We start from the raw sequence: 72,089 nt of genomic DNA, 5'->3' as shown, positions 1-72,089 counted from the left end.
ACCTTGATTAAGATCACGATCCTTTACAAAATGACCTAGGTACCTTATATACTAAGTCTACCATAGGTTAAACCAAAGATAGAGTTCAATGGGTCAAATGTCTTTGTATTTACAATTTGGAAGTGCCATCGCACCCCAGCTTATGCAACTAGAATAGCTACTCATTACAAATGATGTTTTTAACCATAATCCGCATCACTTTATAAGTCTAAAACAATAAGACTTTGGTACAAAAATTGAGTTATGCCATACTGTTGATCCATGGGTCAATAGGCAGGGAGCATATTCGTGGAGGGTTTATGTGGTGCAAGTTCTCGGGGCTCATTTCTATAGCTAGAATGGAGCGGGTGTATATCCATTGCAAAACAAATTTGGATAGGGAGTATTTTGTTGAAGGGTTTAGTGGGTGCAAGATCCTGGGGCTCATTTCTATTGTTGGAATGTAGAGATTATCACACTACACCGACGTACTTGTCTGCTACGTTTAAGTACCTCCCCTAGGTGTCTATTTGCCTATAAATAGGTTGGATAGGGAGAATTCACGTGGAGGGTTTAGGTGGTGCAAGTGTTTGGGACTCATTTCTATTGTTGGAATGGAGCACTCCTCATCACTTCACCGATGTACTTGTCTGTTACATTTAGTTACCTCCCTTGGGTGTCTATTCACTTGGAAATAAGTTGGGTAGGGAGCATTCTTGTAGAGGGTTTAGGTGGTGCAAGGATTTGGGACTAATTTCTGTCGTTGGAATGGAGAGTTCCTTATCACTTCAAAGGTGTAGGTTTCTGCTACATTTAGTTACCTCCCTTGGGTGTCTATTCTCTTGGAAATATGTTTGGATAGGGAGCATCCTCGTGGAGGATTTACGCGGTGCAAGTGCATGGGGCTCATTTTTATTGTTGGAATAGAGCACTCCCCACCATCACTACACAATTTCATATTGTCTTTTGTTTTATTTTATATGTATATTATTGTATTTTTTTAAACCTAACATTTTTGTGCTTGAATGAATGCGTAGGTGGCTTGTGAACTTATCATGGACGCTAATACCTCGTCCCACAGCATCAATGCAGCTGCTTCTAGTCACCCATCAATTGTTCGTGAGGTGCTTGGGCCTAAGTGGAAATTTGATGGTCACACAAGAGCCATGGAAGAATGCAAGGAAGAAGATCGATGAGTATGTTGTTGCATTTAATCCTCCATCATATCATCAGATGCACACAACATTCTTGGATAAGTTCTTTGTAGACACCCACAATGAAGTTGAATGATTGATCTTGAAATTAATTGATCAAACAAAATGCACTATAGTTAGTGATGGATGGTCAAAGTTCTAGAGTAGACCAATAATCAACGATGATGCTATTTAGTCCTTGAGACAAGTGCTTCATTAAAACAGTGGACAACTTGAGTGAGATTAAGTCAGGGAGCTATGTAGCTGATATCATAATAGAGACAATTCATTAAATAGGTATCCCCAATGTAGTACAAGTGATTATGGACATTTGGTTGCAATGCGCATAGCTTGAATCTTGTGTTGCAATATTGGTATAAAAAAGATGACAATGACTTGTTCAAAAGAATTATAGACAAAGCAAGGAAAGTGGTGAAGTTTATTTTGAAGAGACAACGTATTCTGGACATGTATCAAAAAAAAATTGTATTGAAATCATAGGCTCCTTATCAATATTCAATCAAAAAATTATGAAGAAGATAGACTGCAGTGGACTATGGATAACAATGAAGATGACCAAGAGCAAGGGGAAGAGGTGATAGTCAAAGAACTAGAATTTTGTGAGCTTGGTGGATGCACTTTTTTTCAATTGGATGTGAATCTTGAGGTGGATGATTGTCCTGCTATTCAACAAAGAAGTCTACTATGGAGCAATGATTTAAACATATATAGCATCGTTGGTTGACAGTTTGGTGGGGTGCAGAAAGCTGCGGGCCATGGGAACTGCTTCTTTATCAACACTGGAGTTTAAGTAGAACCATTTATGACTTCAAAAAATTGCCTTCTTGAATCAATCAATGACTTTATTCACTTTTCATTTGAAATTTAAGTCACAAGTCATTTTTCCCCTCAAGTTTTTGCCACCATTGTCTATCACCACTCTTACATACGGCTTTAATGTCTACAACAAGCGGACTTAGGTACATCAAGGATGCCAATATTACTACCACCATGTTAAATATACACCAAGTACGACTATCAAAACATTCACGGCCCACTTTATCCACTTTTTTCAATATGAGACAGTTTTCAAGAAACATTGTGCACAATGACGAGAGTATCATATTCATAGAATGCATAAAAATCAATGCAACTTTTACAAGGCGTCAAATTTCATTGCAAGGGTATCATATACAATGATTCAAAAAGTCACTATAATTCACTTTAGATTATGATATTTATAAAGATAAATCTAGGTTGGTCAAAATATAGTCTCTCTCTCTCTTGCAATGGTTGCCACTAACCGTTTGTAAGAACTAGGGAAGCTAGACCTGAGATCCTCCTCCCAACCTCCCTTTATATAGGCGGGCTCCTAGCCCCTTGCCCTAGACGGATCCCCTGTCCACACTGCCTACCCCGACCCTTGGGCAGTCCATGACTATCCTAGTTCTTAGGGTACAGGACCCTTGTCCTGACATTACTCCCCCCTTAAAGAAGACTTTTCGTCCTCGAAAACAAAAGTGGGAAACTTCTTCTTAAGAACAATAATGTTTTCCCAAGTGGCACCTTCTTCAGGTCGGTATTTCCACTTGATCAAGGCTTGTTGTCGTACATGATGTCGTGTACGCAACTCATGATAATCCATAACACGTTCAAGTTCCTGCGGTAAAGTAGGAGGTTCAATGTAATCGACCAAAACCTGTTGGTCAATGACGTTGTCGTCCCAATGTAACCTCTTTCGTAGACAGCTTACATGAAACACCGGATGAATGCGAGAATGTGATGGTAGTAGTAGTTTGTAGGCACAATCACAAACTCGCTTGAGTATTTTGAAAGGCCCACAATATTGGGGAGATAATTTAGGTGTCAGTCCAGTTTTCAGACTTTCTGAATGTTCTAGCACACGTAAAAATACTTCCACCCCTTCTTCAAAGGTAACTTACCGACGTTTCTCATCACCGTATTTCTTATACCATTCCTGTGCTTTTCGGACATTCTGACGAGCAAGTTTCAGCATATTCATGTGGTCTTGGAGAAAATCCTTAACCTGTTGGAGTTTCTCGGTTGCCAACCCCACCAAAAATATTCGTCTTTTTATGGTAGACTTATAATGAGCGAGATTTATTTTGATCCCTTTATATTTTCTCCACCTATATTATTTATATTTGACATGTACATTTTTTTTAAAGAACCCTCTATATTTGATTTTCTTAGGTGTACTATTCACTTATATCCTGATCTCAACAATATCTTCAATTATAGACCTACCAAATAAGGTCAAGGGTACGTGGCATGCATGCATGCACTATGGGGGGCTCACTCTTGGAGATATTCAAAAGAATCATCCAAAGAAGGACCCCACAAGGACTTTGTGCAGTGGAAAAAAACAGTCGATTTTGCTAAATTTTTAAAGATCACTTGCTCTCCGAATTTGAAAAGGTGATACAAACAAAAGTTGTAGCTCGTGGGCTAAACTTTTGAAGAAAATTTGTTCATATTTTTTTGAGCTACGAGCTGTGAGCTATGATTTTATTGGTGGACCCCACTTTGCCCATGCTATACAGCCACACTCGCTCTTCCACTTAATCATTTTCCTCTTTCACACACACTTCTCCACTCATCATCCCCACCTCTCTCACCACTCCTCTCTGCACCCTACTCACCTTCTTCTCAACCTTGAAGAATAAGAGAAACCATGGTGAACTCATGTCTCCTATACAAACTTCCATTCCAAAATTGATCACCTAGTCTCATTTTTCCTCATCCATATTACCCATATCTATAAAACAACCACAAAATTCAGCCTCTTCTCTTGAAAGACAGCATCATGGTGATTGATTACTCATGTTCACTTACCTTGGCTCCCAAGGAAGGTCAAGAGTGGACAAAAAACGTACCGTCAAAGCTAGTGGATCGTCAACAAGCGTCAAAATTGACCCTACTCAAGACACTTGGAGCATCAACATTGTAAGAAATCCATATTTTCTTACCTATTAAGAGTTTTTTCTTCCTTATTTGTATCCTACTTGGATACTCCCATTGTAAATATCCAATTCCATTTGTAAATCAATAACAGTACTACCTCTACTAATTTACTAACACTAACCTACTATGAAAAGTCCTATCACCTCCACTTCTCTCCTCTCTCTCTTCTTCATCTATCCACACCAACTTCTTGATAATTTCAAGCAAAAGAAATTAGATAAGTGCTGAAAATCTAACCCAACCATGTTTAGAGGAGTAATCCTAGCCCTCAAAATTGCTATAAAAGGAGGGTATAGCTAGCACAAAAGAGGGGAGCCATAAACAAGAGCACTATGCTATAGCTTGAGAAGCCAAGCTCAACCTCTCTAGAAGGAGCTCTTGAGTGGAAGCTCATTGTCTTATACATATGCATGTGTTGTATTAGGGGTGATTAGCAAGGGAACTCTATGCCATTGTAAGAGAGAGTGATCATTCAATTGAAAGTAGGAAATCTATCATTTCTCCTACTAGTGTAAGCCTAACATTTGCTGAATGAAGGAGGGTGGATTTGGACTAAGCTTGGATACTTTGTCTCTCTTCCAACGTGAAGTAATGGACAACAATGATGTGTAAGTGTCTTGGTGTTTTTTTTAAAGTTCTTGATGGCTTGTCTCTGGGTGTTGTCATCAATTTAGCCATAAATCCCACACACTGTAAGAGGGCGACAGGGTGGAGAGGACTCCCCTGGCCTTAAGACAGTGCTTGGGGTGGCTTTTCTTGTGATGTGTTGTGTTGTAATTTACTCAAGATATGTTGAACAAATACTAATCTCACTTTCATTGGTCATGACAGATTTATAAGAAGGTATTAGTGCAACAAGCACCCCCTCCCCCTTCTCTCTCTTTCTTACATATATAATTGTGTTTACTTGATCACTGTCGAACATTTCAAAGCAGCCCGAACACTGTCACTCTCTCTCTCTCTCTCTCTCTCTCTCTCTCTCTCTCTCTCTCTCTCTCTCTCTACGCGTCCTAGTTCGCATCCAAAACTAGGTGGTGCCCCAAATTTGTGTAGGGTTAGGTTGCGGGTTTGTGTGTGTTGTTGTTTTTCCCAACCCCAACCCAATTAAGCAGCACGGGAGCCTAGAAGAGTGCTTAGAGGCCACTGTTCTTGTCGCGCGCCCTGGACCGCCTCAAATTGGTGCCCCCACGGAGGACGGCTTGTGTATTTTTGTGTACGATCAACCTTTTAGCATAGTCAAGAAGTTTGCATGAATCACGAGAATTTGTATGATCCCTTCATTACCATTGCAAGGCAAAAGGTACACATAATTGTTAGTACTAAGTTGCAATTTCAACATGTAATTCATAGAATTTTAGGTCCTCTTAGGTTGGCAGAGATAAACGCATCAGTAAATCTTTTTATTTTGCGTCTCATTAGGTACGACCTTAGTTTGGACGTCTATATTTTTGTTTTGTTTTAAGAATTAGGTCATGCATAGACCATGGATAATGGCCCAGGAATAGAGGTTTTTCCCTTTCATTTCACTCCACACATTAGAGTAAACATTGCAATTAGTAGAAAAATCCATTTTCAACAATGTATGGTGCCCAAAGAGTAGGAGAAATTCTCGCGTCACGAAACCCTGGTATTCTACCTCTAGGTCATTTGATGTGAATATTTTTATTTTGTTGTAGAATAGATTGCAATTTAGAAAATATTATTGTATAAATCTTTTAAAGAAATAAAAAACATAAACACGTTACTTTGAAATTAATTCAACGGAGAGCCAACGCCAAATTTCTGGATATCCTCTTTTCTTTGGAGAGCCTGGAGAGGATGCTGAATTATTTTTAGCAAATTTCAAGATGTCTTGCCGTATCAAGAGGATAGTAACTGATCAAGAACGTGTAGAAATGTTTGAGGTGGTCCTTAGGAAAGATGCTAGCACTTGGTTTGACTCTTTGCCTGAAGAAGTTAAGGGAAATTACACAGAAGTTTTGAATCGTTTCAAGAAATACTTCTTTGATCCCCAGAACACTCAAAAACTATGGCAAGACATTGTTTCTCATAAGCAAAAAGACTTAGACGACTACTACTTGTACAAGCAAGAGTTTCTACGTCTTTGGGCTCTATGGATACGAAATGTTGCTAACCCTAGTGATGGTGCAGAATTTCTAAAGAAGGAGAGGTTCATATCCCGATTCTTTTCTGACCTTAAGGTAAAATTTGAGGCCGGTGCACCTGCTACCTTTGATGCAGCTGAAACTAGGGCTGCTGAGAAATATAGGAAACTCAAGTGCTTAAGGGGGGAGATTCCAATAGAAGGTCTTAGACCCAAAGGTAAGTCACAAGAATCAACATCTAGGGAGCTTCGTGAGGTAACGACACAAGTGATTGAGAAGTTAAATGAATATTTAAGCAGCTTGTGAATTCACCTTGCCCAAGCTGTAGGTCCAAAGGGACAAGCAAAGAAGTTTGAAGAGCGAGATTCACGACCTAGGAGAGTCTTGCAATGTTGTAATTGCGGTGAGTCTGAACATGGGATCTATAATTGTCCTTGGCCCCGTGGGGAGCCAGGGAGACCTAACTTGAATTACCCAGTGATGAATGCAGGTGAAGGAGTTGGTCAACAACCAAGGCTTCTACAAAGACTAAATGGACCAAGACCACCTCCACAAGGGTTTGAAGGAGTTCCACCTTTGCCAGATCCAAATGTGCATGTAGTAGAGGTGAAAAATTCAAATGAGGTTGACATGGAAGCAAATGGCATTAAGCGCGGTCGAGGAAAGGGTAAAGAGAAAGAAGGTGTCACATCACAGAGTGACCATGGACGAGGCAAGAAGGAAAAGGAGACCAAGGAAGCTAGGAGGACTCGACGTCTTATCAATCTCCAAGACTTCCCTCTTGGACATGGTATGGCTCCATACAACTTTTTGGAAGACATGAGAGGTACGGGTCCTGATATCTCGTGGCCTCAGTTTCTTGCATTATGCCCAAAAGTTAGGAGGGATTTAACAAAGGCAGTTAGCACTAGGAGAAAGGTAAAAGAGAGTGTGCCTGTTGTACAAATTGCACAAGCTGAAATGAATGAGGATATTACACCGGTGCTAGATTGTTACATCAAAGGAAGATTGGTTACGAAAGGTCTAGTGGATGGGGGTGCACAAATTTGCATCATGACAGAGGGATTCATGCAAAGACTAGGCATGCACATCCATGAGACCCCTGAAATCAAAGTAAAAATGGCAAACAATAGCAAGTCTAGGTGCGTAGGCATTTGTAAAAATGTTTTGTGGAGGCCTTTGGCATTAAGAAGGCAGTGGATTTCTATGTCATGTCTACCAAAGGAAATGGTTACCCATTTATCCTAGGAAGACCATGGCTAATGAAAATGCGAGCTTTGCAGGATTGGGAGAGTGGAAAGCTAATTTGCAGGAATGACAATCATAAGAAGGTTTTCTTTGACATGAAGGAGAAACGCCAAGACGAGCTCCATGAAGAATCATCTCAAAGTGAGACGGAGGAAGGCTGGACCGATAGCACTTCAGAAGGAGAAAGTAGCGGCAGCATTACCGAAGAGGAGTCTTCCATCGAAGTCATGGGGGTAAGGTTTAAGCCAAACAACCAAGAGACCTCTTGCCCAGGTTTGGAAGAGGTAGGTTCCCAAGAGAACCAAAATGTGCAAGATGAAGGAATGTTAGAAGGTATGTTGTCTACAACACTTACAAAGGGCGAAAGAGAGGAGTTCAAATGTGTGCTAAGGAAATTTTCTAGGCTTTTTGCTAAATACTACACCGATGTGCGTGGAAGAGATGCTGTTCAACACAAAATTGAGTTGAAGCCAGAGGCCACACCTAAGGCTCAGAAGCTACGAAGGCTAGGATTCATCAAAGAGCTGGCTTTACTCAAGGAGGTAAGAAAACTTCTAGTAGCAGGTTTCATTTATCTAGTGGAGAATTCACAGTGGGTCTCTCCCGTTGTTGTCACTCCTAAGAAAAACGGCAAGTGGAGGGTGTGTGTGGATTACCGTCCACTCAATGAGGCAACAAACAGAGATCACTTTCCCCTCCCATTTTAGGATGAGATACTAAATGAGGTAGCTAGTCATGAGAAGTACACTATGTGTGATGGCTACTCAGGTTACTTTCAAATAGGTATTGCATTGGAAGATCAATTGAAAACAACCTTTATCACTCCTTGGGGTTGTTATGCTTTTAGAGTCATGCCATTTGTTCTGACAAATGCTCCTACAACATTCCAACGTTTCATGAACATGGTGTTTCAAGCCTTCTTTGGAAAGTCAATTAGGGTGTTCATTGATGATTTCTGCATTCATAGCTCAAAATCATTGCATCTACAAAGGGTAGACGAAGGTTTAAAGAAGCTCTACGACATGGGAGGTCAACTCAACCCCGACAAATGTCACATAGGTGAGGATGAAGTGATCTTGCTTGGTCACAAGGTTTCCTATAAAGGCATTGAGGTGGATCCTTCAAAGGCAAAGGCTCTTATTGAGCTCTTATCACCCAAGAATCTCAAAGAGGTCATCTCATTCATTCAAAAGGTGAAGTATATGTCACGCTTTATTCACTTAGCTTTGGAGTTGCTTCATCCTTTGCAAAAGTTGACACAACAAGTAGAATTTGCATGTTCTGATGAGCTTGAAGAGTACTTTTGTAACATTAAAGTCATTTTGTCAGAGCTACCAATACTCATGCCTCCTTGTTGGGAGTACACATTCTTTGTTAGCTCTAGTGTTGGGAAGGAAACAATTGGTGTTGTGTTACTACAGCAAGATCCCCACAGTACCAGAATGCGACCCATCTACTTTTCTAGTAGGGTCATGAATGCCTTGGAGAGAGGCTACACAGAGGCAGATCTCATGATACTTTCTCTCATGTTTGCGGTGAGAAAGTTTAGATCCTACTTGCTACCAAAATATTTTGTAATTCTCACTGTTGTAGAAAATTTGTTCCTTTGGGTGTCATCTCAAATGAATCTTAGTACTAGGATCTCAAAGTGGATTATGGAGTTTCAAGAGTTTCAATACTCTTTCAAAGTAGAAGATAGTGTGCACACACAATTGGCAGGGATCCTTACTTATAGGGTACATGAGAAGGAGATTAAGGTGCCTGAAGTAAAGACCTTACCATTGCTACCACCTAAAAATATTCCTAATGCTTTTACCTTGTTCTTTGATGGAGCGTTTCGACGAGTCACAGGAAAAGCACGGGGAGGGCTAGTATTGCTCAACCCAAGTGGAGAGGTGGTCATGAAAGGGAAGATCAATCTATCAGGTTCAACTAGCAACAATGAAGCAAAATACGACACACTACTTCATGGTTTAAAAATGTGAATTGGCCAACGTATACGACGTCTCATGGTAAAGGGAGATGCACTTCTCATTGTGTAGCAGATTTTAGGCATTTGGGCATGCAAGAATGAAAACCTAAGGACAAAAGTTTATGCCATTCGTAGGTTGTTTACTCAATTTGAAGAAGTGCAACTATATTATATCCCTAGGAAACAAAATGAAGATGCAGATTTACTTGCACAAAAAGCAGTTGCATGTGTTAAGAAAGAAGTGCAGGTCATCATGATGGCAGCAACTGTCAAGCAACCGAGATACCAAGGATTGGAGTCATTGACTCCCATTATTAGCTACATTTTGGAGGATGAGTTTCCACAAGACTTCACGAAGGCTCATAAGAGGAGACTCATGAAAAAGGCAAGTGTGTATCTCTTCCTACAAGGATCCCTCTATCAAAGAGGGAAGGATCAAGTGTGCAGAAGAGTACCAACTATCAAGGAAATTCCAACAATTCTAAAAGGTTTTCATGAAGAGGCATGTGGTGGTCATTTTGCCCAAGAGTTAACTGTGAAGAAGATTTTTCTTGCGGGGTATGTTTGGCCAAGTCTGCATGTGGATGTCCACCATTGGTGTAAAAGTTGTCACAATTGTCAAGTAAATGGGAATAGAAGATTGGTTTATGGTCCAAGGCAAATCGTGCTTGCAAATGGACCCTTTGAAAAGTGGGGCATTGATGCTATGGGTCCTCTACCTAGGACAAAAAATGGTAAACTCTACATTGTAGTGGCTGTAGACTATATGACTAGGTGGGTGGAAGCACAAAGTGTGGCAAAGGTAAATGAGAGGACAGTTAGCAAGTTTGTGTACACTCACATTTGTTGCAGATTTGGCACACCTTTGGAGATTTTTTTTGATAATGGTCCAGGGTTTAGGGAGGTCTTGCTCACGGAAGTTTGTGATGAGCTTCACATTCTACATCGGCATAGCACACACTACTACCCTCAGTCAAATGGTTTGGTAGAGAAGGCTAATGGTATCATTGCAGGAATCATCCGGAAGATGGTAAAGAACAAGACAAAGCTATGGGATGACTTCTTGGATGGAGCATTGTGGGCCTATCGGACTACCTACAGGAAGCGACAGAGTTCACACCCTTCCACCTAGTCTATGGTCAAGAAGCTTTGCAACCCATCGAGCTCATATTCCAACAATGCGACTTCATGGAAAGGTGGCACAAGGAGAAGAAGCAGCATGGGAAGATTGACTTATCACCCTCGCAGAACTAGAATGGAAACGGGAGGCAGCTTATGAGTGCTATAAAAGAAAGGCTACGCAAATAAAGGACAAGCTCGACAAAAAGGTGAAAGACAAAGGGATCAAGGAAGGAGATTTGGTGCTAAGGTACGATAATCTCCTTGACAATCTCTTTGATGTGAAGTTTAATACAAGATGGCAGGGACCATACATTGTCAAGAAGACCTTCAACTCTAGCTACTATTAACTCATGGATTTGGATGGCAAAGAGCACCCCAAGAAGGTGAATGGGTATCGACTAAAGCCTTACTTGAGTCAAGTTCTACCAGAGAATCTACAAGAGCATGGAACAACTACAATACCATGTAAGTCTTTGATCTTGGTACTACAGGATGAAGATTCAACTAAGCCACCAAATATTACGAAGGATCGAAAAACACTCTCATTGGAAGATATGCGTTTTGATGGTACATAAATGTACCATCATCTAGGGGAGGGCTAATGATAGCCGTTTTTCGGCTCTCTGTAATTTCCATAGTGAGTTACCTCACCCCATCAAATCACTCAAACACTATGGTTACCCTCACCCTTTCACTATATATAGGTGTGTGTGAGTTAGGGGACTTTACCCATATCTTCTTAAAAACCCTCAATTAGCCAGTCACTGGACTAGTTGAGCCAAACAAATAAATAAATAAAAATATAAAATTATAAGTATATTATGGCCCATTTGTGTGTAAATATTTCATTGTATATAGAGCCTAAATAAAAGGATTTTTCATAATTATTTTGGTATTTATTTAAATATTCTACCTATGGTGTGTTATTTATGCTATGTACATTGACTCACCATTACCATATTTTTTCTTACCATTTTGCATACTCTCTATTCCATATAAAAAAAATTCATGCAAGTTTCTCTTATTTTTTGTGTAACTTCATCCCAACAAAAATCCAAAAAACTAGTTCTATTTATGTGTATATTTTCTCACTATTGTGATTTTTTCCTTCCTACATCTATTCTCTATTCCTCTCATAAATTAGACCACCAAATATATTCATCTTTTTATGGTAGACTTATCATGAGAGAGATTTATCTTTACCCCTTTATATTTTTTCCACCTACATTATTTATATTTGACATGTACATATTTTTTTTAGACCCCTCTATATTTGATTTTCTTAGTTGTACTATTCACTTATATCATGATCTCAACAATATCTTCAATTATAGACCTATCAAATAAGGTCAAGGGTATGTGGCATGCATGCATGCACTATGGGGGGCTCACTCTTGGAGGTATTCAAAAAAATCATCCAAAGAAGGACCCCACAAGGACTTTGTACAGTGGAAAAAAACAGTCGATTTTGCTGAATTTTTAAAGATCACTTGCTCTCCGAATTTGAAAAGGTGATACAAACAAAAGTTGTAGCTCGTGGGCTAAACTTTTGATGCAAATTTGTTTATATTTTTTTGAGCTACGAGCTGTGAGCTATGATCTTATTGGTGGACCCCAGTTTGCCCATGCTATACAGCCACACTCCCTCTTCCACTTTATCATTTTCCTCGTTCACACATTCTTCTCCACTCATCATCCCCACCTCTCTCACCACTCCTCTCTGCACCCTACTCACCTTCTTCTCAACCTTGAATAATAAGAGAAACCATGGTGAACTCATGTCTCCTACACACACTTCCATTCCAAAATTGACCACCTAGTCTCATTTTTCCTCATCCATATTATCCATATCTATCAAAAAACCACAAAATTCAGCCTCTTCTCTTAAAAGACAGCATCATGCTAATTGATTACTCATGCTCATTTACCTTGGCTCCCAAGGAAGGTCAAGAGTGGAGAAAAAACGTACCGTCAAAGCTAGTGGACCGTCAACAAGTGTCAAAATTGACCCTACTCAAGACACTTGGAGCATCAACATTGTAAGAAATCCATATTTTCTTACCTATTAAGAGTTTTTTCTTCCTTCTTTGTATCCTACTTGGATACTCCCATTGTAAATATCCAATTCCATTTGTAAATCAATAACAGTACTACCTCTACTAATTTACTAACACTAACCTACTATGAAAAGTCCTATCACCTCCACTTCTCTCCTCTCTCTCTTCTTCATCTATCCACACCAACTTCTTGATAATCTCAAGCAAACGAATACTAATCTCACTTTCATTAGTCATGACAGATTTGTAAGACGGTATTAGTGCAACAAGCACCCCCTCCCCCTTCTCTCTCTTTCTTACATATATAATTGTGTTTTCTTGATCACTGTCGATTATTTCAAAGCAGCCCGAGCACTCTCACTCTCTCTCTCTCTCTCTCTCTCTCTCTCTCTCTCTCTCTCTCTCTCTCTCTCTCTCTCTCTCTCTTGACGCGTCCTAGTTCGCATCCAAAACTAGGTGGTGCCCCAAATTTGTGTAGGGTTAGGTTGCGGGTTTGTGTGTGTGTTGTTTTTTTTTCCAACCCCAACCCAATTGAGCAGCACGGGAGCCTAGAAGAGTGCTTAGAGGCCACTCTTCTTGTTGCCCGTCCTAGTTCGCCTCAAATTGGTGCCCCCACGGAGGACGGCTTGTGTATTTTTGTGTAGGATCAACCATTTAGCATAGTCAAGAAGTTTGCATGAATCACGAGAATTTGTATGATCCCTTCATTCCCATTGCAAGGCAAAAGGTACACATAATTGTTAGTACTAAGTTGCAATTGCAACGTGTAATTTATAGAATTTTAGGTCCTCTTAGGTTGGCAGAGATAAACGCATCAATAAATCCTTTTATTTTGCGTCTCATTAGGTACGACCTTAGTTTGGACGTCTATATTTTTGTTTTGTTTTAAGAATTAGGTCATGCATAGACCATGGATAATGGCCCGAGAATAGAGTTTTTTCCCTTTCATTTCACTCCACACATTAGAGTAAACATTGCAATTAGTAGAAAAATCCATTTTCAACAACGTATGGTGTTCATGTTTGGTGCCCAAAGAGTAGGAGAAATTCTCGCGTCACCAAACCCTTTCATTCTACCTCTTATTGATTATCATAGGTCATTTGATGTGAATATTTTTATTTTGTTGTAGAATAGATTGCAATTTAGAAAATATTATTGTGTAAATCTTTTAAAGAAAGAAAAAACAAAAACGCTTCACTTTGAAATCAATTCAATGGAGAGCCAACGCCAAATGTCTAGATATCCTCTTTTCTTTGGAGAGCCTGGAGAAGATGCAGAATTATTTTTAGCGAATTTCAAGATGTCTTGTCGTATCAAGAGGATAGTAAGGGATCAAGAACGTGTAGAAATGTTTGAGGTGGTCCTTAGGAAAGATGCTAGCACTTGGTTTGACTCTTTGCCTGAGGAAGTTAAGGGATATTACACAGAAGTTTTGAATCGTTTCAAGAAATACTTTCTTGATCCCCAAAACACTCAAAAACTATGGCAAGACATTGTTTCTCATAAGCAAAAAGACTTAGACGACTACTACTTGTACAAGCAAGAGTTTCTACGTCTTTGGGCTCTATGGATACGAAATGTTGCTAACCCTGGTGATGGTGCAAAATTTCTAAAGAAGCAGAGGTTCATATCCGGACTCTTTCATGACCTTAAGGTAAAAATTGAGGCCGGTGCACCTGAGAGCAAGGGGTGATTAGCAAGGGAACTCTATGCCATTGTAAGAGAGAGTGATCATTTAATTGAGAGTATGAAATCTATCATTTCTCCTACTAGTGTAAGCCCAACATTTGTTGAATCAAGGAGGGTGGATTTGGACTAAGCTTGGATACTTTGTCTCTGTTTCAACGTGAAGTAATGGACACCAATGATGTGTAAGTGTCTTGGTGTTTTTTTTAAGTTCTTGATAGCTTGTCTCTGGGTGCTGTCATCAATTTAGCTATAAATCCCACATACTGTAAGAGGGGACAGCGTGGAGAGGACTCCCTTGGCCTTAAGACAGTTATTGGGGTGGCTTTTCTTGTGATGTGTTGTGGTGTAATTTACTCAAGCTATGTTGAACAAATACTAATCTCAATTTCATTGGTCATGACAGATTTGTGAGAAGGTATTAGTGCAACAAGCACCCCCTCCCCCTTCTCTCTCTTTCTTACATATATAATTGTGTTTGCTTGATCACTGCCGAACATTTCAAAGCAGCCCGAGCACTATCTCTCTCTCTCTCTCTCTCTCTCTCTCTCTCTCTCTCTCTCTCTCTCTCTCTCTCTCTCTCTCTCTCTCTCTCTCTCTCTCTCTCTCTCTCTCTCTCTCTCTCTCTCTCTCTCTCTCTCTCTCTCTCTCTCTCTCTCTCTACGCGTCCTAGTTCGCATCCAAAACTAGGTGGTGCCCCAAATTTGTGTAGGGTTAGGTTGCGGGTTTGTGTGTGTGTTTTTGTTTTTTCCAACCCCAACCCAATTGAGCAGCAGAGGAGCTTAGAATAGTGCTTAGAGGCCACTCTTCTTGTTGCCCGCCCCAGACCGCCTCACCGCCAATCCGATTACAATGTAATGGGCCCTATTTATACCCTTTGGGTTTACTGTAAGAGTTACCATAGTAATTACTAAGTAATTCGCTGCCCGTCTCATAAGAGAACATTCCCACTTAGTGAAACTATCCAGCCATCTACATCCTTCCTTTCTTTCTTGAATTTTGGCAAGATTCCAAAATTTCTGAAAAATTCCTTGTCTGATTCTGATGTGAGACGAAAAAATCCACCGTTTGGTTCTGATGTTGGGGATCGGACTTGACCACTGATAGAGTGGCCATACAAAGATTGCAAGAGGCAGCTGAAAAGGCAAGGTACTGAAAGAGGCAGCTCAAAAGGCATCTCCTCTTTCAGTGTCTGAATATCATTGAGTTGGAGAGCATCATTGAACAGCATTTGCCAAGTCTTCCATTCCACAGTCGATCGCTCATACCAATCCTGAAGCTCATCAATAATCTTGAAGTATGTAAGGCGATCACCTGGTTCTGGATGTTGAGGATAAAGTGCTGGAAAGAATCTTGGCAGCTCCGTCTCTCTTCCTGGAAAGGCATACAAGAGAACTGGAGGATCAGACACAAATTCTAAAAAATTTGAGAACAGTCTGGTTCTCTTGCTGCATCATCTTTCTGGTGATTCGCACTAGCTGGAACAATTTGCAGAGAGTAGTTGCATGTGCTCCGACTGAAATTCTAGTATGAGGTCCTTTACTAGTGGTTGTCTGATCCTCTAGAATGGACCTTACTCTCTGATCCAAAACTCCTCTGGCAGTTTGCATCTACACCAGAACATCTTTTAACTGTTCCCTAACATCCTTCATGAATTTGTAAGTTGGTTTGTTTCCGAGCAGAAGTTCTAATTCCAGGGCAAGAGAGCGACAATCTGCTGTAGACTGTGTTTGTAAGTGTGGGTTGGTCACTCTCTCTTCAGCAGTGATTATCCATTCAGGAACGCTTTCCAGTAGTTGGATTGTACTGGGATGCACAGGTAAACGGCAAGTTTCTTGATCATGAAAAGCCGTTGATTTCCAATGTTCCACCATTTCCCTGGCTCCAACATACAGTCTCTGAAACCGTTCCAAATCAGACAGGAGATCATCATTCTCCAGATATTGTGTGGTTATGGACGCTTGTTGATGTCTCAATTGCATGTTCAGGGTAATAAGCTGCAAGGAATGCTGATGATTAGCAGTTGATCCCTCATCTTGCATTTTCATTTTCCCTTTAGTCTCCCTACTGAGCTGGGACTGATCAACTGGCTGATTCCCAGTGTGATTGGGCTGCTGTTCTTCAGACTGCTGATTACCCAACTGGTGCCCTTCATTCTGGCCTTCCTGCTAGCCCTCATTCTGGCCTGGCTGTGGCTGACCTCCTTCAATTGGCCGTGTCACCAGTACCAGATCCTCGAGGTGGAGATGGCGATGGGTCATCATCCTCATCATTTGTATGCCCTGCCTCTTGGTCATCCTCCTCCTTATTAGCTCCTTCGTCCTTATCTTCTTCTTCCTTATCATCCTCTGCTTCATCCGGGGAATTCTGTCGCTCAATATAATCCACTATTGCTTGATTCATCAGAGCATTATTATACTCAGTGACTTTGTCCTGCAAATCACTCTGCATACTTTCCATCAAAGACTTTAAATTTTCTAAATAAAAAATAGCATTGCCTATTGGATTTAGAATTTCAGCCAAGCTGTTATAAATGTATCTGTCAGTAAGAGAAGCCTTCAGAGCTATGTGATGAATGAACAAGTTGTTAAATTCAACTCTCTTCATTTTCAGCATTGTTTCAGCCCGTTCTGCAGCTCTCAGTGCTTCATTTTTTGGATTCTTGATGATCATTATCTCAGATTCAGCCTTAGCTAGCTTCTTGTTTAATATCTCAATAACCCTCTCTGAATGAGCTTCCAGTACTCTATGTTGTATATTCTGCTCATCTCGTGCTGCCTTGAGCTTCTGAATCTGATCATCAGCTTCCTTCAAGTCAGCTTTAGCCTTTTTCACTTCATCTACTGACCCTGAAGCATCCATCATTTGTCCCATACAGTTGACAATAGTATTCCAAGAAGAGTGGATGAGGATTGAACATTTGTCCTATACTGTCACTGGAGCCATGTAAGGTAAAACTGCATAATCATCTTGTCGTAGAATAAAATGCCCTTTTAGTGGATGGGTCTGCATTTGTTGCAACCTGTCCCGTTTTACAAGGTGCAAAACTTGTTCAGTATTTGGAATAGAGACACCACCCGGCAGAGTTGAAGAAGCTGGTCATTTTCCTTTGTCCACTTGGCCTTTGCCTTTGTCCACCGACTGTTCTGCTAACTTCTCAGAAGTTGTTGCCTTGGCCTGATCTTTGCCAAAACCAATAGCGACTGCACTATGTCCTACTGACTGGTCAGACACAGTATTCTGAACAGGCTGCTTCTCAGTTTGGCTCACTATAACTTTTTCAGTATTCACAGTCTTGACTTGGATTTCTATTTGCCTACAAAACGCACTACTCTTCGTCAATGTAGTGTTTGGCTTCTTCGAACTGCCAGCCTGTTCTTCAGTGGCTTTCCTTTTCAAATCCGTTGAAGTAGTTTTATTGTCTATTGCTTCGTCGTCTGAGGATAGATCAATGTTCTTGGGATCCGAAACCCGATTCTCGCTCCAAGCATTTTTTACCTGCTCGTTAGCATCTGCATGTTAAGTATGGAGCGCACATTTGTAAGGCCCCCATTATGAGGAGAAGCCATCGTGCGTGAAGGAAAATCACTCACCGGAAACCAAAATTTTCACGGACAAGAATCAGGGGCAACTTTAAAGGCCTCGGAATATTCCTTTTCGCCGGAATATTATGACCGGGCGGCGGCCGGAAAGTGGTCGGAAAACAACCGGCAGTTGGCCGGTAGTCAATGGCCGATGGCCGGTGGTCGGAAGTCAATGGCCGGTGGCCGGTGGTCGGAAGTCAATGGCCGGTGGCCGGTGGCCGAATTCAAAAGCGTACTTGTCTTCTCAAGGGCGGCCACACATGGGCGGATTGGAGGGTCCGATTTGGACTTATTCACACAAGGGCGGCTACACATGGCTGTCTCTCATAAGAGAGGGAAGCCCTTTTGGCCTATAAAAGGAGGCCATTTCTACACACATTTCATAGTGTGAAGTTGATGCAACAAGGTGAGTGTGAGGTGGTGAGAGTGAAGCAAAGCGGGAGCTCCATTAAGGGTATAATCCCTTTGTAAACTACTTCTTGTTTTGAAGTACTAAAGCCATTGAGTGGCTGATTTCCCGTGGACGTAGCCCACATTGGGTGAACCACGTATATCGTGTGTACTCTCTCTCTCTCTCTCTACTCTATAATCTCGTGTATATAAATCTGTCTCTCTCCATTAAGTAATCTACTCAATTATCTATTTAGCTACGTCTTATTTCCTAACAACTGGTATCAGAGCAAGGTTTGCTTGTAGCTAAACTATCTCAAGGAAAGGATTCCTTGAATTGAGTGGGAGTTATGGCGGAGGAAGGGAAGGTTCAAGATTGAGAAGTTCAACGGCAAAAACTACCAACATTGGAAGATGCAGATTGAAGACTATCTCTACCAGAAGGACCTCTATTTGCCACTAGACGGTCTTGCGAAGAAGCCCGCAACAATGGCAGATGAAGCATGGATTGTCCTTGATCGAAAGGCACTGGGAACAATCCGGTTAAGCTTGGCGTCAACGGTGGCCTTCAATGTTTCGGAGATGAAGACCACGGAGGACTTGATGAAGTCACTTGACGACTTCTATGAGAAACCATCGGCATCCAATAAGGTATTTCTTATGAAGCGCTTGTTCAATCTAAAGATGGCAGAGAATGGTTCAGTTGCAGAACACCTAAATGACTTTAACACAAACATAATTCAACTTCGATCAGTGAAAATCAATTTCGATGACGAAGTGCAAGCTCTGCTTATACTATCATCTCTACCGGATAGTTGGGACAGCCTTGTGATGGCTGTAAGTAATTCTATCTCTGGCACAAATACTCTTAAGTTTGATGATGTTGTGGGTGTTCTCCTAAGCAAGAAAATGCAAAGGAGAAGCACAGGAGAATCATCAAGTGCTGCACTATCAGTGGAAACAAGAGGAATGCTTAAGGAGAGGTTCAAAAACCAAAAGGGTCGTGATCGCTCAAGGCGGAGCAAGTCACGCACAAAGTCAGTTCTTGAATGTTGGAACTGCGGCAAGAAGGGCCACGTCAAGAAGTATTGTTGGTCCAAGAAGAAGAAGGAGACAGAGTCTCAAGACAACAAGCCAACATCGGAGGCCAATGTGGCAGGTAAAGTAGAGCAAGATACTCTAATTCTCTCAGTAGACAATGTGTCTAATTCCTGGATAGTAGATTCCGGGGCTTCATTCCATGCGACACCACACAAGCAACATTTCCAAGACTACACCAAAGGTAATTTTGGGTATGTATACTTGGGAGATGATGAAGCTTGTGAGATTGTTGGCAAAGGTACAGTTTCTGTCAAAACTGCTAACGGAAATGAATGGAAGCTTAAATATGTTAGGCATGTTCCTTCTCTTCGCAAAAATTTGATCTCTACAGGACAATTGGACGATGAAGGTCACAACATTGCATTGGGAAACAAACGGTGGAAGATCTCAAAGGGATCTTTGGTGGTTGCCAAGGGTGAAAAAGTCGGTACACTTTACTTGTGTACTGTTAGCACGCAACCTTCAGCTTGTGCAGCAACTACAGAAGTTGACAGTGCGGTGTGGCACTACCGACTTGGGCATATGAGTGCCAAAGGAATGCAAATCCTTCAAACAAAGAAGCTTCTACCAGGTTTGAAAGAAGTGGACTTAGAGTTCTGTGAAGATTGTGTTTATGGTAAACAAAAGACGGTAAAATTTCAAAAATCAGGAAATGAAAGAAAAAATAAAAAACTTGAGTTGGTTCATTCTGATGTTTGGGGTCCTGCAAGTACACCATCACTTGGTGGCTCATTGTACTATGTAACATTCATAGACGATGCAACTAGAAAAACATGGGTTTATGTCATGAAGAATAAATCCGATGTATTTTCCATATTTCAAAGGTGGAAAGCCATTGTGGAGAATGAAACAGGTACCAAGGTTAAATGCCTCAGATCCGACAATGGAGGCGAATATTGCAGCCAAGCTTTTGAAAGCTTTTGTGCTAGCAATGGCATTCGGAGGCAAAGGACAACCCCAAGGACACCTCAACAAAATGGGATTTTGGAAAGGATGAACAGGACAATCATGGAACGAGCACGAAGCATGCGGCTACATGCAGGCCTACCGCTTGAGCTTTGGGCGGAAGCTGTAAGTACGTCTGTGTACTTAATCAATCGGTCACCTTCAACTGCATTGGATGGGGGAGTTCCAGAAGAGGCATGGACAGGTAAACCGGTGAATTATGAATTTCTCAAAGTGTTTGTGTGTGAGCCTTTCATGCACATAGATAGAAGCCTAAGATCAAAGTTAGATGCAAAGTCCAAAAAGTGTTTCTTCATTGGCTATGGAGAAGGAGACTTTGGGTATCGCCTATGGAATCCTGAAGATGGTAAAATCTTAAGGAGTAGGGATGTAATTTTTAACGAACAAAATATGTACAAAGATTACTTGGAAAGAAAACAAACAAAAGAAACAGGTGATGAGTACATGGAGCTTGAGGACGGTGAAGACTCAAGGACTGCAAACGGTGACAATGTGCAACAACGTCAACCAAATGAGGATCCTCAACCTATTCCCCGAAGATCTACAAGAGCAAGTAGACCTCCAGAAAGGTTTGTTCCTTCCTTCAACCATCTCTTGATCTCAGATTCTGGAGAGCCGGAATCATATGAAGAAGCTATACAACATGAATCCAAAGAAGAATGGACGAAGAGCATGCAAGTGGAGATGGACTCACTACATCGCAACCAAACATGGGAGTTGGTTGAGTTGCCTAAAGGTAAGCGGGCACTTCAAAACACATGGGTGTACAAGCTAAAGGAAGAAGAAGGTGGGAAGAAAAGGTACAAGTCTAGGCTTGTGGTAAAAGGTTTTTCTCAAAAGAAAGGTATTGACTTCAACGAAATATTTTCTCCTGTTGTAAAAATGAACTCAATTAGGCTTGTCTTAAGCCTTGTGGCTGCTCATGATCTAAATCTCGAGCAAATGGATGTACATACGGCATTCCCTCATGGTGACTTAGAGGAGGAAATCTACATGCTTCAACCAAAGGGGTATGAAGTAAAAGGTAAGGAGAAAATGGTTTGCAGATTAAAGAAGAGCTTGTATGGTTTAAAGCAAGCATCAAGACAATGGTACTTGAAGTTTGATTGATGGATGTTGGATCATGGATTCACAAGATGCAACTCGGATCACTGTGTCTACACGGAGAATTCGGGAGATGGGAAATTCATCATCCTAATGTTGTATGTTGATGACATGTTTATTGCAAGTGCTAACATGCAGGACATCAAAGACCTAAAAGAGGAGCTGTCCAAATATTTTTTAATAAAATATTTAGGTGCTGCAAAGAGGATACTTGGTATGAAAATATCAAGGGACAGGACGAAGAAGACAATAAAGCTATCTCAAGAAGATTACATCAAGAAGGTACTAGAAAGGTTTGCAATGCAAAATGCAAAACCAGTTTCTACACCTTTGGCTGGTCATTTTAAACTAACGAAGGATATGTGTCCAAAGACACAAGAGGAGATAGCCTATATGTCTAAAGTTCCATATGCTGTAGTGGTAGGTTCTCTAATGTATGCTATGGTCTGGACAAGGCCAGACATTGCACATGCAGTGGGAGTTGTGTGTAGGTTCATGGACAACCCAGGTAAAGAGCATTGGCAAGCTGTGAAGTGGATACTTAGGTATCTAAAAGGGACAACAACAAATGCTTTGTATTTTGGAGGAACTGATATTTTTCTAGAAGGGTATGTTGATGCAGATATGGCAGGTGACAAAGATACTCGAAGGAGCACTTTTGGCTATGTGTTCACGGTTGGAGGCACAACAGTAAGTTGGGCTTCAAAGCTGCAGAAAGTGGTTTCACTTTCTACAACGGAAGCAGAGTATGTAGCAATGACGGAGGCAAGCAAAGAAATTATGTGGCTTCACAGATTCTTAGAAGAGCTTGGATTCAAACAAGACGATTGTGTCTTGTACAGTGATAGCCAAAGTGGTATCCATCTTGCGAAGAACTCAACCTTTCATTCAAGGACAAAGCACATTGAGGTGAGATATCACTTCATACGCACTCTTTTGGAAGAGGGACAACTAAAGCTAGGAAAGGTGCATACAAGTGAAAATCCTGCAGACATGTTTACAAAGGTGGTCAACAAGGAGAAGTATTATGACACAAAGCCGGAATATTCTTTTTCGCTGAAATATTTTGGCCGGACGACGGCCGGAAAGTGGTCGGAAAAAAACCGGTCGGTTGGCCGGTGGCCGGTAGGCAATGGCCGGTGGCCGGTGGTCGAAAGTCAATGGCCGGTGGCCGGTGGCCGAATTCAAAAGCGGACTTGTCTTCTCAAGGGCGGCCACACATGGGCGGATTGGAGGGTCCGATTTGGACTTATTCGCACAAGGGCGGCTACACATGGCTGTCTCTCATAAGAGAGGGCAGCCCTTTTGGCCTATAAAAGGAGGCCATTTCTACACACATTTCATAGTGTGAAGTTGATGCAACAAGGTGAGTGTGAGGTGGTGAGAGTGAAGCAAAGCGGGAGCTCCATTAAGGGTATAATCCCTTTGTAAACTACTTCTTGTTTTGAAGTACTAAAGCCATTGAGTGGCTGCTTTCACGTGGACGTAGCCGACATTGGGTGAACCACGTATATCGTGTGTACTCTCTCTCTCTCTCTCTCTCTCTCTCTCTACTCTATAATCTCGTGTATATAAATCTGTCTCTCTCCATTAAGTAATCTACTCAATTATCTATTTAGCTACGTCTTATTTCCCAACACTGCAGGAGTGGCCCAATACAAAAATTGCCAAACATACCAAGCTTTAAAAGCATTCTGGGATTTCAACTTGGCAGTTTGTTGTAACACATTGTGTGAAAGGATTTAACAAAGGTTAATAGAAACCTTTGCATCCAATGTCTTGGCCAACAGCATAGCAAAGAGTTTCTCAGAGCCATACGTTGGATTGTTCTTAAGGCTTACTGCTTCAGTCACAAACCTGTAGGCAATGGAAGCTTCCAGCCCTGCTACTAGAACACCTTGACCACTTGCCTTGCGCTTACGCTTAGCCACTTCATCCTCCTTCAGGGCTATACTTATCTACTGTGGAGTTTCCATAGATGGTTTGGGCTCATTGGGCATCTGGAATGCAAAAGCTATGGTCTCTGATGTAACCGACATCTTTTTACCATTCACCCTGGCACTTCCATCTTCAACGTCGAAAGAATCAAGAACCTTCTTTATGATGTCTAATCAAAAGCAATTCTTGTGGCTTGCAGAACAACTCGGAGATCCCACAGTTGCAGCAAAGTCATTGCTTGGTCGGTGAATACATAACACTGAATTTTACTGTACGGTATGATGGGAAGGCTTGCCTTTGCAGCAGCAACTATGGCTTGGGTTTCCTCAAGAGACTCCTGCATCTGTCTGAACGTTTCCTTCTACCCATACAATGTGAAGATGATGAAACAGGCAAAGGAGAGGAAGACTTACTTGATGCGTCAAAGCCGTACCCTGCTGTCGTTGGCATAGCTAGCTGACAGTCAACTGTCTCTTCAGAGGATGAGGTCTGCGGTGGCGGCTGTAGAGAAGAAACCTCGGAGCTCGGCGATGGCGAATAAATAACGGGAGTAAAGCGTCGCGGAGGGGATTTGTGAGGGAAATGCCAACTCTCCTGACTGTTATACGTGTTCGTGCCATAAAATCTCCACCACTCGCCGCTCCTAGACTTGTGTGCATCACTGCTATCGTGGTAGACATGCATTGGACAAGACTGCTAGCCATCCTTGAAATGATTACTACTAGCATGCCATCTGACTGTTGGGCACTTAAAAATTGAAAAGTGTGATCATACTGGTACTGATTCTAAGATCAGTTTGTTCTGGTTCTACTGGTACTGGTTCTGAAATTGGAACTGGTTTCACATGAAAAAGCCCAAAAATATCTGATTCTAGTATCTTTTGCTCTTCAGTTCCCAGTTCCTTAGTACCTTGTTCTTTCCCATTCTCTCTAGCTTCTGAATAATAAATCTTGATCTTTGCACCATTATATACTCCTGGCAACAATAATCCAGATAAATCTTTGAGTCTGACTGTACCATTCGAATAGACCCAATCTACCTCAAATGGTGCTTCCTAGGCAATCTTCAGGTTTGGCTTCTTTGGACCCAATCTAGACTGATAGAGAAGCACCAAATCTCCTTTCTAAAATTTCTGAACCTTAATTCGGTGATCATGCCAGTGCTTCCTTCGTTGTTGAACAATTTCTTGTTCCAGCATATCCCGTTGCGTGAGTTCATCTAGCTGCATCGGTTCATCTAGGCGCTTTTTCGGATTGTGGTTGAAGTATAAGCCATACTTCACAGCCATTCTCATACTTGGGATCACAAACTCCATAGGAACCACAACTTCAGTGCCATACACCATTCTGAATGGTGTCATTCCAGTAGTGACCTTATAAGCTGTCCTATACGCCCATAGAGCAGTCTGGAGTTTCAAATCCCACCGGTCTGGTTTCTTTTGCACCACCTTAGTGAGAATCGTCTTAATTTTCTTGTTGCTACTTTCAGCCTGTCCATTGCATCTGGGATAGTAAGGAGTAGATTTCCGATGCTTGGCTGAAAGCATATCCAATAGAATTTCCATGGTGTCATTGATAAAATGTGTTCCTTGATCTGACACAATCTCTACTGGTCATCCATATCGGTAGAAATAGAAACCTTGCAGTTGACTCGGTTGTGTTGTCATGGAGAGCTTTAGCTTCAACCCACTTGGTTACATAACAAGTAGCCATTACTATGTACTTGTTCTTTCTGGGGGTAACCTTCTTAAAAGGTCCCATAAAATCTAGTCCCCATTTCATGAACACGCCCAGTGGTTGTACTGGCGCCAAGGGAGTCATATCTGCAGCTGTTGGTCGACCCATTCTTTGGCATATATTACAAGTTTTACAAAACCTTCTGACATCAGTAATCAGTGTTTGCCACCACAGACCAGCTTGCAGAATCTTCTTGTAGGTTACTTCGTTGGAAAAGTGTCCACAAGATTCACCATTATGTGCTTCTAAAATCACTTGCATTCTTCCTTCCGTAGGGACACAACGTCGAAGTATACCATCAACACCCAGTCAATAGAGTAATCCTCCGATGATAGTAAATTTCAAGCTTTTTATGATCAAATCTTTCTTCTGGTTCTACTTCTAGTCTCTAGAAAAGCACCTTGGGAAAGAAATTGATAAACATCGTACCATTCACGATCAACTGCTTCTCCTGCCTCTAGCTGGAATATGTCAGCGTCCACTGGTTCATCTCTCAAGGGTGATTCTGAATAACCTTCCGTACTTCTTGAGAGAAAATCAGCTCCACAATGATTCTTACCAGGCTTATGGAAAATTCGGAATTCAAACTCCATTAGGAACATCATCCATCTTATCAGCCTGCCTTGAATAATGACTTTATTAATAAAAAACAGAAGAGCCTGATGGTCCACATAAAAATGAAACAAATTTCCCAACAGGTAATGCCTGAACTTTGTAGCGCTGAAAACCATTCCAAGGGCTTCTCTCTCAGTAGTTGTATAGCCTTTTTCAGCCTGACTGAATCTCAACTGGCAAAATAAACCGGATAATCGGTCCTTCCACAAAGCTGGGCTAATATTGCCCCCATTGCCAATCCCGAAGCATCTACATGTACGTGGAAAATAATATCCCAGCTTGGCTGCCCAAGGACTGGTTTACTGATAATGGTCTTTTTCAGATTCTGGAAGCTCTCCTCACATTCAGCAGTCCAATTGAACCTACTGGTCTTCTTTGTAAGCTCATATAATGGTACTGCTTGAGAAGAAAACTTATGTACAAACCTTCTATAGAAATTAACATAACCTAAGAAAGAGCTCAAATGAAGCATTTCTGGGTGCTTTAGCTTGTTGAACACACTGAATTTTGTCATTGTCCATCTCTATTCCATTTCGAGAAACCACATGTCCCAGTAGCTGTCCCTTCCAGACTAGGAAATCAGATTTGAATGGATTCAAACAAATCTGCTTCTCCTGAGAGCGTTTGAAAACCATTTCTAGAAATAGTAGGTGTTGTTCCTCATCTGAATAGACAGTAAAGTCATCCATAAAAATGGCGAGGAACCAATGAAGTAATTCATTGAACATCTCCATCATACACCGCTGAAAGGTAGCTGGTGCATTGCACAGGTCGAAAGGCATCACCGGATAGATGAAAGCTCCCCACTCGGTGATGAAAGTGGTTTTCGCTCTGTCCTCAGGAGCGATCTGTAACTGGTTATAGCCACTGTAACCATCCATAAAGCTATACATTTCATATCCTGCGATCTCATCAAGCAACATGTCAGTAAAAGGCAATGGAAATGGATCTTTGATAGTCTGGGCATTGAGTTTCCTATAGTCGACACAAACTTTCAATTTCCCGTTCTTCTTGGGAATGACGACTATGGGAAATAGCCAATCGCTACTAGCCACCTCTGTGATGAACCCAGCCTTGAGAAGATTATCAATCTCCTCTTTGACCTTCTTCGCGTAGTTGGGGTTCATTCGATATCTTTGCAGTCCTACTGGCCTAGCATCTGGCTTCAACGGTATTCGGTGCTGACATACTTCAGGATCCACTCCCTTCAGGTCTATATGTTTGTAGGCAAACACGTCTTTATAGTTTTGGAACATCCTACGTGCCTTCTCCTTCATTATCGGGTTGAGATTCTTATTGACCTTGATCATCCTAGGACTATCCTCCGATCCTACGTTCCACTCTTCCACTTCTTGGTCGTCTGGAAGCAACCAATTAGGCCTGCCTCCTTTTCGTTTGGTCAACTCTTCAGCATAATACCAAGATGGTCCATTCATTTCTGAATCAGCATTCTGATCCACTGTGTGTTCTTCAAAACGTATTGGCCCTTCTACCATACCAGTATCAGCTGATTCCACCACCCTTCCAGTTAGCTGGACTGTTCTTTCCCCTGTGTTGAATTCAGTAAACTGATCGGGGAATTGCCTTTTCTGTTTGTCAGCCTGCTCTTTATTCAGTAAGACTGCATTCAAGTCGATCTCTGCTAAAGGGATATGTTCATGGCCGCTAACATTCGCTCGATCTTCTTGGCTCTGTACTTCTGGCATAACTCCTTCGGCCTCAGTTCTTTTCTCCAGCTCCTAGTATTGTTTGTCTGGATTTGAATTCTGCCACTGGCCCCTTCTATGGTTAATGTTTGGTTTGCATAGTCATGAACAACATGTGATGTTCTCAACCATGGGCGCCGTAGCAGCATCCCATATGCCCCTTGCACATCCAGAACTAGAAAACTGGTTTTAAATTTTTCCTTCCCAACTCTTATCTGCATATTTTCAATCATACCCGTCGCTTGTACCACTCTGTGATCTGCCATTTTCACTTTAAATGGTGTTGGCTTCACATTCGTGATACCCATTCTCTGCTAGAGATGAACTCCCATTATGTTGACTCCTGCTCCTCCATCCAAGATAACGCTTGAGAGAGGTTCCCACTGCTTCCTAACCTTGTACTCCACCTGAATAAGTGGAACTTCATCATCTCGGACGGCCGTCAGGTCCACTATTCTGGACTCCGCCTCAACTTTCCTGTGCTGTCTGATAAAGTTGGCCACTCGAGGCAAGGTTTTTCTGATATCTTCCAGCTCTATAGTCAACTTCTGAATTCTATCACAAATGTTTACATGAATTTCTTCTCTCTCTTGGTCAGAGTGACTGTCAGAGCTCGAAGAACTAGTATCTTCACACTACCACTCCTCTTTTGCACTGCTTCCAATCCTTCCATCAACTCTCAATTCATCAGCCATTCCTTGTACCGCTGCCAGCATAGTCTCAAGTATGGCCGGTATTGACTGGTCTTTATCAGTTGATTGGGTTGGTATCCTCTGAATGACTCGAGCTTCAACACTTTCTGGCTGCTCTGGCAGCTTCTTAGCCAAATCCTCCGTGATTTTAGCCGCTAGTTCCCTCTGCTCTTGCCATTCATCTACCACCTTCTCTTTCCCTTTGGCCTTCTAAACTTCTCTTTGTTGAGCCCACTTGCTGCTGGTAGTATTGATTGATGTTTTTGAATTATCTAGAATTTCTTCAATCACTGCACCCTTGCTTTTGGTGACTACCCGTACTAGGACTAGCTCTGGTGCCTTAGCCTCAATAGTAGTAGTTGCAGGTGCATCTGGGCATTGGGTTGCAAACTGACCATACTTCCCACAAGTGTAGCAATTCAAACTCCTATTTTGGAAGTTGCCACATCGTCTGCCTCGTCCCATACCCGTTTGGAATTGTCCAGGTCCCTGACTAGTACCACTGGTACCTGGTCTCTCCTATTGAGCTGCTTTGGCGGGTTCTACCTTCACTGGTTGAGTATATGCAACCACTGACAGGTCTTTGCCCTTCTTAAAGTGATGAATCTTGATGCCACAATTGTTCCATAGATGACCAAAAGCCTTACAATAGGTACATTGTGGGCATTCGTTGGAGATATGGTCCTTGGATTTGCATTTCGAACACCAAGTCTCCATCTTCCGAACTGGTTGTCTTCTGTGGCTAATTTCGGCATTTTTTCAAGCCATTTCTTAAATTTTCTTGGTCCAAGATCCCTTCTTTGACTTCTCCTTGGATCGTTCATTAGAGCTGCTTTCGGAGCTGCTGGCCACCTCACTGGAATCAGAGCTGTTAGTAGCAGAACTACTGCTACTGGACCTTCGCTTTTTGTGAATCTTTTCCTTCTTGGCCTGCTGTTCCAGCTTCAGTGCCCTTTGGACCAGATCATTGAATTTCTTGGTAGGAGCTGGTACCTCCTGCTCTCTCAGCTTTTTGCTTCTGAAACCATTCAGAAACCATGCCCTCAACCTCTTCTCAGATGGCGGTTCTCGTAACCTGCCTGGTTAGCTCCTTGATCTTTTCTACATAACTTCAGACTGAAAGATTCCGTTGTTTGATCTTATCTAGTTCATAGAGGATATCTTCATCCCCTCTGTGGTCGAAATATTCCAACCTCAAGGCTTTAACCAATTTGTTTTATGATCTAAGCTCGCAGGCGGGGTAATGGTAATACCATTTCTCACTGCCTCCTTCAAGGTTTGTGGGAAATATTCCCCCAATCATCTTCATCAATATTTTTCAGTTCAGCATACTGCTCAAAAGCCTGTATGTGCACGTCTAGATCATCCTTCTTACCTCCCTTGAATATTGGAAAAGATTTTTTTAGGGAAGCTGTGTAATCATTCTGATTACCACTGATCTTGCCACTTCTCTTCTTTGATTCAGAATGGCGCTTAGAAGGCTTCTTGCAATTGTCAGTGTCAGCATCCCAATCAATCTTTGTCTCTGTCTCGGTGTCAGTGTCTTCTTTGGTCTGTCTACTGGAAGTGCGGTGACTGCCCTTACAACCCTTGGTACCCTCATCCCCCTGCCAGGATCAAGAACTCTTGGAACTCTTGGATTTCCGTGCTTCTCGTTCTGCCCGTCGGCGTCGAGAATGACTCGACTGTTGTGAGTCCTACGCCTCATCAGCCTGGATGTCCTCCTCCTGAGCCTCAGTGTCAGTCATCTTCTCTTGCTTAGGGTTAGACTCTCTTCCTGACTTCTCCCGAATAGGATCAACACGAATGGTGGATTTCCGGCCACGATTGGATTTAGGTGCCATTGCTAAAAACTTCCAACTCGGAGAAGATTCTTTCAGTCAACGAGCTTCAGCTCGAGCCACCGTGATCGCCAAAATGGAATTGGAGCTGATCTCTTGAGACAACTGATTCCAGTGTTAGAAGATTTTAGCTACTAGTGTGAGAACATTTCAGACAATAGACTGGAAAGAAATCAGAAACTGGGAATCTGGATACTGGAATAAGAATCAGATTCAGATTTATGTACTGAGAATAATGTTCAAATTCAGATTCAGAGTACTAGACACAAAGTAAGTGTAACTGGAATATCTGCCATGATTGGGATTACAGATAAAAGATTACAGTGAATATGATATGATTTACAGAGAGAGTATAGCCAACAACAACTGCTAATGATTCTCAAGTCCAAGTGTAGCCAAAGTGCTTACCCAAATGCTAACAATTGCCAACTGCCAACCGCCAACACGATTACCGCCAACCCGATTACAATGTAATGGGTCCTATTTATACCCTTTGGGTTTACTGTAGTAATTACCATAGTAATTACTAAGTAATTCGTTGCCCGTCTCATAAGAGAACATTCCCACTTACTGAAACTATCCAGCCGTCTATAGTTGTATTGAGGTTGAGTTGTGTACCCAATTGTTTAAATACAGCTCTCCAGAAGTGGCTGTTAAACTTAGGGTCACGGTCACTAACAATGTTACTTGGCAACCCATACAATTTGTATAGATTGTCCACAAATAACTTTGCTAGTTCCGGTGTCTTAACCGTTGATTTGGTCGGAATAAACTTACATAGTTTAGTCAACCTGTCTACGACCACCCATACTGAGTCATGACCTCGTATAGTGGTTGGTAAACCTACAATGAAATCCATGGAGATACTTTCCCATTTTCCATTGGGAATTTCCAAAGGATGTAAGAGTCCTCCTGCTTTCAGGCGCTATGCTTTGTTAACTTGACATTTTTGGCAATGCAAGACATAAGCTTGAACAAAGCCATGTAGACCTGGCCAGTAAAAGTGTCGTCGTACGAGAGAATAAGTTTTTCTAATCCCCGGGTGCCCTGCACTTGGACTATCATGACATTCATAAAGAATTTGGCGCCGAATGTCTGTGTCCACCAGTACACAAACTCTCCCGTTGTGGAGTAGGTACCCATTGTTGATGGTAAAATGCTTCCATCGCTGTAGTTCATCACTTGATAAAGGAGAACTAGGTGTGGAGGTTAATTGTACACTACCTGAATTGGAGTGAGAAGGATCCCTCTTTTGAACATGGCTCCATACTTTGGAATATGTTTCACCTTGCTCATATTTTCCCTTGAGAGATTCTAAAAATTCACTACAAAGTCCCGTGAACAAGAGCGAATTGATCTCTGGCATTTGACACAGAGCGTCTGCCACTACATTGTATCGGCCTTTGTGATACCTTAACTTGGCGTCATATTCCTGAAGGATCTCGGTCCACTTGGCTTTTCGACCCTGTAAATCTGTTTGTTGTGTAAACTATTTGATGCTTTCATGGTCAAACACAATCTCGAACTGAGAACCATACAGATAGTGCCGCCATATCTTTAAGGCAAACAATATTGCATAGAGTTCGCGTTCGTAAGCAGAATAATTCTGTTGAGCTGCATCCAGCTTCTTACTTTCAAATGCAATTGGCCATCCGTCTTGTAACAGGACTGCTCCAATAACACGATCACTGGCATTCGTTTCCAAAACGAATGGTTTCAAAGGATCTACAATAGCTAGTATAGGACCTGTAGCTAATGCGTCTTTGATTGTTTCAAAATTGTGTTGTTGAGCGGAACCCCAATGAAAAGCCTTACCTTTGCCTTTTAGTTGGTCCATCATAGGTACAGCAATGTGAGCATAGTTTTAAACGAACCTTTGGTAAAAACCTGCAAAGCCTAAAAAGATCTGTAATTCTTCCAAATTTTTAGGAGGTATCCACTTTGGATTGATCCATGTATAGGCCATTAGCTGAAATAACATGCCCTAAATAATGAATTTCCTCCTTGAGAAAATCACATTTAGATTCCTTGGCATATAACCTGTTTGAACGTAACAACTCAAACACCTGCCTGAGATGTTGTAAGTGCTCTTCTTCAGAAGCACTATAAACTAGAATGTCATCGAGGAACACAATGACAAATTTGCCCAAATATGGTTTCAAGACACTATCCATTAGTGTCATGAATGTCGCGAGCGCATTGGTTAACCCAAAGGGCATCACCAAAACTCGTAATGTCCAAACCGTGTTCGGAATGCAGTCTTAGGTATATCGGCAAGCCGAATACGGACTTGGTGATATCCTGACCGCAAGTCGATTTTCGTAAAAATACAAGCATGAGTTAGCTTATCAAATAACTCATCTACCCTTGGCAATGGGTATTTTTTCTTAATTGTAACCGCATTTAAACCCCGGTAGTCTACGCACATGGGCATAATACCGTCCTTTTTCTTCACCAAAAGGATAGGCAAAGCCCATGGTGAAGAACTGGGTTGTATAAACCCTCTGCTAAGGTAGTCAGCAAGCTGACGTTCCACCTCAGTAGCCTCTGAGTAACTCATACGATAAGGTGGTTTACTAACAGGTTTGCAGCCTGCAGCCACGTCAATTCCATGTTGCACTGAGCGTGTCAGCAGTAAACCTAATGGCAAATCATTAGGACATACATCTTGAAATTCCTTTAATAATTTTTGTAAATGATTAGCAATGTTTGCTTGTGTAGAATTAGAAATTTATGGAATAGAGGAGAGAGAAGCATGCGGCGTTGAGGAATGTTCAATAGACTCAATGTTAGAAAGAAAATGAGATAGTGAGTAACACAAGAAAACCTGTTCTATTTCATTATCAGAAACGAGCTGCATAATCTTGGCAGTACGTACAAATCAGTGGTGATGATGGTATATCCTTTTCTCCTAACAAAAACACATGTGAGCTATGGGAATCAAACATCAAACTGTTGTGCTCATAGCTACGCTTCAGTGATGGTCCTAGGCTATGCAACCACTCCCAACCAAGAACCACATCAGCCCTTTCCATGTTCATAACTTGAAAATCCAAACAAGTAGAGTACCCTTGTACTTCCAATGGAACAGCTCGGCATTGAGTATCCCATATTTCACTATCATGTCCATTCATCATTGCTACCTTGTAGCGGTGGGTACTCGAAGTTTGAGGCAGTTTGAGATTTTTCACCAATCCATAACTGATGAAATTGTGCGTAGCACCATCATCTACCAAGATGCACACATTGTGCCCTTGAAAATAACCGTGCATACGTACTAACTCATGTGGTCCAAAGGTTTGTTGCAAAATGGAAGCTGTGAGACAGCATTCATGCACCACCTCAGTGTGTGTTACTTCCACTGTAGAGAACTTTGAGGAAGACTCGAGAGGCAGTAGTTGCACCGTGTGCACTGCTTTCTCCTTCCCCTGGGCAGCAGATTTCCCCTTGGGACAATCCTTTTTGCCATGGCCTCGTCCTAAGCATTGAAAACATAGCTTCTCTTTCTTGGCCTTATCAAAATCCTCAGGAGAGAGAGGACCCCTGGACCCCTTGGGTTTTTTTAGATGCATCTGAATTAGCAACTATAAATTTTCGTTTATTGTGCCCATACTGAGTGCGTGTATTACTATGTGTACTAACAGGCACGTTACTGTTATGTGTTTTCTTATGATCAGGGTCATCATGAATATGTGATTTCACTATGGCTTCCTCAAGTGTTTTAGGGTCTTGGGATTTGACATACTTCTTAAGTTCTGGAGTCAGACCTCGTATGAACCCTCGTACTTGTTGAAAGGTATCCAAGCCTTCCAACTTGAGGATGAAATCCCTATAGTGAGAGATATATTCAAGGAGTGATGGATTTTGGCGCATAGAACACGTGTCCCAAGTGGTCCAATTCCGATCAGCCTCGTTTGTAGGCAAAAATTCCTTGCTAAACATTGATTCAAAGGCTGCCCAACTCTGCGGTATGATGTTCTTCTCCTTGAGAGACATCCACCATTTGTAGGCCTTGCCTTCCAGAGTTAAGCTCGTTTGCAAAGCTCGTACTGCATCTGGAGTTCACCCGTAAGGCGTGAATTCCATCCCATTTATCGAGAAAGATGTTCACTGCATCCTTATTGCGGTCCCGGTCTTCGCCCTTGAAAACTGGTGGTTTAAAATTCTTCAACAAATCATCTACCTCTTTGGTAGTGAGAGTATGCAGTGTTTCATTATTTGGGCCTTGCCCTTGTGTTCCAACATGCTCATGCATGTGGGTGTCAGCCGGACTGTTAGTTTGTTGTTGCATCAATTGAATGACTAATGTGGAAAGTTTAGTAACATTTTCATGTAAAGCCTTAAAATTTTCATCCATGACTGTCATGCGTGTCTGAAGTGCACGAAATTCTTGAATATCGAGCAATTCATAAGTATCTTCTCCTACCGTAGCGTCGCGGGTACTCTCCTTGAGAGGATCCGACCGCGAGCCGTCATTGGCAGGATCGGGAGTACTTTGCTCAAAATCGAATGTCATGTTGATATCCGAATCCATGGCTACACAGTGTAGTGAAAGAAGTACTCAGAAAAAAATACCTGATTTTGGTAGCACTTGCCAAGCATAGCGAACTCCCCTTTGCATGTCGTAGCACTTAACCGTCGAATAAACAAGAATTTGCACCGGCGGCATACAAATCGAACTCCGCACTATCGCCCGTGGTTCAAAAGATGACTGAACGCGTGCAGTGTAGATGGTTGAAGCTTCACCTTTGAAAAGAAACTCAATTATTGAAAGCTTCGGCTATGATGTTGCTTGAACGCCACTTGAATTCATCGCAATCGGAAAAATATGCAGGTTCTGGAATTTCCTACAATTACTGAGCGTAGCCAGACTTCGTGAGACTCGATGGAAAGCCGAGTGCTTGCTTCGCCTTGCTTGTGCTGCGGTGAATTGCCGTCTTGCTTGTGGGAAAGGCCACTACCAATGGCCAAGGTGCAAAGCTAATGGCCAAAAGGCATTTCAATGTGAACTTGGTGACTTTTTGAAACAAAAAAACACAGAGGCAGCGTATTCGATAGCGCGAGGAGAGAGAAAGAGTTTGGTGCTACTTGCTCCAGCCTGTGGCGTCCACAAGAACTTGGCAAGCCTCCTACCTCCCCAGGGCGCTCCCTTCAAGCCCAACTCCTCGCAAAAGCATACACCACACAGTCGGTTCCAAAACGTGAAAGACTGCCCGAATTGGCAAGAAAAAATGCTATTTTTGGAAAAGCCTCAGAAAAGCCACGGTTCTCACCTAAAGACCTTGCTTTTAGGGACCTAAAGTGACCACGCCTAGAGAGAGAGAGTGGAAGAGAGACTCCTAAGCTCTGATACCATTGTAAGAACTAGGGAAACTAGACTTGAGATCCTCCTCCCAACCTCCCTTTATATAGGCGGGCTCCTAGCCCCTTGCCCTAGACGGATCCCCTGTCCACATTGCCTAGCTCGACCCTTGGCCGTAGTCCATGGCTATCCTAGTTCTTAGGGTACATGACCCTTGTCCTGACAGCGTTGATAGCTCTAGTTTGAATATAGAATAAAAAATCTCGTCAATGGAAGCCTTGCAACACTCCTTTTTATTCACCATGTTCTGCATGAGACATGGAAAATGATACATATGGTCCCATGCTATTCTGTATTGACCACTCCAACTGTGGAAGAAGTGCTTGCAAACCAGGTAAGGATCCACAATGTCTTCTATGTAAACTGGAGGTGGCCGCAATGTGTTGGGATGCTTGATCATGCTCATGATTGACTCTGGTTGGAAGCACTCCTCCATTTCATAGAGCTCACGTTTAAGGAGATTGATGTCTCTCTATAACTCTTTGGAGTTACTTGTGTCATCGGCCCAGCTCGACATTTGTGTGGAGGTATGAATCTGTGTTTGCAACTCCTCCACAACATCAGTGTTTGCATAGTTGTGTTGGCCATCAGCTCCTCTCATGATATTGCAACCGTCTCACTATGGATATCCACTATGCTCTTATTGGGGGCTCTGTTGTTGAGGTCCACTGGCTCATTTTGAACATATTGCATGTATAGCATCTTTGCAAACCATAGGGGACAATCTATTAGGTTTATTACAAGTACTCCTTGTGCATACAAGGTATATGGCCTTGATGTGCGTGCAACTTTTTGGCACAATGCATTTGTCCAACTTTAATCTTGACCATCTCTGTGGTGACATCTCTATCGATGTTTTTCCATTGTTTTCCATTGGCTTTCGGTGCCACTTACTAGTCCGCGCAGCAACTCTGGCTTGGTCGTTTGGGCCAATTGCATATGCCAGTATCCGTAAGCGGTCATATGCTTTTTTGGACTTCTTGCATTCATCCATACCTGGCAGAAACACATTTACAATGTCTTCAATGAGCAATAAAAATTTAAATTTCAACAAGAAAAACTATAGTTCCATTGTGAATCTTGTGTCTACAAATCAATTTAAATTTTCACAGCATACCACATACTGTGTTGAATCACTTTTCACCATGGTCCATCAATATACAAAAATGTTCCATTTTAGATTTGTGTGTGTAGAAATTGATTTAAATTTTTGCAATAACAGACCACATAATGTATTGAATCACTTTGCACCATAGTATTTTGATATAAAATTTGCACAACAAACTTGCACTTTTCACAATGGTTCGTCACTATATCAAAAAAATCCATTTGTAAATTCTGTGTCCATAAATCAATATAAACTTGGTACAAAAGATGACATACTGTATTGAAACACTTTGCACCATGGTCCATAATTAATGAGAGAGAGTGTACAAGTGAGAGAGCTACAATTTAAATCCATGGGTTGTACTATACAAAAAAATTCATTTTACAAGTTTGATCTTTACAAATTTGGATCGGATAATTGCCATGAGAAAAAAATACAAGACCGTTGTCTACAAATGTGAACATAATAAACTAGAATCTAGGCATCATCTTAGTAAGTGGCTGCAAGAACATTTCTGAGTTGAGCTCTAACATATTCAAATGGTCACTCTTTGCCCCCTTCAAATAATTGGGCGCATTATATTGACAATCATGTCACAATCAGTTTTATTTTTCTTTTGTTGAGGCACGTTGTAATGCTCTAAAAAATCTTTGCACCAATCACATAGTTGCTCGATGCATAAAGCAAATGCATATGTGGTGTCAGTGGCTTTAGAGTACGGTCTAAAAGATTTGGAATTACATTAAAGCTTGAGGGACCTCCATGGGCATAGGGCATGCTCCATTGACTCTACAATGTTGGTTGCTTGCTTCTCAATTCCCAATCGCAAAGCTAATCCCCAATCAATGACATCAAAACATGGTACACCCTCCTTTGTGAAATCAATCGTGATATTATGATGGGTGCAAGTCATAGTGTATAATTCCTTTGTTGTGTGCATGGGCCATGATCTTCACTAGGGAATCCATAAAAGAAAGTGCCCAATCAAAAACATGCTTGCACATCTCCATCTCTTGCTCTATGGGCGGGCGTCTACAATCTTTCTTTTGGATCACCAATGTGTTGAAAAATATTCCCTTAGGTGGTGGAATGCACTCTAACACGTCGCCCAAATCCATTTCACTAAAGCAAGGAAAGATGAGGCTCTTCATGTGTTTGTGCAATGTACCTTACGATGCCCTTGTGAAACAAGTGCACACTTGCCTCTAGACCAAAATAGTGGTGCCTCTTTGCTTCAGCTCCTTTAAGGTCCTTCACCACATATTGCACGTGACTCCTTCAATAGTGCACTCTGCTATAACTCTGGAGCTTCCTCTGCCGAGATTTCTACCATGCTTGATGGCCTTGGGTATGAGGTAAACAGTGATGGCATGCTAGGACATAAAGTGGGTGCGCACTAAATGCTCGCGGTCCGCCCCAGCTTGTGCATCAAAGCTTTCCACTAGTGCATCTTGAGAGGAGGATGTAGAAAAGAAGATGGTTTTAGCCTTGTGACTGTGAATATCTTGCACATCAATATTGCACTCTCTTTTAGATTTTGATCTCTCTGCACACCATACATTATTCCAATGCTGTAGCTTTACTAGATCCACATCTACCAGTGCATCGGCACCCAAGTCTCTTAAGCATTGTGTCATATTTCCCACTACACTATCCATCAACCTATCGATAGCCTTCACATCATAAGAGAAGAAGTGTGTCCTAACTACTTCAATTATGTTCTCAAAGAACCACTCTCTACGTGTCTCATTCTCTAATATAGAGGTGATTGCCTTTGTGGCGAGGGCACAAATATATGTGACCAAGAGAATTCTTATCTTTGTTTTTAACTTCTTTGTTTCCACAGGTTTCATCTATGCTACAATGATAATGTGTTTTGTGATTTTTAAAGAAAACTTAACTTGAAATTTTATAAAAGATAATAATTTCATTCATGAAATTAACAACAACTTTCACAACCATCGAACTAACTTAAAGAGTAGGGTATCATTCAATGGGACTAACGACGTTTCCAACCCCATAGTGGAGTTGATGTCGAGAGAAACACTGAACTAGCCTAAAAAGGAGGGCATCATTCAATGGGACTAACCACATCTCTAGCCCAATAGTGGAGCTGATGTTGAGAGCAACACTAAACAACCTCAAAAGAAGGAGCATCATTCAATGAGACTAATGACAACTCCAACCCAATAGTAGAGCTGATGTCGAAAGTAACAACACTAGGCTAAAAAATAGGGCATCATGAAATGAAACTAATGACCACTCCAGCCCAATAGTAGAGCTAATGCCGAAGCAACACCGAACTAGACTAAAAGAACATATACATAGATCACACACAACACATAGAAGGCAACATATTAGCTTGTACAACGACGCTCCCAATCCAATAATAGAACAGATGTTGACGACAAGACTAAGGCCAATATGGAGAACCCAACATCAAACCTCAAATCCTTGATACAATAGCGGATACGCTAGCGCATCTCAAGGCGGTCCATGAGGCAAACAAGATGGGGAAACACATCAATGCGCCAACTAGGCTTAGTGTGAATGTGATTGCTAATCGTCGGGCTTTTTATTAGTGTGTATAAGGGGTGTGAGATTCAAGGGTGGAGGCCACACTGGCAGCCAACATGGAGAAGGTGGAAAGAAAAGGAGGAGATAGACAATGGCTATAAGGATTTGCAGCCATGTGGAGCACCAATCCTCTCTTTTTAATAGAAAATATATAATAGAATATGTATAACCTTTTTTGTTGCTGAAAAAGCCCTAGTATGTCTCATTTTCCAAAGCCCCTATAGCATGCTAGCTTTGCAGATGGATTTGAAAAAGGGTGCAGGAAGGCTATGCGATCCTGTAAGTGTTAAGTCTCAAGACATAACAAATAGCAAGAATTTTGGAGGAATATTCTAGCATCCATGGCAAGTTCTTGATGTTTTGGGATTCTACTATGGTAGTGATGACTTCTAGATAAGGTAGCAATAGCAGTAATCCGTGCGACAATCAAGTAGTTTGGGTAGATTCAACTAACTATGAAACATGCATTACCACGGATTCAACTAACCACGATTCAGCTAATCCGTGCAATAATCAAGTAGTTTGGGTAGATTTAGCAAAAAAATTAAAAAGGCATTTGCACATGCAAATATAAATCCTCAAGATTAAACAAACATAGCTTGCAAATTTTGGGCAAACGAGCACATTTTGGGTACTACACGAGGGTGACTAGGTTAGAAACTCCTTGCACAAAGGGAAGCATAGGCCATAGCCTTCAAGAATCCTGGAGACACAACATCAACAAGACAAGACATATACCAAGGAAACTACGAGAGAGAGATGAGATCACTCCAAAGCATAATGGAAAACCATTATAGTTGATGATATAGTGACAATGGCTACTGATGAGGCTGCAACTAACAAGCGGTGATGCAACAATACGACGTTCCGAAATGTCAATCAACTATAATCAACATAAGGCTTGACACAAGACAACAATAGAAATTTAAATTTGATTCCGTTTACTGGGAATTGGGATTGAAACAGAAAAATGGGACAACACACGAGAAATTGATGGGATTGAAACTCCTAGTAGGGGCGGTCGTCATCACCCCATAGTGCCTGCACTATTACTCACTGCCACACTATCATGCCAAGGGTAGGACTATAGGAGGGCACGGCCCTGGCCAAGGGCCGATGGATACACATGCGGTACAAGGGCTATAGATAGCTAAGAGCTAGAGGGCCAAGGGCCTATATATAGGTATGGTTGGGTGGTTATTGGCATGTCTACCTTCCCTATGGCCTTTCACTGGTATCAGAGCTCAAGGGAGGGGAGAGCTATGGAGGAGGGTGGAAGGCTTTGCATGGAACGAAGGCGTTTCATGTGATCTCTCTCTCTCTCTCTCTCTCTCTCTCTCTCTCTCTCTCTCTCTCTCTCTCTCTCTCTCTCTCTCTCTCTCTCTCTCTCTCTCTCTCTCTCTCTCTCTCTCTCAGAGTTGGAGGTGAGGCATGGCCTCCCTCTCTCTGCGGTCTTTCTCTCGCTCCAAGTCGTCATCAAATTGCCAAGGGTAGGGGCATGACATCGCATGGGCCGAATCCCTTATGAGAAGGCGAAGCGAGGTCGAGCAGAGTTCTGTAGCGGCCATGTGTAGGCGCTCTTGGTGCGAGAGAGATTCAATTCTCAACCTCGTCGAAATCCTGCACGGGTGGGTTCAGCGGGGTTGCGGCTCCAAGGGGAGAGAATCACAACCCAACAACGTGTCAAGAGGAGCAACACAGCGCATGGCGCCTCATCTTCTTCCTTGCACTACTCTACAGTAGGCCGTCGCCATCGTTTTACTTCTCCTTTTTCCACTTGGGGGCCGCCCATGGTCACAAGGTGGCCACTCTTTTAAGGTTCTAAGGGTGCATGCCCACCCCAAGCACACACCCAACAGTCGTAGCACTAGCACCCTCTGGCATGTGCTTAACTATGGATGCAGAAGGGCTACAAGGTGCGCGTTTTTGAGAGATGCAGCATGTGAAATGTTAAAACACAGATAGAGTCTACCGAGGATACGTTGATTCAAGAACCGTGGAGGCTCGAACATACCAATCATGAAAGGGGTTTGACTAGAGCAAGGTTTCAGGAAGAGCACCGTGATTCATGTTGAGCAACAGTACAACGGTGAAAATGAATGTCGATACACGCAGGTTGATTATTTATTGATTACTGATACGCTTTTTGTCAAGGATCTTGGTATAGCATGAAAGGCATGCGACAAGCTATTTCCAATCGAATGATATCCTCAGTGGATTGACAAGGTAGCCGATACACAGATTTATTTAAATCTAACTTCCTTCTAAGTTTATTTTGTAGAAACTTTTTCATTAGTAAAAGCAAGCTTCAAGACCATGAATCATGGTGGAAGGGGAGTTTGTGCCAAGAGGACAAATGTCAGAGTGTTCAGGCAAGGCATGTTGCATACTGGTACATGCGAGGCATGCCATGTAGGGAAAACATTATTAGGCAAGTCGATGTGAGTACTTTACAAGGTATGTATGTTGCCATGAAATTCTCTTTTACATGCTTGTGCAATTACACCACTTAAGGCACAACCAAGGCTTGTGCACATTACCAAAAGCATGATGTTTTTGTTTTTCTGAACACATGGTGCAAACACCCACTCACAGTCAAGCAAAGCTTGAGTGAGCAATGTTCTCATTTAATAGCAATGCTTCTTCACATGCCTGGCAAAGGTCACGGCATGGTAGTGCTTAAGCATCTCCTAGAGATCGTCACGGCCTGTTGATAGCCTTGATACAGGAGGAAGAGGTCCCTCGGTAAGACCGACCATCACCTACCATTTGACAAGGTCGATTATTTGTGAATGCTCGAAAAGGTCGAATTTCTTTTGCTATCACATTGTACATTGGCAAGAGTCTGTATTGACTATGAGTACTAGAATTTCATGATTACTTACGTGAAGCAAGGCTTCTCTTTTGACATTTAGCATAGTGGTTTCCAACGTTTGGGGGGCAGCTTGCCAAGATGTCTGTCGACTTTTCAATCCCACGAGGGTGTAAATGATACATACGCTACCTCCCTCAAGTAGTGCCACACGTGAGCAACAAGGTTAGTAAATTTTTAGTTATGTTTGTTTTTGTCTATGTTGTAATTTTCATTTTGGAAAAGATATCTCTGTTGTACAAAGCAAAGTGCTTGGGCAGACTCCATACGAAGCAACTGTACAAGCAAAGTGCTTTACATGTCTTCATGCGAAGCACGGCTTCTCTTGTGTGCCATAGTCTTATCAATTGACTTTGGCTGAATGATAATGGCACACATCTTTGGCACTATGTGGATATAAGCTCATAGGTTACTCAATGGCGCACTGTAATGTATCCATGCCAGTGTAATCGTGCAAGGCATGTATACCAGTGGCTCACATGGTTGAGACTATCATTGAAGCCAAGGGCTTATCATTCTATTTTTTATATGTATGCATGGCATACTAGTATGATGGATGTACAACACCCATCATTGCATACACTTCCACTATAGCACTAGCTACTCTGTCAAGGATGAGCTCCGTTGTTGCTATTTTTAGACATTTTATGTTTATGTTTATTCACAGGCACCGTGTCATGCATCTGCACCCTGATACAGTCACAATCACATACAAGGTCAGTGGGTCAAGATGTGACTTATGGTACCTCTCTCTACGAGAGCATGGTACCAGTACACAGTTGTACGCTTATAGGATACGCTAAGCCTCTCTCTACGAGGGCATGTAGTTGTACGCTTATAAGATAAGCTAAGACACAGACATGGTCTGCACTTGAGTATGTGCAAGGGGCATACAACACATTCGAATACAGAGTGTTCCCCAACCCACCATTCTCTCTCTCTCTCTCTCTCTCTCTCTCTCTCTCTCTCTCTCTCTCTCTCTCTCTCTCTCTCTCTCTCTCTTCCCAACTTCTATGCGGGAAAGGTGCAACTAAGCATGTTCTATTTGAAATCTTTCTATGTCAATACGGCAACACGAAGGGCTACAATCCAACAGAAAGGGCTAAGGGCCATCTATTCCAACCTATTTTGACATGGCTTAGAGCCATCTGTTTGTATTCCATCAGTGATTGATTTCAAGATCAAACACTTCTATCTGGTTAAGTACCCATTGATTATAATGGACAAGCAAGAGTCTGGACATTAGTGATTTTTTGGGCATAATCTTACCACAACACGCTTTGACTATGAAAATCAAGTTGAGTTTTTGAACGTCTTAAGCTCGTAAGGCTTATCTCTACCAAGGTGTATAGATGACGCCAGCATTTCAGATAGCACGGCTGTTCACAGAAACCCAAGATTATGGATTTTTGGGTCTGGAAAAAATCTAGTTGTGAAAATGATTCCAACTTCAGTGGATATTCTATTTTATCTCTAGCACTACGAGTGTCTCTATGAGTCCACTATTGGGGTAAGACCCAGCTCGTGATTATTAAATCACTTATTAAGTGTGATGGTCAATTCTTGGAATCTTCACACTTGCATTTTCCAGGAAAGAAGTCCATAGACTGCCAAGGGATAGTGGAAAAGTTTCCACTTCCAACAGAATGTACTTCCACGGGCGAACCCAAGGACATAGGCCAAGGGCCGACTGCTAGTTCAGTAGTTTTCCTGAAAAAATTAACCAAGGGTTTTGACAATGGTGATTTGAACCACGGGGTCTGGGTTGCAAAGGCAACATCCAAAGTTACCTGTGCAATACTACTTGCATTTTCACTAATTTTCAATTAGTGTTCCTAGGCCTTTGCAGGCGAAAAATTTGGGGCAAGATATGCAAACTAGGTTATCCTCCATTTTTGCTCTTAAGAGAAATGACAAGGTCATATATGCGGAGCCAAGAAATTTAGGTTGTAGTGTCTAGATTAAGTTTCTGTCGTATGCAGTTATAGACCCCCTTGTAGGGTTTATTTGGCACATTTTGTCACATGGGATGCAACATGGTCTAGGAACTCACGGAGTTCAGTTTAGCCAGTGTGGAGCAAGGCTAATGAGGGTCCCTCTCACTCCCATCGTAGAGTGTTTTCAGTTACCTCCACGCACAAGTACATCTCGTACTTGAAGGATGTTCTTTTTTCAGACACCCTTACATGAGACATATTCCACAAGTGGAGAATATGAGTCTCTGGGACTGACATTGGCGCCCACTATTTCAATTCTGTGTCACGACAAATTCCCTAGGTGCTGGTCGAATCCGTTTTCTAGACCGTTTTTAGCACGTCGTATCAGGAACTATTTCACTGGCCAGAAATTGTTGGATACTGAGACTGACTTGTTACAGTACAATTATTTCTAAACAACATTAACGGATTGTTGTTTATGCATATAGCACTGCTATGAGTTGTTAATGAAAAGGTTTCATTGTTTGTACCTAGAAGTGATTAATGTTTCACCTTCTATTATGGTTCAAACGTTTTAGCAAGGCTTGCAAACGATTGCATCAAAAGTATTTAGTTTCTTTCCAGAACTATTCCCACGTGTGCTAAGAGTATCACATTCGCCATCAGTATTGACAGGGATGATCATGGATATACAAGTTCGGATTTGTTTTTTGCTAAATGCATGCACACTAGGTGCTATGGGCCCTAGTTTTTAGCAAAGGCTATTTGGAGCGGCATGCATATTCATCACATTAAGTTTCTTATCATGAAGCATTTTGCACTCTCAGTGTAGTATCTCTATGGGATTCCTTTTGGGGTCTACCAATCACCAATTGAGTTCATGACTCGGTTTGGGTGCTTGTGGATCTTTCAAGTTAACGAACATGGTTATTCAAGACATTGTTGATTTCTCAGCAGGGGAAACACACCTCAGTACCGTCAGTTATCCAAGGGGATAGGCAGATTACAAAGTGTAATCTTGTGCTAAAGGATATGCAAAGTGCGTACATTAGCACCAAGCAATCCAATTAGTAAGCATTTATTGCTCTACTTGGAGTTTGCTTACCATCAGTTAAAGCATGTTTGCGACTAGGTTTAGTCTCTTCATGTATAAGTCAGGTTCTCAACCTTGAACACTAGTTATGGTGGGGTTGTTTACTTATGAAATTGGAGAACAAGTCAAGGATCTACACTTGGCTGATGAGTTATGTCAGCAAGTTACTTTCATGGAAAGTGAAAAGAGGTACTCTTTCGGGTACATCTTTGTTGTGATAACTCGTTTAGCATGCTTATGTGCATTCTAAATGAAGTCTACACACTATGATTGGATTGGAACCGGTAACACAAGATGGTTGCAAATGGACAACAATGTGAAAAATCAAGATGTTATTTTTTATTTCATTGGCGTTCCTATTGAATCATGTTTCGGTCAAACAAACAGCTGGATCCATGAGGGATACCACTGTGGAAAACATTAGTGTTCTTATGAAGATCCTATCACTTTTTTTTCGCGGAAGAAAACGCTTCTCCAAGGGGGTAGTAATGTCATGACAAGGGTGAGACTATAGGAGGGCACAACCCTGGCCAAGGGTCGACGGATACACATGCGGTACAGGGGCTATATATAGGTAAGAGCCAAAGGGCCAAGGGCCTATATATAGGTATGGTTGGGTGGTTATTGGCAAGTCTATCTTCCCTATGGCCTTTCACACACCTTTGATTTCACAAGAAGGTCCTCAAAGCATGTCCATCAATAGGTTGACATCATCCCTAGATTATGTCCACTGATCATGTTGCTCTTGCATCGGCCATTACGAGTGTTGCACCTTGGGGGGGGGGATTGATGGAGGCCAAGACGTGGAGGTGCAAGCCACAAAATAGGCATTTGAGAGGATTGACAAGGAGGCGCATGAGAAAGATATTGGATGGATGCGCAATATGCACATGGATCCTAGGTAAGGGCTCTTTGCAAACCTTCTTAATGTCTCCCTGCATGTATTGCAGAGCAGTACGGGGAGCAATGTTGATTGATGAATTAAATAGGTTTCTTAGAAAGTACAAAAAGTGTAAGGCGTAGCGTTGATGCTCATAAGACGGGCATGGTTGTTGTTTAAGACTTCTTCCTCCTCCAATATTAGAAAATGCACGCGAAATATTTTTCTTCTATCATGCTTACTAGCACAAGTGCCATTTCAGCTAAGGCTTTTGCTCCAAGTCACCCTTCATTCCACCAAGGCATCATTGCCTTTACACCGTTGTTCTATTAATGATCAATTTCCTATCACCCAATTAGATTTTATTTCAATACTAAATTACATAATAAATCATCGTGCTATAGGCCTTAGTCCTTTGGGCAGGCCAAAAAACAATCCAAATCACGATGCTTCATCATTTTCTCGACAAGCTTGTGCAACAGTGAGTGTCCACTAACTTATCTATCAATCAATTTTTATTTGTTCGAACAACATCTTATCCTATTTTTATCAAGTCAAAAAGAGAAGTTATCTCTATGGCCTTTCCCCTTTAGGCAGGGCCAACAAGCGATGTGCTTGTTGATGTGGCCTTTCTTCAAGAAATGTCCACAACATTGGTTTGTGCATTCGATATAACATGGAATCTTGATTAATGGAGTGCCCTTTCTGATGATGACGATGATGGTGTCTAGAATGGTCGCCTACTTACCATTCCCGTTCATCATGGGCGATCGGCGGAGGCCAGGAATCCTGATTATGGGAATTGTCAATAGGTGACCATTCCCTCCAGGGACGAGGGAAGCCAATCAGATTCACTGCACTGCTGTAGAGAGGCGACAATGCACACATTGCTTGAGTTTACACGAACGCCATTCCAAGTGCTGATGCGTCGAACACTGATGGTATTCCCAATGCTGACGTGTCACCTTTTGAGCATGAACTGCATTCCGACAACTGACATGGTGAGCATCCATTGGTTGCAGGTCTGATAACGGGATTTAATGACAATACCTTTGACGGGGGGAGTTCTGCAGCCCCCCTCCCCTGGACATTGATAGTGCTTTAGACACTCTTTAAGTACACATTCCATGCAAGTTACTTGCATTCACTACAAATCAAGTAATTTTTATCAATCTTAGTTTTTACGGGGAAAAATTATTACTCTATCTTCTTAGTATTGAGGACTTTCATTTTCAATCGGGACGAATAAAGAAAAAATTACAGCCAAGAATTCTTATGTTCAAAGTGTTGGGGGGGGGGGGGGGGGGGAGGGGGAGTGTTAGAAAAAAACCGGGGTCTAGTGTATTTTAATCGGCTGAAATTATAAAATCTCAATTAGATTTTGAGCTTGCCTTTAAGAAAACCGGAAAATTCACACAAGTTTTAGTGTAATTACCGGCAAAAGCTTCAAATTTTGACCTGAAAAACGGGAGAATTTCAAGGTTCCCCTTATTTTGATCGGCTAGGATAAATGTATTTTCCTGAAGGGGGAGGAGAGGGGGGGGGGGGGGGGGGATGTGAGCACTTTCAATGCATGTGATGGTGTTGGATGCTTTGGCTTTTACATATGGATGCATGCTAAGTAGTGTGCGATGGCTTGCATGCAAGTGTATGATGGTGTGCATGTGACAACTTGCACTTTTGGCTTGCACTTTTACGTGGCTGTAATTCAATTGTTTTTTCTAGGATTTAATGATGGCGATTAAAAAAAAAGGAGAGAGTTTGCAAAAAGAGGTGGATAGGCGCATTCTTTAATTTTTTTTGAAGGCTTATTGCTAGGGGACATACTCGTTGATTTGTTATTATAATCCGGCAGAATCTCACGAGATCCTTTTGCTTCTCTGTAGTTTTCAAAAACTACTACGCAAGGTTTGAACACGGATGCCGGTAAAGTACACTTTACAAACTATGAGCTGACCATTTTGCCCGTGTTCGGACGGACGATGCAAACATTAATAGTTGCTTAAATTACAAAAAAGGCAGTCTTCGTGGCTCCTTCTTTCTCGCACTTCTGTTGCAGTATGTTTGCAGTTGAGGGATTGTAGAAGGACGCACGGGCGATGATGAGCAAGACGGAGGTACTGAAGATACGATTGTGCCCCTGCGTTGAGTGGCTGAGCTTTTGCTGCTCCTCGCCTCATGCACCTTTGCCTTTGTTATGTAATACGATGCATCTTCACAAGATTCTTCCTATTACGCCATTTTCTGAAATGTAAAGGACATACGCTTTTGTTTCTAATTTTTTTGAAGCCATGGCGTGCACGGGTGGTCCTTTCATGGGTCCAAACCGTCCAAATTCTTATTATCATTAAAAGTTCTAAAGGAGAATTTTTCAAAATTAGTCTGATTGATTTTTATTGAACACCATAGGCCATATGCGCATTTTTAAGATGTGCTTTGCATTTCTATGTAACTACTAACACGTATCCAAAATAGCAAAAAGACAGTACACTAATGCTAACTTCTCTTTCATAAGCGCAAGAAAATGCGTCATTTTTGAACTGATGATCATGTTCGCACCACCCAACCTTCTATTTCCTCTCTATCACTCTCTCTTCTTCTGATCCTCTTGCCCCTCCTCGCTCTGCTGAGCGCCGTCTTCTTCTTCATCTTCGTCTTTATGTGTTTGGTTTTCCTGTAACTTTGATCCCGTAAAGCTCAGCCATGGCGAGCGGCACCGCTGAGAACTCGACTTGCCCCAAAGCGATGGCGGCTACCTCCAATGGAGTGTGGCAAGGTGACAACCCGGTCGATTTTGCGTTGCCCTTGCTCATCCTCCAGATCTGTGTGGTCCTCTTTGTGACGCGTGCACTTGCCGTTCTCCTCAAGCCCCTGAAGCAGCCTCGTGTCATCGCAGAAATCATTGTGAGTGCTCTTTTACTGACTTCATGAAGTTCATGGTTCTCTCTCTCTCTCTCTCTCTCTCTCTCTCTCTCTCTCTCACACACACACACACACACACACACACACACACGCCGCACGCGCACACATTTTGAGGCTTGTTTTTGCTTCTTGTTGTGGCATCATGAGGGGGTCCATTGATTCTATGAATCCAGTAAGTGTTGGCTGTGAAAAAATCAGTCAGAAAGACTGAATGTGCATGCAAGCAAGAGTATCGATCTGCTAGAGTAAAAGGCATGGATGCGGCCATGAAATGCTCCTCTGGACGATGATAAATTTCAAGCTCTGCTGCGGCAGCAGCCATTGCCATTAAAAAGCTCTGCATTTTTAAGATCAACGGCGCTTAAAAATCAACGGCGCCTGCTAGTGCCACGTAGGGCACTAGCGCCTGCAAATCCCCTCTTATTTCTTCAGGCCAATTTATTCAATGTATTATAGCAGGGAGTAGTAACCTCTGGCTATATTATGATGGATTTTGACAGAAATACCTTCTGAGTCTGGAAGAAGTCTGCGTATGGGGCTTATGTCTTTTGATAATTTTGCAGAGTTTTGATCCACCATTTTGTTAACAGTACAATACTTTTTAACGAGAAGAAGACGTGCATGGCTCAAGTTGGAAGCATCTACTCTTCAGCACTAGCCTTTTGTAAATATAGTTTTATCTGTAGAATCCATTCCCACATTCAAGGCATAATTTTCTTAGGACTTGCTTTTTAGCATTAAGGTCATCCTAATTAGGAGGAAGTTGCATTGAGAATATTGGGGACCTGAAGAGGGCCATCTTTTCGAAGCTGTGCCACATGCATATGACTCTTTGCATTGCTGATTTCTCATGCCCCTCAATGTAAAGGAAGCTGTCTGGGTGCATTAGTAATGCAGGCATGCATTCAAGTGATTTTATTTTCCTGGTTTCCTGCAGGGAGGAGTCCTTCTCGGCCCTTCAGCACTCGGGAGAATCACAAGCTACAGTCAAAGGATATTCCCCAAACAGAGCTTCACACTTTTGGAAACAGTGGCCGATCTGGGTCTCCTCTTTTTCTTGTTCTTGGTTGGCTTAGAGCTTGACCTTGCTGCTCTCAAGAGGACAGGCAAGCACGCCTTGTCCATCGCAGCAGCGGGAATCACACTTCCTTTTGTTGCAGGTGTTGGTGTCTCAATTGTCCTACACAACACAATCTCCAGTGACTCGAAGTTCACTCCTTTTCTTGTTTTCATGGGTGTAGCTTTGTCGATAACAGCTTTTCCGGTACTTGCCAGAATTCTTGCTGAGAGAAGGCTCTTAACGACTGATGTGGGGCAGATGGCAATGTCGGCAGCAGCCGTAAATGATGTCGTTGCATGGGTACTGCTAGCATTAGCCGTGGCATTGTCAGGTTCAGGCAGGAGCCCCTTGATAGCTTTGTGGGTGCTATTATGTGGTGTAGCTTTTGTAGCATTCATGTTCATCGCAGTGAAGCCAATGATGGCCAAAATAGCAAGGCAAGCTATTGAAAATGAGCCTGTGAACGAAATGTATGTGGCATTGACACTGGCAGCGGTGCTTGCCTCTGGATTTGTGACAGATGCCATTGGCATACATTCCATATTTGGGGCATTTGTATTCGGTCTTGTGATTCCAAAGCAGGGGCCCTTTGCAGGGCTCCTTATTGAAAAGATTGAGGATCTGGTCACCATTTTATTGCTTCCTCTTTACTTTGCTGTTAGTGGTCTCAAGACCAACATTGGAGCTATTCATGGTGCCCAGGCTGCTGGTCTTCTTGTCCTGGTGATTGCTACAGCTTGTGGAGGCAAGATCATCGGAACGTTTCTGGTGGCATATTTGAGCAAGATGAGTTTGAGGAAGTCTCTTGCCTTGGGCTTTCTAATGAACACAAAAGGGCTGGTGGAGCTTATTGTTCTCAACATTGGCAAAGACAGAAAGGTAACGTCATGGCTGTCCCACATGCATCCCATTTGCTGAGTGCCAAGCATAGTTGTATCATGCTTGGATTGGTTACCAACACTGAAAAACCTCACAAACAAAATTTCCACTTTGCTTTGCAGGTCCTAAATGATGAAACTTTTGCAATCATGGTTCTCATGGCTCTTTTCACCACCTTTATCACCACCCCAATGGTCATGTGGCTCTACAAGCCTGCAAGAAACCCAGTTCCCTACACTCGCCGAACACTTTATGCGCCGATTGAGAAGGTGGCAGAATCCGAGCTGCGCCTGCTGGCATGTGTGCATGGGATGCCAAACGTCCATGCCATAATCAACCTGGTAGAGGCCATACGGGGTACAAGGCGGCGAACTCTACATATGTACATTCTGCACTTGCTGCAACTATCAGAGCGGCCATCCTCTATCATGCGAGTCCAAAGAGTGCGGCGAGAAGGGCGTCCTTTCTGGGACAATCAACGCCTTGGTGATGATAATAACATTGTGGTGGCCTTCGAAGCGTTTGGTCGGCTTAGCAAGGTTAATGTGAGGCCCATGACTGCAATTTCTCGGTTTGATGACATGCATGAAGACATATGTATGACTGCTGAAGATAAGCGTGCCTGTGTCATCATTCTTCCTTTCCATAAGCATGTCCGCCCCATGAGTGGTGGAGTTTGGGAAGGACACAGTTCTGGACTTCGCCATGTTACTCAGAAAGTCCTACAGCATGCGCCATGCTCTGTTGGCATTCTTGTGGACCGTGGCATTGGCATGACCACGTATTCTTCTAGTAGTGTGAACCAAAATGTTGCTGTTCTCTTCTATGGTGGCCCTGACGACCGAGAAGCTCTTGCTTTTGGTTATCGTGTGGCCGAGCACCCAGGAGTGAGGCTCACTGTGTTCAGATTTGTTTACACAGATCCGCTGGAGGAACGTTTGACAATAACACCGCAATCATCACAGACATTGGCAAAGGAAGGCAGCGGGATCAACAGACTATCTTTAAGTTCAAAGTTCTCTGGAGGCCTAGAGGCATTTATGGGTATGGCACATGATGTGGATTGGGAGGTGGAGAGCCAGTTGGATGAGGAATGCTTGGCATTGGCGAGGGAGACGGCGGTAGCGAAGGCTGGTGAGGACAATCCATTGTCTATAACTTATGAAGAAAAGGAGGTCTCAGAGCCTCTGGAGGCGGCATTGGCGGTAGGCAGAGTGGAGGGATGGAGTTTGGTGATTGTCGGAAGAGGGAGAAGACGAGGCCGGCTGTTTACAGGTCGCGGTGGGCTGCAAATGGAGTATCCTGAACTCGGGCCTGTGGGTGGAGCGTTGACAACAGCACCCTTTACCGAGGTGCACTGCTCTGTGTTGGTAGTGCAACAGTATGATTCCACGCTAGTGCAGGAGGTGCCTGTATCCTCTAAGGTGGTGGACATTTCCACTCCCAAACCAAAGGGTCTGCTTACTCCCAATGTTGTTGTTGTTACTGGCCCTCCTCTTTCTACTCCTCATGATTCCATTGAATCACAAGTATAGTTTTTGTCAAAAGTCTCTATATATGCCTTCTTGTACATCTGCAAATGTAAAGAAATTGCTCAATTGTTCCTGATTACAAGGATCTGCCTGCTATTCTTTCTTGCTTTGGTTGTAAAGGATTGGAGAAAAGGGTGGCATTGCCGTGCTGCATAAACAGGGCACGAGATCCAAGCTTTTATGGAAGGTCATCGGACTTGAGCCCCTTGTTTATGGTTCAGAAGGGAATATTTGTAATTTTACTTCCAAGTGAATGTTGCCACTTCATGTATTCCTCTGATTTTTAGACAATAGACAATGGAGAGGGTAAGTTTTACTGGACTTCTAAATTTAAAACAGTAGAAAAGGATGTGTACTCAAAGCAAGTTTAGAGAGAGAGAGAGAGAGAGAGAGAGAGAGAGGTGTGCATAATTAACAAAGATCCCAAAGAATGGCATAGCAAGAGCAGGGTTGAGCGGTCGTCAGGTGGGTTGCATGATCTGAGCTGAGAGAATATAGGCGACATGCAAGTGTTTAACTGCAAGTAGGGGCACACACACTGCAAGGCATGCACATGTTTTGAGGACAAAGCTGGGCAGTGTGCGTGCGAGGGCGGGCCTGAGGCGAGTTGTCAAACCCATGCAAGCTCGTTTCTAGTAGTGCCTTTTTGGCCTGCTAAAAAGGCCCTAGTATTGGGTTAGCTTCGGCCTACTTTAATTGATGGCATCCACGTGGACGGCCAGTGTATTTTTGGCCTTTGGGAGAAGGCATGCGAGAGTAGGTCGCTACAGGTGAACCCGGAGTCCGGACTAAGAGTCGATGGCTCAAGGCAGTATTTCGCACGACTGCACCTTGAAGGACGTAGAAGTTCGTGTGCCAACCCGACATGTCTTTGCCTGTTGCATCACCTCACGTTTTGTGCAAGCAGAAGACCGTCTCGAAACGTCTTGACTTTCCTGCACTTCACTAAATGCAGCCATACTTGTTGTACCTCATTTGTACGGTAATAAGCTCATATGCTACTCTACACTATACAGCTAGCTAATTCTAGCCTACTCTGTCGCTCTCTACATTTAATCTCTCAGAAACAGCGTGATGAAGGCTGCCCCAGCATTTGACTGCGCGATGCTTGCAAGTTGCGCATGATTGAGCTTCTGTGATAAAGATGATGCAGGGGTTGTTGCCGTGTGCGGTGATTGTTTTCCTTAGTTAATTAGGCGCTCACGTTCTCTGTTGTCCGGACTCCGAATCCCAGTTCACGATGAACACATTATACGAACCTTGATTGTGACTTTGCGTATTCTTGCAGGCATCCATCTATTTGGCGGGCACGTGCCCTGTGGACTCCATCGCCTGCAATCTTCTGCGCTACTGCATGATGTTGTGCATCTCACGATTTCCATCTATGTACAAACGGCGGTCAGTCCAGCTCATGTATTAACAGCCTTGGAGTTTTCCAAACGTTTAAAGTTCCTTTCCTTGGATTTGCCAAGAAGAAATTTTGGAGCATTAAGTTTATTTTTTCGGGTTTTTACATTATTTTACTCTATTGTGGAGCGGAATTTCTCCCTTTCCCCTTGCCCTCAACCGGCATTTTTGAAATTGAAAACGGTACGATGTTAAGTCGAGACACATTTTCCCCGAATACTGCTCGGCAATGTTGAGGCTCCTGCCCACTGCCATCCTGCGAGCTCTCTGCTTCATGAGAATGTTGTGTATCTTAACTTCCTCTTGTAGACGATGGCAGACCCTCGAATTGTCGATCGCATGAGAGAGAGAGAGAGAGAGAGAGAGAGAGAGAGAGAGAGAGAGAGGCTATGGTACCAAGATAGTGGAAAAATCATTTTTCCGAACATAAAAAATCCCTTTCCGTGTTTATTTCAAGAGGAAACTTAAAAAAATTAGGCTATTTTTTTAAATTTTTACACTATTTTTGTCTATTTTGGGGCGGCATTTTTCCTTTTTCCGTGCCCTCAACCGACACTTTTTAAATTAAAAATGACACGATATTAAGACGAGACACATTTTTCCCGAAGATTGGAGAGGAAATTTCAAAAAATTAGGCTACTTTTTAAAATTTCAACACTACTTTTTGTCTATTCTAGGGCAACATTTCTCCTTTTTCCCGTGCCCTCAATTGGCATTTTTTAGATTCAAAACGACACGATATTGCGTTGAGACACAATATTGCCGAAAATTGGAGAGGTTGGACATATACTTGCTCCACCGTCCAATCCAATGGATGCACTCACAATTTACCTCTGTTGTTTACATATTTGCCAAATTTTTGGAAAAAAGTTTTTTTCGAGCACTGTGGCAGTGTTTGGGAAAAATCAATTTTTTCGAACGTACAGAATTCCTTTTATTCAATTTGGCAAAAGGAAATTTTAGAAAAGCACATATATTTCCCAGGTTTTTACACTATTTTTGCGTCATGCCTAGTGTAAGGGGAAAATCCTTTTTCAAAACATATAAAATCCCTTCCTTGAATTTGCCAAGAGGAAATTTTAGAAAATAAGGTAACCTTTTTTAGGTTTTTAAACTATTTTTCTCTATTTAGAGGCAGAATTTCTCCTATTTTCCTTGCCCTAAACCGGCATTTTTGCCATTGAAAACAGCACAAAATTAAGCTGAGACCATTTTCCCCGCACACTGGTCATGGCGTGAGAAAAATCCTCTCCTCTGCGAGACTGCGTCACGACTTGAAAGTTGAGCCCTGCTTCGCACCGCAGGCAGCACGACGTCACCTTCGACACCGTTGTCATACACAAGCTATAATAATAGCAGTGTTCGAGAAAAAGCATTTTTTCATGTATACGAAATTCCTTTGCTTGAATTTGCCAAGAGGAAATTTTCAAAAGTTACGTTACTTTTTAGCGTTTTTACACTATTCTCCTCTACTTTGGGTTGGAATTTTTCCTTTTCCCCTTGCATCGAAACTGTTTGTATTTTCCGAAATTCCTTCCTTCCCAATGGTCGAGAAAAATCGTTTTTTCAAGCGTGCAAATTTTATTTCCTTGAGTATCCCTAGAGGAGATTTTTAAAAAATCACGGCCTTTTTTAGGTTTTTACCCTACTTTTCTCTGCTTTGGGATGAAAATTCTCCTTTTCCCCTTGCATTCGATCGGCATTTTCATAATTCGAACCGGTTCAAGACTAACGCCAAGGAGAGGGAAACATTCCACTCCGAATATTCAAAAAAAAGTGTAAAAGCCCAAAAAATTAACTTGATTTTCAAAAATTTCCTCTTGGCAAATCCAAGGGAAGGAATTTTCTATGTTTGGAAAAGCGTTTTTTCCCAAAAACGCTCAATCGGCACTTTTGAAATTGAAATTGGCATACTGTCAAGATGGGAAAACTTCCGGTTCAAAATAGAGAAAAATAGTGTATAGACCAAAAAAATTAACTTGATTCTCAAAAATTTCCACAAATCCAAGGAAAGGAATTTTTGTATTTTTGAAAAAAAACTTTTTTCCAAACACTATCGTGCCCTCTACCGGTATTTTTGAGATTGAAACCGGCACGCTATTAAGACGAAACACAATTTACCACGAGCACTGGTTTTTGGAAATCCTTTCCCCTCCAAGTGCTTGGGAAAAATCATTTCCTCGAGCATGTAAATTTCTTTTCATTGAGTTTGTCAAAAGGAAATTTGAGGCTCGTCCATTCGCTGTTTCTATGGTGTTCAACGCATGAGCATGGTGGGAACCCTAGACCACCAACACACACTTGTCCACTAGTTCATTAATCCCTTTGAATTTAATGTTACCTCTTGCATGTGTCTAAATGTGTCAAATCCATTTAATAGATATGATAGTAGGTTAGCTTTAAGACTTAGTGAACGTTGAGAAAGGGAAGGGAGGTTGTAGTACTTAAGTGGTCTTGCTGCTTCAAGAATTAGTTCAAAAACATCCCTCTCCATTATTGATGCTAAGATCCTTGTGACCGTGTCAAGTATTGTTTCTATGGACTTATTTATCTTTTAGCTAAAGGATGTTCTTTACCCTTTGCTTCTTTTGAACACATCAAGTAATAAATGTGTGAACATTATTTACCATCCTCTCTTAATATGGCTACCTCTTCCTTCTCGCAAAATCCACTTGATGGACATTACGATGGCTACGATGACAATATCAAACCCATGTGCGATGAACCTAGTGATGTTCGCTCGATGAAGTTTGAAAATGGTGACTTAATAGCTTGCTAACTTATAGAAAATGCTTGATGTACGCTTGGCAATAATGCGATTTTTCTTTCTGTTTTTACAGAGTTATACAAGATAGTGCACCGTGATACAGTTGCATCATTTTTGGGAACCGATAGTAGCCTCATTCTTGATCATGTGTCTCCACTTCGCACAAGGAGCGCTTCGAGCTTGCCTAAGGTTGATGTTTCTTCTTCTCTTGGCGTTGGGTCCAAATTCCTTAAGTGTGTGGATCAAAGTGGTGCAATAGCACATACTTTTCAAGATGTGCGAGGCGACAATGGAACTAAGTAAGGCTTGCTTGCACCGCATAGATATTCTACTATTGTGCCCAACCCTTACAAGTTTTGTTTTTTGTTGTGGCAGCCAAACCTTTATTGGGGGGACCACCACCTACAGCTGCAAAAAAAGAGAGCATCGCGGAGGGTGCCAAACTAGATGGAAATATTGCTACTGAGTGTTGCCATGAGAATGTAATTCCCACTGGTTCATCTTCTCTTGTGCCTTATATTCCCACTAAGATCCCTCTATTACGCATTGTTGACATCACTGAAACTTGCCCTCGTTTCGCATTCGAGGGGTGCATACTCAACCGATATGGAACCTACAAACAAAGTCCATAAGTTGTTAAGTATATGCGTTACCTTAAGGCAGACTTAGTTGACCCACTCAACACTGACACCATCACTTGTGCTGTTAGCGATCAATTTATTGAGCAATTCATTGACACCCTTACTATAGGAGACTTTGTCCACATTGAGAATGTAACTGTAAAAAAAAAAAACTAAGTCAGATAGTTGCACATCTCCTTATGTAATATTCTTCAACGCTTCCACGGTTGTAGAAAAGACGAAGCCTTTTGAAGTCAGCCTTAGGTTCTACCAAGAGAGAAAAGTACGTCAATTTTTGGATGAGGCACAGTCCTTGCATGCACAAGGCACCCATACACACTTTGGAACTGTAGCTTTTGTTGTTGTTATACAGGGCCATGCTAGCACTTCAAATGTTGGTCTTTCCCAAGGGGATCTTGTTGGTGCAGATGGATAGCAGCAGCTAAGGATCATGCCATTGTAAGGCTTACTTATCTTCACCCTTCTATAGATTTGCAGATTTCTAATATTTTCCCTCTCTTGCCGTCACAACTTAGCTTTGTGAATGCACGCAAAGACGATTACCATGCTATTTTTCGTGCTCTCGAGACCGATGTGCATCCTATGTTTGTTGCACGAAACATAGGTTCCTTCACAGGTCGGAGCAATACACTCTCAATCTTGGATATTACTATCCTAGCACACATCAAAAGTCCTCATCTCAAGTATCGTTTGGTGAAGGAAGCATATAAGGCCCATATTCTTGATGTTGGTCACAATTAAAAAGTAAGTATTGATCTTTCTTTTCCTTTTTCACCGTAATAACTCAAGAAAGCTCTAACTCGTCAGGTGCCTACACATAGGTGACTGGCACACTGCACTTTGTGAATGTGAACTCAAATTTGGTGGAACGTTTTTGCGGTCAATGCAAATCTACTAAGATTCATCAACAAGAGGCAGACTTTTGCTCTATTTGCTCAAAATCTACAACTATTGTTTTGGTGCCCAAGCTTGAAGGAAAGATTTTGGCCAACAAAGCTTCCCCGATTGATGTTTCCTTAGCGGGTGACATAGTCGACAAAGTATTGCATCTTGACAAAAACTTTGTTGACTTATATGCTTCTGATGTGCTGGATGCACGTGAGCTACTAGCCTCCCTTGTTCGAACTGGCAAATTCACCGTCAACAAGTTAGGCCTCATCACATCTTTTGTCGAAGAGACAAAGTAGCGCTCCTCTACAACATTGAAGCTCCATCACCTCCACACAAAAAAATACTCTTGTATTATATTGCTTTCATCCGTTGCTCATCTTGTAAATTTCCATCTCTATTTCTCTCTCTCTCTCTCTCTCTCTCTCTCTCTCTCTCTCACAGTGTGTGCGTGTTTCATTTACTTGTCTTCCTTCCATCCCATAGCCCAAGGGGGGGGAAAACTGTACATACATGGGTTCCTCAACCAAACATAATGCATCTTTTGAACAACTCATTCAAAATGATATTGATAGTGCTTTCCTTGCTAATCACCCAGAGAATAATAATGTTTTCCTTGTGCTCAATAAAATAATAAAGTCACCGTCTTCATTAAAAAAAATCACCAACATCATGATAGACGCAGTGAGAGTATCATTGGAGCAAACGCCAATTATCACACCTTCTCTAGCGCATTTGGCTTCCAGTAGACATGATTCCTCCATTTTGACCAAAGTATTAAATAGCCATGCATCATCTATTGGTATTGCGCTTGATATTATCCATGTGTTCTCCTTTAGATTTAGTATTGCATGTGATGTCCATATTTACGATGTGCCAATAACTTCACTCAAAAACACAACATTCAATAGTGGAGCGGATCCAACGGCATTGCACAAAATCATCATTGTCGATAGAAGTGGTTACCTATTTTTTTTTACTTGGGGGACAACCGACGCTCACACAAACGCAAGCCTCGTACCTGGGACAAAAATGAGACACAATCATTGAAAGCTTTGATTCTCCAGCAACCGAATGAACTCCCTGTCTCCATCGCGAGGCAATTTCCTTGCTTAGGTGATAGAACCATTCAAGAAATAGGTGCAATAACAGAAAAAATTAAAAAACTAAAAAAAAAAACCCCACAGCTCTCTTCAACATAAACATTCAACAAGCTTCCCCACCAAAAAAATCTATATAACTATACATAGAAACAACGAACAATGTTCCTATATATCGATGTTATCAATGTGGACGTTTAATGTTTTTTTCGCAATTAGCTCGAAAAGGGCGTAGGTCGGCACTTGGGAGGTCTAGAAACAATGAGATACACGAAAACTATGTTTGCACTTCACGCGACCGTAAAAGGAAAGAACATGGTGCACTCCTCACCCAATTGAATTCCATAGGATTTAACCTCCCCTTGGCTACAGTAGAGAAGCTAAATCATTTAGAAAGCTGCCTTGTAAGTTCTAGGCTACCTTCGCCAAAATTAGGGAGCTTACATACGATGGTCAATTTGGGTTGCGAGGTAGCGTTGTTAATGTTTTGGCATCCTTGGAGAAAACAAAACAAATATTTCCAAGGTTTATTAATTCATGATGAAGTTTCGATACTAGTGGGTATTAAGCGTCATCTACAGTACAATCATTGCTACCTTTTCGGGGTTGTTCGGCCATTGCTTACAATGAAAGCCATTGCTCAACTATTGCAAACATCTTTATACAAGAATGAAAAAATTACTCTGAACAGCGAGTGGCTAAGCTATTTCCATAGTCTTTATTGTCCTTTGCCTGATGATCTTGCCGACAACAATCAACCATCAGAAGAAGATGATCTAGCTACAGATGTCATGCTCCATGGAATTGAGTCATCACAACAAGTAGTGGATCACAATAGTCTTTATTGTCCTTTGCTTGATGATCTTGCCGACAACAATCAACCATCAGAAGAAGATGATCTAGCTACAGATGTCATGCTCCATGGAATTGAGTCATCACAACAAGTAGTGGATCACAACGACAAAATCTTCTTTGTAGCTCCTACCAAGGGAAATAGTCCTTTGAGTATTTTCAAAGATGAATAATGATTAGAGCACTTACTAAGCTCAACCCCATCATGCGTGCAAGCACACAAACAGAAGCTTCATACATACAAGATTTGGTCCGAGCCGACCCTGTAAACAAAAGCCCGCTTTTACTTGAACCGGTTTAACGGGATGAAAAATTGCTAGCCAAGGATATAACCATATTAGGAAAACTCAAAGATTACTTTTTTGTAACCGAGTTTCAGAGCCGAGGTAGCCAGCATGATCATGGGCTACTATGGATAGAAAATGCTCCTATGAATGGAAAAGATCCCAACGAAGATGTTGTGGATTTCATTGATAAGTACATAACAACTGACTCCATGCTTCTTCTTGTAGATTTACAAGAAATTCAAAAACACAAGCATAGAAAGCCTTGCTTCAGAAAATGCAAGGGATGCCGCTTTGACTTTCCTCGCTACCCGATGCCTTTCACTATGATTTTAGAACCCTACCATTCTCCACATAACAATATCCAATACAAAAGAAAGAAACACAAACAAATCAAAGATAATCTACTATTACTAGATTATAAAGCAAATATTACATTCGAACAGTGGCTCCTATCTATGGACCTTCGATTTGAGGATTACATAGAAGCTATATCATCCACAATCTCATGCCCAACACTTTTGTTGAAAACAAATATCAAAGATATTTACACAAATAATTTCAATCCAACCATTTCAAAGCTAAAGGATGCGAATTCAGATATACTATACATTTTAAATGCACACGGAGCAATTACCTATTGTACCTCATATATAACAAAATTTGATAACACACTCATCATCAAAGCAATCAAAGAACAATTTGACTCTTGCATTGAAAACAATGCAACTACATTTGATAGACTTCGAAAAATAGGAAACACAATACTAAACACACAGCAAATAAGCTCACAACAAGTAGTATATATTGCACTTTCCTTACCTCACTACAACGCAACTCGAGAATTTATGTTCATAAACACAAACCCTTCCCACGAGAGAACAATGTTTTTCAAGCGAAAACACCTCTTGCAAAACATAGACCCGACTAGCACAGAAATCTTTTACGAGACAAGCATAGACAAATACTGTACACGTCCTGCCCAGCTCAATGCCATATCAATGGCATAATTTTCCTCCACATACAATACAACAAGCAACACATACAAAAAACGTACCAAACCAAAAAGTTATACGATATGTCAAATATAATGCCGCAAAGAATCCATATAATTATTATAGAGAACAATGTCTTCTATTTCTACCATGGATAAATAATGAAACTCAACATCTAACAAATGGACGCACATGGAAAGATGTATACAATCAAAATAAACTTATAATTGATACAGATGAATCTAAATATAACAAAACCACAATACTGAAAGACAACCTTAACACCAACTGATTAGGCACCAGTTCACCTTCTACATCTACAACACTATCTAATATTTCCTCCCATATTCTTGTTGACATCACACAAGACCTAAATATCCAACACCACCAGCTGCATACACACACTATATCAACCATAAAAATAATGTTGCAGCCAAACGATACGTATTACAAGAGCATTCTACTGCTTAACACCCAACAAAGGCTAATATTCGATGATATTATGCTAAAAAAACATATATTTTCCGCCGAACCAATCCATATTTTTCTGACTGGAGGCGCAGGCACATGAAAAACTTTCACCCTCCTTTTGATTGTCCAAGGACTTCTACGTTTCTATAACCACAGATCACATTCCATCCCAACAACAACAAAAGCTTTGCTAATGGCATACACGGGCAAAGCTGCTTTCAACATTAGTGGAACCACTATTCACTCGGCCCTCCACTTGCCACTGCTCACATCATCTAACACTTATCTATCGCCTGAGAAGCTGAATGAATCGCCGCTGCTTTATCAAGACCTGCAGCTAGCCGTTTTCAATGAAGTCTCCTTGATTGGAACCAACGTCTTCGCTATGGCAGACTCTCGCCTGTGTGCAATAAAAAACAACTATGACCTTCCATTCGGTGGTGTTGATGTTGTCTTCTGCGACGATCTTTGCCAAGCTAGTCGAGTACGTGACTCTTGGATTTTCTCCAAAAAACCTCAAATGCTCGAAGCTATCTCACCCTCTTTCTAGCATGACCGCATAAAGTGCTATGAGTTAACAAGCACCATGAGACAAACTAACTAGACATTCATCGACATACTCAACATGATACGCGTTTCAAAACACACCAATGAAGACATTTTGTACCTCAATACACATTACATGCGCACAGTACTTCATCCAACCATGGTCTCCCACCTTTATTATGCGAACAAAGATAAAGACCTACACAACCAACATATTTTCAACACTACCATAGGGACCTCACTATTTATTGAAGCACAAGACACAAGAGCAAAAAATTGCAACAAAACTATCAAATACCGATAGATCCAAAATTGACAGCAGTTCTTCACAAAAAACTTCACTTAAAACTAAGCCTAATTGTAGAACTTTGTGCTGGAAACATTGACATTCTAGATGGCGTAGTCAATGGAGCCAACGATATATTCAAAGCAGTAACACAAAACTCCATGACATAAACCATTTGGATTCACTTTCAAACCACTAAAGTAGGGCAAAAAAACTAGATAAGAAAACCAACAAGTATACATTACATCAATAGATAGACAATGGACACCAATCCAAAAAATAACAAGTGAGTTTCAAATAGGAAAAAACTTCATAAGCACTATTACTAGAACAAAATTCCCAATTCAACCTGCAGCTGCTAGGACCATACACCGTGCACAAGGTTTGACACTAGACACCTTGGCTTTCGATCCAACCAGCATTCGAAGTCACAGTCTTGTGTCACTGCTCTCTCCTGCATAAGAGATCCCAACAACCTTTACCTCCTAATAGAATTAACTTTTACCCATATTAAAGTAGACCAAACAGTTCTAGATGAGCTACACCGCCTCAAAAACATGCACTTGGCAACATTCACAGCTTGACCTCCACTCTTTTCCCAACAATCACTTGATAATACAATCTCTTAATGTTGTCTCCCTTAAGAAACACTACAACAACCTTATTATCCATGATAATAATTTAATGGCTTCCCACATTCTTTGTCTCCAAGAAACAAAGCTATAACATGGTAACAAAGTGGCCATACACGATTACACACACACTCAAACAACTGGCCCTATGGGAGTATCCCTCTTCACATCAAAGAAAAACATACGTCTACAACACCACAATATCATTTCCATGGATGAAATAGAATGCATTAAAGCACTCCTCAGTACACCTCATGGTCCACCAATAACCCTAATAACATTATACCGCAGACCCTCAAGTCCACTTCCCTTGCTCTTGCAAACATTGACCACAATACTCACGTCTTGCCTCCAACACACCGCTACCATTTTACTCGGTGACTTCAACATCAATGCTAAATACCAAACCCCTGAATATCTTGCTATTTCTTACCTTCTCTCCACACACAGCATGACACAACATATGACCCACAGCACAACAATCTACAATTTAACTTTGGACCACATTTGGACTACAAATTCCTTCACTGACATAACAACAAGCACTAAGTTCTCATTTTGGTCAGACCTCTCCATCATTTACTTATTGCTTCCACTAAACTCCAAAAACACATTGAAATACCCCCCTCTTGCTACTTCCTGACAACACCTTCACAAATCCTTCCATTGGCAAGCCCTCATGATTCCTCACCTTGTTCTTGCTGTTTCGAGCTCGCAGGCCCCCTAGGTAGCAATTTTTATCAAGCCACTTTCTCGCAGCTTCTAGAGAGGTATTTGCTGTAGGGGTGCAAGATCGGGTCTCCAAAGATTGGGGCCGGGAGTACATCCAACTTTTGCTACCTAGGGCCTTTCACACAAATGATAGCATAATAGTAGTTATAGTAACCTCAGCCTAAATTCCACTTATGAGTTTTGCAGATGTTTGAGGGCATGACAAGCGTGTGCGATCCTCGGCCACAACTCCAGTCGTTGCGACGACAGCCATGCCAGACAACACCATTGACGGCGTTCAGGCCAGCTCCTATGACACACACACACACACACACACACACACACACACACACACACACACACAGGAGAGAGAGAGAGAGAGAGAGAGAGAGAGAGAGAGAGAGAGAGAGAGAGAGAGAGAGAGAGAGAAACCACTGCATGCGCATCGAGGCGAGAGAGACACACAGAGAGAGACTCTCGTCCTCCACGTTGCTGAGGCGCAGCCGCTAGTGCCTTGGCCACCATGAGAGAGAGAGAGAGAGAGGGGGGGGGGGGAGAGAGCCTGCGCATGTGCACATGTCTCGGTGGTGTTCCGGTTGAAGTCGAGCAAAGCAGAGGGCACCGGTTTCTTGCGCACATATAGAGCCGTTTGCCCCAAGGTAACGTTGTGCATGAAATGCGGCTCCGTTTTTGTCGTTCACAGGGCTTCGAGACGCCGGTTAGCTTGCTTCGTGCCACCCAAACGGCTCTTCACCGTTGTGATCGGCAAGGCAGTAACTCTGATGTTCCGATGCAAGCGATGGAAAGCACGGTAGTTTAGTGCAGGGACGTGCACCGCTGTTGGTGGGCCTACAATGGATTTTGCAGATGTTCCGTCGATCGTCAGCTGCATGTGCGTGGGCTAAGAGAGAGAGAGAGAGCATGCTGCAGAACGACAGGGAGGGGGGGGGGGAGGGTGGTTGCTACCTTCCCCAAAAGTCAAAGCTACTATCACAATATTAATAGAAACCAACTGCTTTTTTTTTTTCCAATTTTGAAGAGGTAAAGAAGGTAATCTGTTGGTTTTCTGTGGAAATAAAAACATACCCAAGATTTGGGTGCTCTATTTATAACCTCACTTAGTCTTTAATTTGTTTGGGAAAAGTGTGCCTCAGCCTCGCCTGTGAACCGGTTGAAAAACCAAATCAGCCAGTCGAAGGTAGGGAGAGGGAGAAAATCTGCTTGGAAAATTTAAGAAAATAGAGAAATGCCAATTATTTTGAACAAAATCCTCTTAGAATCTACTATAAAGCCCAAAGTTCAAACACTTACTATAGGTTTGTTTTTCTTGCTTTGCCAGAGCTCACCGACCACTAGCAGATCTTGTGTATCCTTCCCTCGGCTTTACATTACCCTCATTGACCAAAGGAAAGGAGCCAATCTACACTTCTCCCTTTTTATATTTGATATTGAGTGGTCCAAACGAGCCTATTGGCTGATTTATCCCACTCCGCCTTCGAAGGACGAGAGAGAAGCGAGAGAGGAGGCTCCTTGCACACTAAAATTTCAGCCACCGTTGGTCAAGAAGAGATTGGTTCAAATTGACCAAAACCTATTGAATTTGAAAAATGGCTCATACCTCTGAAGGAGAGAGAGAATTTAGATTCGAGGTTTGCCTAAAGATTGAGAACCCTCTTGCCAATTGCCAAGGGAGCTCCAACCACACAATGTCACACGTGGGCAATGAAACATATTGATAATGATGTAAAAAATCACATTGAACTACTTCATTTTTGTTGTTATAAGTTAGTGCCTTTGTACTATAGTCGTCTTTCATTTAGAGTATTTTTGGCCCCGAGGTGGGTGGGTGTAAAGGAAGCTCTCAACCCCTTAGATATTATTATTGGCTTCTATGCAAGTTCTCAATGCATTGCTTGCGGTTCAACCTTCACTATACATGACTTGGAGAGAAATATCTTTTCTTATCACCATGGTAAATTTTCATGATGGTTTTCATTTTGGCCGCACTCAAGATTGCTTAAGTGTGTTGCCTATTGCAATGCAAGTCACCTCGTTGTTGAGCCTCACAAATGCAAAATGGTAGTTTTTGGCAAGGAGGTAGACAAAGTAATTTGTTACTCTTTTGAATTGCCCAAGTCTTAGATCGTGAGGTGGCTAGTAATTGTTGGCAAGGAGATAGAGCATGTAGTTTGTTACTCTTTCAAATTGCCAATGAGCATGTATCCTAGTGGTCAAGGTGGATGTATAGGTATGTAAAGACCTGGGCTCAAACCTATGGCATCTCTCTGATTTTTTCAAATTCGGTTGTACCTTTCTGAAAGAAAGGTCTTGGACATGAGCGGGCAAGAATAAGATGATCCAATGGCTGCAGGGCCCCCAAATTCTATTCTTGGCCATGGAGGAGTAGTTGAAAGTACTTCCTACCTAGCTAAAGGTTTTTGCTCAGTGAGATTCAAAGAGGCCTCCGATGTGGATAAGATCCTCGACAAAGGGCTCCTAGTATTTAATAGGACTATGGTGTGTGTGGTGCCTTGGGAGCCAGTGTTCGACTCAGTTGAATCTTTGCAAGCGGTTCATCCGGTCTAGGTAGAGTTTATGGGACTGCCTAGCTGGCTGTGGGATAATCTCAGGATGCTTGCTAGCCAATTGGGCACTCCCTTATTTATACCTAGTAAGAGAGGGTTTGACATAACTTCAAACAGGGTTTATATAGGATGAGATTCGTCTAAAACGCCACCTAAAAGCATGGTTATCAATGTTGGAGCTGGGCTTGTTACCATTCCGCTAAACTTTGGACCTTACTTTGGGGCATGTTTTAAATGCAACAACTTTGGTCACTTCGCCAAGGGTTGCCCATTGAATTCTAATGATACTACAACTCCGGCAGTACAGGGCTCCAATAAAATGGAATCCTCGATGGGAGGGCTGGAGAAGCAGGGAGACAATAATGAAGGGACAAATACAGGGAAGGATAAAGGAGGGATGGTGTGTGAGAAAATGGATACGAAGATGCAAGAAAAGATGGTGGAAGAATCGATTCCCATACAACGAGCCTCTGAAGGTACAGGCAATATTAATAGGATCATTACTTCCGCTGCTACCCCCAAATTTATGACAGTAACAACGGCGACGGTTGTCCAAGTCCCTGGTCTGAAAAGAGCCAAAAGAGTGAAGGCAATGGCAAGAGACTCCAAAGTGCTGCAAGTCGTCAGAACACTGGAGGTGAAAGGATCTAATTCATCCTCTACCCCTTCGAAAGGAGGGGGGTTCATTATCCCTCTGCACAATCCATTTGCAACACTGCAAGAAAAGAAATCCTTTGACTTGGAACCCCCGGATTCTCCTGAGACCAAGGAGAAGGGGGGGGGGGGGGGAATGATTCGGATGCTGAAGAATTCGTTCCTCTATCCCAATGAGCCCCGTATTAATGACGGAGTCACTCACTATCCAACCTTGGAACGTAAAGGGGTTGAAAACCCGGAAGAAGAGTACCCTTTTCTAGGAGGAAATAAAAAAGGAGAAGACAATCAACTTTTGGGCCATTCAAGAACACCATCTAGACGTCCATAGCAAGAGAAAGCAGATGCTGGGAAAGAAACTCGTATTCTATGGAGAAGGAAATAACGCCTTCAGTGGCGTCCTCAGCATTGTGGACAGAGAACTGGAGCCAAAGTTGGTTCTTAACCACCCATCTGGCAACATCCTAGGGATTAGGATCAGATGGGAAGGGCGTCCCCTCACCATTGTGAATGTGTACGGCCATTGCAATGCAAAAGATAGAGCCAAACTATGGATGCATCTCAGAGATACCCCTGTTGAAGGGGAGTCGTTGTTGGTTGGTGACTTTAACATGGTAGAAAAGAGCAGGCATAGAACAGGATCCTCCAGTGTGCTAGCTGGCTCAGAAAGGTCTAAATGGCAAATTTTGTGCGAAAAGTGGGCAATGATCGACTTACAGGGTGTTGGCCCATGGAACAGCACGCTTGGGTTCACCTACACAAGCCTTCAGTACGCCCGCACTGCCTCCAAACTGGATAGATGCTATTGCTCGCACCAAGCTGACTGGATACCGAATTTGATGGAAATGAAGGTAGTCCCAACAACAATCCTCTCGGACCACATTCCTCTGCACATTCAATTTAAGAAGAATAAAGAGGAGCAGGCCCCAAGAGGTTTAAAAAAACTGTTGGTAACAGGGGCACACCTTTTCAAAGACCCTCTATTCAGGAATATAGTCAAGAAAGCACTGGGTAAGCTAAAAAAAGATGTCGACCTCAACAAGCACAATGCGTGGGACCTCTTTGCTCGGAGCATCCAGAAAGCAATAAAAACCTCGGGCCCCCGAATCAAGAAAGCTAGGGAGGATCACCTGTTGCATCTTTCAGCAGAGGTACAATTGCTTACCGTTATAAAAGCCAATGGGCATGTTACTGAGGGCGAACACAAACGATGACTTGAAGCCAAATCGAACCTCGCTAATGAGCAGGTAGAAGATATAAAAAAGGCTAGACTTCTCTCTAGGGATATTTATTTGCAACAGGAAGCCTCTAATCAAGCTCATTTTTTTAGGGCTCTAAAAATGAAGAAGAGTCGGGGCCACGTCCGCTCGCTCGATGATGAGAAAGGGACATCAATTCATAACCAGGATGAAATGGATGGTATGATGCTGAGCTATCTCAATCAAATTATTGGACGGCCGGAGACCCAATCCCAAGAAGTGGAGGAAGCCAGAGGGACCTTACTACAGAGTGTTAAAACGGAAATTCCCCACTCAGAAGCTAATAACTTGGAACGGGCATTTTTAGAAGACGAATGTTCACTAGAATTGCAAGCCCTTGGCAAGGAAAAGTGCACTGGTTGGGATGGGATGATGGTGGAATTCTACGCAGAATTTTGGGATGATCTCAAAGCCCCAATCACAAGTTTGGCCAATAAAGCCATGGTCGAAGGGTCGTTGGAGACAAGTGTGAAGAGAGGGCTTATCAAGCCCATCCCAAAGCAGATCTGCTGCTCTAAACTTCAACATTGACACCCTATAACGATGATGTCGGTGGCCTACAAAATTATAGCTAAAGCAGTGGCCCTCAGACTAGTCCCCCTTACTAACCAAGATCATCTCCCCCCATCAACAGGGTTTCATTAAAGGAAGGTCCATATACGATAACATCTTGGCACCAAAGGTGGGCATAGAATACGCAACTGTCACAAAGCATGAGTGCATTCTGCTGCAGTTGTGAACCTGGACAAGGCCTATGACAGAATAACATGGACATATATAGAAGCCACCATGGAAGCTCTTGGCTTTGGGCCGCGCCTCTGTCGGATGGTTCGTGTAATGGGGGCTAGAAGCCAGCCAAAGCTCCTATTTAACGGTAGAATTTTGGGCTCTTTTGAGGTTAAAAGGTTTATTAAACAGGGATGTTCTCTTGCCCCCCTACTTTTTGCCATAGGATCACATCCTCTAATCACGACGCTCGAAGCTAGCGCTGAACGCGGGGAGGTGCAAGGCCTTGTTCCCGGGTCGGTCACTTAATAAAAATGTAACCTATCACGTGAGTTCAACAGAAGGGTATTTAAAGTTCTTGAAACTTACAGAAATATATATATATAAGGGCATTATTTTTTCAAATTTGAAAAAAAACTTACAGATTTTAAAAGAAAAGGGTACATTATATTCTTAATAAAATTCATAGATAAGGGGTTTTACAAACATGTCTTGAACGCACGTGATATGGTAGTTTTACACATGGTGAACCCCCCGAGGCCTTGTTTTACCAGGAAATAGACAACTCCTGGCAAAACGTTTTGCAGATGATTCTCTCTTCTTCTTGAAGGCGTGCCCCCAGGTCATTAGAAAAGCTCTAGAGATTGTACAAATGTTCTCGATAGCTTCGGGGTCCCAGTGTAATATAGAGAAGTCAAGGATGATTTCCCTATCAGAAAATGACTCATTTGATCCTTCTGTCTGGTCAGGGGAGATTGTCACAAAAGGAAAGATCGTTAGACATCTGGGAGCCTCCTTGGGGGTGGATGCAAAGATTTGAGTGGGTGATTGAAAAAATCAAAACAAAAATGAGTAGGTGGGAGTATGCTCTTCTCCCATTCACAAGTCGGATAAAAGTGGTGAATGCCTTCATGATTCCTTATATTGCCTTCGCTAGCCCGCTTCTCAAGATGGCTAAGTGTCACTGGAAAGAGTTCTTAAAACCATTAAAAACATTTTTATGGAAAAATAACACGAAATCTTCCAGGCCATGGCAATGGGCCAGTTGGGAGTCGGTTGCTCGGCCGGGGAATCAAGGGGGCCTCGGGATTCTTAACCATGTGACCCATGCAGAAGCTTGTTGCACCAAATTTGTTGCTTCCTTGGCTAAACAGGATCAAGTTTGGGCAGTTATGATAAAAGATATGATAGAAGTAGCTAAACTTGGCTCAAAGGGAGGAAAGTGGAGAGGGGTGGAGGTTCATGACGAGTTGCTTGCCCTGGCGTGGTCTACCTTAATATTGGGGGGCAGCTCAGGAGAATTGGTAAGAAAATGCAATAGAGTAGCAGGAATCTTAAAGTGGGGGGAAGAAGCTAGATACTTCAAGAACTCCATCCTACATTGGTCCCCCTGGCTCTCCAAAGTTGTAGATCCACCCTATTGGATTGAGATAGAAAAGAAGCTGAATAATAAGGGTCTGATCCGACTTGAGCACTTCTAGGACAATGTCAACAAGAGTTGGAAAACCATTGACCATATGATTGCCCAATACCAACTCAATAGTTTGGAGGTCTTGCTTGTCCACAAAGTGATGAAAGAACTTGACAATTTAGTGATGCCAATCTGTGACTTGGAGTTGGACTGGAAAGCATGGAAATGGCCCGAAAGCAGTCTCTTGTGGAAACCCCATACCAAAATCATTTATCAGACAATGATGCAAAAGAAGAATTGGTCTAGCCCCCTTAACACTAGTCCTATAAAAAATCTTCCACTTTTGTGGCTTTTTGAGACTTCTGTAGAAAATTTCTCAAGACTATCTTAGTTATCTAAATAGAAAATGGTGGTAGGGAATTATGACAAACACCCAATATGAGTTGATAAAAAACAGTACAGAGTTAAACGAAGGTCTAAAGGTGTCTTTTCATTGCCATCTTTTACAACTAATTTGTGCGGATGGACAAAAATTTTCTATTTTCTTTTGAAAGTAAATCAAATCATTGCTATAAGTAGGCCCAAACTTCTTTGAAAAATCCCTCAATAGGTATGTAATAGATGTACCAATCTTTTTAAACTCATATACAAAGACTACCGACATTTTTTACTTCTCCAAGTTAAGTGTTGAAGTGCAGTTTTATGTAAAATTTACTAATTTTAGAAAAGTAAAATTTTTTATTTTTGAGATTTTCATGTAAATTGTATATTTAGAAAACTTTTTCATATCTTGAACCTATATTTAAGAAGTTTCATTAAATTTTGATGTCATATACAAAAGTTATGTTTCATTTACTAGAATCCTGACGTGAGCTGGCCTACCGGTAGGAGTGGCTGCCCTAATAGCAGTTGTAATTATGATTCCTGGATGTTGTCATGGCTTAACATGAGCATGACAAAACCTTGTAATTTTTTCGGCTGCTCAATATAATTCACTCACAATTGTGAGTTTTGCTATTTTTTTTAAAAAAGATATATAAATTATATGTAAAGAGTATGTAAACCATTCAATTTTGACAAGAAAAAACAATCCTTGAAACCAAATAGCCTAGCGCTGTTGGTACAATGCTTTCCTCATATAATGTTAACATGGATACTATCACCAAATCTATTAGTGTAGCCCTAGCATACAAATAGCACATGTTTGAGAAGGTTTCAAGGAGCAAGGTTCCCTCCCATTTGATTCAATGTGGCTTTGTCTGCGTTCCTTGGAATACCTTGCATGTCCTCCTACACATTGACATGCGAGACAAATGACTCATAATTACATACACCTTAGATACATTATTTGTGTCTATCGGATGTGTCTATGCATGCCTACATCTCTTCTCTCTATGGCATTGTAAGGTGGAGAGTGCTTTCAAAGCATCACGACCAATGCTTACTCATACATCTAAGGAGAATGAATTTAGATTTGAGATTCCCCCCGAAAGATTGAGAAGATTCCTACCGAAGGAGCTCTAATTACACCATCTTTAGCAATCATGAAAATGTTGTCGTAGATGTCTCTCATATGTGGGCAATCAACAGATTGATAATGATGTAAACTTTTTTATTGAACTACTTCATTTG

At 42.0% G+C, this 72,089-nt stretch overlaps 1 protein-coding gene across 1 annotated transcript; it reads left to right on the top strand.

The window, feature by feature from the left end:
- Window positions 1-48,333: 48,333 nt before the first annotated feature.
- On the top strand, window positions 48,334-52,565 carry LOC147464398 (cation/H(+) antiporter 19-like). The gene is made up of 3 exons (XM_086514629.1): window positions 48,334-48,753; window positions 49,709-50,710; window positions 50,833-52,565. The coding sequence occupies exons 1-3, from the start codon at window positions 48,553-48,555 to the stop codon at window positions 52,243-52,245; spliced, it is 2,616 nt and encodes an 871-aa protein (XP_086370755.1). The 5' UTR covers window positions 48,334-48,552; the 3' UTR covers window positions 52,246-52,565.
- The last annotated feature ends 19,524 nt before the right edge of the window (window positions 52,566-72,089 follow it).

The sequence above is a fragment of the Adiantum capillus-veneris genome, chromosome 1 (assembly GCF_014529385.1).
Source record: "Adiantum capillus-veneris isolate H3 chromosome 1, ASM1452938v2, whole genome shotgun sequence".
NCBI classification, from domain to species: domain Eukaryota; kingdom Viridiplantae; phylum Streptophyta; class Polypodiopsida; order Polypodiales; family Pteridaceae; genus Adiantum; species Adiantum capillus-veneris.
Note: the sequence above shows the minus strand (reverse complement) of the source record. Positions and strands in the feature narration are given on the sequence as shown.

Bases quoted from the DNA above. Each gene is read 5' to 3' on its own strand.
- LOC147464398 (XM_086514629.1), top strand. From the start codon at position 48,553: ATGGCGAGCGGCACCGCTGAGAACTCGACTTGCCCCAAAGCGATGGCG. The intron at 48,754-49,708 runs GTGAGTGCTCTT...GGTTTCCTGCAG, and splicing joins GTGTCATCGCAGAAATCATT to GGAGGAGTCCTTCTCGGCCC. The intron at 50,711-50,832 runs GTAACGTCATGG...TTTGCTTTGCAG, and splicing joins ACATTGGCAAAGACAGAAAG to GTCCTAAATGATGAAACTTT.